At 41.0% G+C, this 72,089-nt stretch overlaps 2 protein-coding genes across 2 annotated transcripts in view; one reads left to right on the forward strand and one right to left on the reverse strand.

Moving 5' to 3' along the window:
* The first annotated feature begins 811 nt into the window (after positions 1 to 811).
* On the forward strand, positions 812 to 39,851 carry LOC108700184 (transmembrane 9 superfamily member 2). The gene is made up of 17 exons (XM_018233135.2): positions 812 to 1,382; positions 4,505 to 4,572; positions 11,569 to 11,662; positions 11,973 to 12,094; positions 13,480 to 13,609; positions 14,069 to 14,196; positions 16,443 to 16,554; positions 18,169 to 18,248; positions 18,980 to 19,088; positions 19,758 to 19,890; positions 21,101 to 21,220; positions 22,857 to 22,914; positions 23,983 to 24,142; positions 25,610 to 25,761; positions 36,262 to 36,373; positions 36,467 to 36,638; positions 39,331 to 39,851. The coding sequence occupies exons 1-17, from the start codon at positions 1,254 to 1,256 to the stop codon at positions 39,396 to 39,398; spliced, it is 1,947 nt and encodes a 648-aa protein (XP_018088624.1). The 5' UTR covers positions 812 to 1,253; the 3' UTR covers positions 39,399 to 39,851.
* A 31,801-nt stretch (positions 39,852 to 71,652) lies between these two features.
* gpr101.S (G protein-coupled receptor 101 S homeolog) overlaps positions 71,653 to 72,089 on the reverse strand; it is a 1,985-nt gene continuing 1,548 nt past the window's right edge. Inside the window, exon 2 of the mRNA XM_018233839.2 lies at positions 71,653 to 72,089. This exon is cut by the window's right edge and continues 1,175 nt beyond it. Within this exon, the coding sequence (XP_018089328.1) occupies positions 71,759 to 72,089 (331 nt within the window). The 3' untranslated portion in view covers positions 71,653 to 71,758.

Consider the following 72,089-nt stretch of genomic DNA (forward strand, 5'->3'; position numbering starts at 1 on the left):
GCTATTGCATCGTCTGTTGAGCAATTTTGACGGTATGCGAACTGTAGGGTGTCCAGTGCTGGTGGCAGCAGGGTTTTCATGTCAGAATCAGGGAGCAGAAAGGAGCAGGTAGATTGGTAGAATACTGCAGAATCAGGGAGCAGAAAGGAGCTGGTAGAATACTGCAGACTGGCAGAATCAGGGAGCATAAAGGAGCAGGTAGATTGGTAGAATACTGCAGAATCAGGGACTGTTAGAATACTGCAGACTGGCAGAATCAGGGAGCATAAAGGAGCAGGTAGATTGGTAGAATACTGCAGACGGGCAGAATCAGGGAGCACAAAGGAGCGGATAGATTGGTAGAATACTGCAGAATCAGGGAGCAGAAAGGAGCTGGTAGAATACTGCAGACTGGCAGAACCAGGGAGCATAAAGGAGTTGGTAGATTGGTAGAATACTGCAGACGGGCAGAATCAGGGAACACAAAGGAGCGGATAGATTGGTAGAATACTGCAGAATCAGGGATCAGAAAGGAGCTGGTAGAATACTGCAGATTGGCAGAGTCAAGGAGCAGAAAGGAGAAAAGTATTCAGCATCCTGGAACAGTCACTTACAAGCAGGCCCAAACTGTACATTCTGGCAAATGCCAGAGGGGCTGCTGTAAGGTGCCATAGACCGTCACTGTTTATAGGTCCTGTTGGGGGGCTTTTTGAAATGACTGGTCCTATTCTGAATCCCAATCCAGGCCTGTACAGGTAGAGAGCAGGTAGAATACTGCAGCATGGAGGAATCAGGGAGCAGGATGGAGGGAGGGGGAGGAAGCAGGAGGGAGGGGGAGGAAGCAGGAGGGAGGGGGAGGGAGCAGAACAGAGTGAGTATGTTGTAGCTTTGAACAATCACTTACACGTAGGAGGATTACTATGAGAGGAGGTGTGATTAAGACTTTTCAGTAACACAAGATTTTGGAATGGGGAGGAAGCAGGGCACAATTTTGTATACAATATGAATTGACACTGTTGTCACGACTCCTTTACAAAAGACAGACATGGACTTTTGTGCATTCCTAGCACAGTGAGTTCACCAAAGGCTATGTGGTACATCTTAGTGTAAAGCATGCACACTGCGTTCAACCTCGTCACCAGCTACGTTGCACCAAGCCCCTAGCAGCAAGTCGTGTCACACAGAAGCCACTACCATCACTGCTGCTCTTTGAACCACAGTCAGGTTTATGATACTGATCTTGGAAGCAAGGGTTTGCAAGCAAGAGAGAAGCTATGGGAGGGAAGAAGCACTTATTGTCTTTTGTGGTGGTGCTGTGCATAAGCTGTTGTACCAGCTTCTACCTCCCTGGTCTAGCACCTGTAAGTTTCTGCAGAGAAGGGAACAGCACAGACAACTGCAAGGTAAGAACACAAGGGTCAAACTGTGCAGTTCAAGGGTCACAGGCCATAGTGCAAGGAGACAGTCTTATGAGCTTATGTTAAAGCAGATGCCATATAAAAGAATGTCTTACTCTCAGTATGAGCACATGATTAGTTCCTAGGAGCACACAAGGATAATGCCATCACAAACCCACACTTCTACTGGATCCCCGCCGTAGAGTTGTACCACTTATAATGAACTGATGGTGGGTGTCTTGGTAGTATGGACAGTAATGTGATCTTGCTGCCATAGTTTGCATATATGTGAAATTTATTATTTACTTTAACTCTTTTCATATAAGCAACATAGATTCTACACTGCTGACAAGGTAGTTACAAAATGCTAGAAAAGTTTACACAGTCTATGAAAAGCAGTATTGGATTGGCCCACTGGGATATCAGGAAAACTCCCGGTGGGCCCAGGTGTCAGTGGGCTCTCTTGCTTCTAACCATTTGGCCTATTTCTTGGTCATTCCCTATTTCTTTATGGGGCTTAATAATGGAAGAATATAGTATAGTATGTAGAGAAAAAAGGTTGAATGAGGAGAGGAGGAATAATAGGTTGTAAAGTGGGCCCACGGTTTAAGGGTTTCTGGTGGGCCCCAGGCATCCCGGTCCGAAACTGATGAAAAGTGCCTTTGTGCACTATGCATCCAATGTTTTGGTCCCTATACTGATCTTAATAGGGACCTAAATGTCAGACACATACTGATATGGCTTAATAAAGAAGATCATTGGCATTGAAGATAATTGAAGTGTTGGTCTTCTGCTTTGAAACTGTGTGTGTGTGCTTCATACTGGTGGTATAACTATACAACACTGCCCCTCCTTCTCAAAAAAATCTTTTGAGGGACCTGACATGTACTGCAACCCCTACCCAACCTGTCCACCTACTCACTTGTGTCCCTTACTCCCTGTCTGCTTGCTCTCGGGTAGTGGCCAGGAAGGGGAGCTATCACTGGTTTGCTCTTTATTGTTGAAGTGTGTGGTATACCCTGCCTAGACTGAAAACTTTTTCTGAGGGTTATAGATGTCTATAAGTCTAGGAAGGTATTTGAAAAGGTTGGTCAACAATTGGAGAGAATTTTGAAACAACTGCCAACTTGGCCAGGATGACTCAGCAAGAGGCTGCACAATATAGCCCTACATAGGATCTTATTGTCCAGAAAGAACATTAGGGCATTACTAAGGCTAGTGCGTGTTTATACAAATAGAACAGTATTACTGTTTTTTTAAATTCAGCACCAGTAATGGAAAGAACATATTTCCATGGAAAGAATTTAGAAGCACATAAACACAAGCTGTAGTGTAAATACACTTTTTATGAAAACATTATGTACTCAGCCAGTGTTAAACCAACTAATTAGTATATGTTAATCTTGGCAGTTTATTGGTGGCAGAAGTAGGGCATCACAGTAGTGATGTGTGGACCGACCTGAACCTGCAGGTTTGGGTCTACTACCGCACAAAGTTTGAGACCTCCTAGTGCCCCTCTTCCACCAGACTCGCTCCTTTTTATATATTCATGTGCCCCACCCTCTTCCGTGAGGGGCAGGCACGGGTATATAACTAAGGTAAGGTGCGGGTAGAGTTTTTCTCAACCCGTACGTCACTACAGCACTATGTGGACCTGAGAATTCTCTGCTAATCCTCTGACACTCATTTACTTTGCATCTTGTCTATGACAAGTTGTCTCCATGAAACTTTGACCTCAATTAATGTAGCTAGTTACAAAGCAACTTTTACAACATTAGGGGGCCGATTCATGAAGCTCGAGTGAAGGATTCGAATTAAAAAAACTTCGAATTTCGAAGTGTTTTTTGGGCTACTTCGACCATCGAATGGGCTACTTCGACTACGACTACGAATCGAACGATTCGAAGTAAAAATCGTTCGACTATTCGACCATTCGATAGTCGAAGTACTGTCTCTTTAAGAAAAACCTCGACCCCCTACTTCGGCAGCTAAAAGCTACCGAAGTCAATGTTAGCCTATGGGGAAGGTCCCCATAGGCTTGCCTGAGATTTTTTGATCGAAGGATATTCCTTCGATCGTTGGATTAAAATCCTTCGAATCGTTCGATTCGAAGGATTTAATCGTTCGATCGAAGGAATAATCCTTCGATCGTTCGATCGCAGGATTTGCGCTAAATCGTTCGACTTCGATATTCGAAGTCGAACGATTTTAGTTCCTAGTCGAATATCGAGGGTTAATTAACCCTCGATATTCGACCCTTCATACATCTGCCCCTAAGTATAAGAGAATTGCATCAACTTATGTTTCAAACTGTCGCAGCTAGACAGTCAGTGACCAAATTTACTGAGCTTTTATTGAGAAACATGAGGGGGCAGGGGGAACAAATGAATTAATTTTAGATAAACAGTAAAACATATAAAGCAGTTAAACAAGTAATTATTTTGTTTCCGTATTTGAAAACTGTGAACATGACCTAATCCTTTTATCCTAGTGATTGTCATACTTTTTTGACTCAAGCCTCCTTGAATGTCCAACTTTTGGGCAGGGATCCCCCCAAGGAGTCAAACTTTAAATCCCACTTAAAATGCAGACATGGAAAAATAATCATATCAGTCATTCAGCCATAGTTACAAGAAATTCTGGGAAATAAACAGATTCACCCAAAATCACCCCCCAGTTGACCTTCAAGCTATGCTTTTAGGTGTATCTAGAATTAAAAATGGTCATTCTTACCAATTCTCAGCCAAACTGGGATTTTTGCAAACCTGTGCTATAAACCTTTAATCTATAGTGTTCATTTTTGTCAAGAGGTGAGTGAAGAGAAAATGCCCCCTCAAAAGTACTCAAAAATGGTATACAAGAGTTTTTAACAACAAAATTGCCATTATAGTTTATAAAGAGTAAGCATTTTTGTCTCTCTGTACATACGTTGATATGAATATATACATGTACTTACTATTTATTATCCTCTATTATATTTTTTTTAATTAAAAAATAATAGAGGATTTCGCCCTTGCAATTCACAAGCTTATGCAAGCAACATACAAAATATTGGGGATGTTTATTGGGGATGTCTTAATTACATTGTTTAACATTCTGTTCTCATATTTTATCTTCTTTTCTTTTAGTCCAAAATTGAATTATTTGTAAATCGACTGGATTCTGTAGAATCTGTTCTTCCATACGAATATGATGCGTAAGTAAGGATCTAAATGATCAGCAAAAGATTATTGTTATTATTGGCATTTATTAATAAAGTGGCAACATTTTCTGCAACTCTGTATACACAGCTAAACTTTTTTAGGTACACTGTAATGCTGACCGCCAATAAGCAACATAAAATAAACAAGTTTAGTTATAGATCTAGTTATCGAGTAGTTGTATTACATGGGGGGGGGGGAAATAACAAATAAAAAAACAAACAAATGCAAAAAGTATTGTAGAAGTGATACCTATATTGGCTAACAATAAAAATACATTGCAAGCTTTCAGAGCACCAAGGCCCCTTCGTCAGGCAAAGTACAAATGAAAGCTGGAAAGGCACAGCATATATACTGCTAGATCAGTAAAAGGTATTCATGGGCAATAAATTAGGAAGTTACAGATAGATAGATATACATTAATGAATAAAATGAATTATGGTGGGGTTATAAATAGTCCAGGGGTCTGGAGGTCACATAGTGTGACATGAAACCTGACCCTAAATTAAGGCTCTGTCATAATGTGTTAAATAACTGCATATATTTGAATTCATAGATCTTCTTTTCTCATTCAATTTTAAAGTTCCCTTTTAGAGTAAGACCTTCATGTCCTGAAGACTGTTATTTTGATTATAGTGTTGAAGTGTTCTGTGAAGTTGTCAGGGAGCCGGGAGCCCCCTCTGGGGAGTAGTCCGGATCTAGGAGGAAGCCCCTCAGGAGGGATCAGGGTCGTGGTATCCAGGGGTAAGACAAGAGAATAATCAAAGTCCAAGCACAGGTCAAAAGACAGGCGGAATACAAACAAAGTCCAGAGCCAGGCAGGGGGTCAATGGCAGGCAGAGTATCAGCGAAGTCCAGGTCCAGGCAAGGGGTCACAACAAGGAATCAGGCAGATATAAGCAGGGAAAACAGCAAGGGAACCCAGGAAACTCTCAGGGAACAGAATCCTATTTTCGGGCGCCATCTTGGCGCCTCAGGCGTCCTTTTATGTTTGAATTTGGCGCCCTTGCGCCAGCGTCAGCGCGCCTGCGACCGTCGCGCCGCGCTGACGTCACGGCGCCGGCGTCGGAACCCACGTGGGTTGCCTGGGCGCCGCCATCTTGGAATCTTTGCCGCCGGGAGCGGACGCGACTCCTCGCGCTCCCGGCGGTCTTGACAGTACCCCCCCTCACGGGGGGCCTCAGGACCACCGGGACTTGGTTTCTGGGGAAACTTGGAGTGGAAGTCTCTTACCAAACGAGGAGCATGCACATCACGGTGTCCCTCCCAAGAGCATTCTTCGGGGCCAAAGCCCTTCCAATGGATGAGGTACTGAAGGGACCCTCTGGAGATTCTGGAATCAAGGATTCTCTCCACCTCGAATTCTTGTTGACCCTCCACAGAGACGGCAGGAGGAGGAGATTGGACATCAGAGAAACGGTTAGAGATGGTGGGCTTCACCAGGGAGACGTGGAACACGTTGGGGATTCTCATCTCTGGTGGGAGTTGAAGTCTGATGGCTACAGGGTTAATTATCTCCAAGATGGGGAACGGACCCAGGAACTTCGGACCCAACTTGGGAGATGGCACCTTCAAGCGAATATTCCTGGAAGAGGCCCTCTCCTCCTTGTAGGGAGGAGAGGGCCTTCTACGGCGATCCGCGAAAGTCTTGTGGACTAGAGCACACTTCTCCAGATTAGACTTGGTTGCAGCCCAAATAGCAAGCATATGGGCTGCCAGATCATCTGCAGCCGGGACGTCCGACAACACGAAGTCCTGAGGAAAGGCTTGAGGGTGCTGTCCATACACCACCATAAATGGAGACCTTCCTGTGGAGGAATGACATGCATTATTATGAGCAAACTCCGCCCACGGGAGGAGGTCAGACCAATCGTCCTGGCAAAGAGACACGTGGTTCCTCAGGAACTGTTCTAAGGCTTGGTTCACACGTTCAGCTGCCCCATTCGTCTGCGGGTGGTAGGCAGACGAAAATTTAAGTGTTATTCCCAAGTCTTTACATAGAGAACGCCAGAACTTGGCGGTAAACTGGGTGCCTCTGTCGGAGACGATCTCCACCGGGAAACCATGCAGGCGGAAGATGTACTTAATAAAGAGTTGGGATAATTCCACCGCAGAGGGTAACTTCTTCAAAGGGATGAAATGGGCCATTTTCCTGAAGCGGTCAATGACAACCCAGATCACAGTATTCCCACCGGAGGGAGGAAGTTCGACAATAAAGTCCATAGAGAGGTGCGTCCACGGACGAGAGGGAACCGGCAAAGGCTGTAACAACCCGCTGGGGCGGGAATGGCTAGGCTTAGAAGTGGCACAGACATTACAAGCAGCCACAAAGTCCTTTACATCCTTGCGGATATCAGGCCACCAGACTAGGCGCCTCAAGAGTTCAAGGGTCTTGGCCGGACCAGGATGTCCAGCTTGCCTGGAGCAGTGGGTTTGTTGCAGGATGGCCAGGCGAAGTTCTGGAGGGACGAAGGCCATGCCAATCGGAGTATCTTGAGGAGCCGAAGACTGCCCAGCCAGAATCTGGTCGGCAAATTGGGGATACAGAGAGGCAATGATCTTGACTGGTGGAATGATTGGTTCCTGCCTCTCAGGGTCACGGTCCACCGGAGTGAAGCTACGAGACAAGGCATCGGCCTTCAGATTCTTGGAACCTGGGCGATAAGTTAAAACAAAGTTAAATCGGGAAAAGAAAAGGGCCCACCTGGCTTGTCTGGGATTTAGCCTCTTGAGGGACTGTATAAACTCCAGATTCTTGTGATCTGTGAAAATCTGGACAGGAATTTCAGAGCCCTCCAGGAGGTGACGCCATTCTTCAAGGGCAAGCTTGACCGCTAAGAGTTCTCGATTTCCGACATCATAGTTCTGCTCTGCGGATGAGAACTTCTTGGAGAAAAACGCACAGGGGTGCAATTTTCCATCAGTGGAGTGTCTCTGAGACAGGATAGCTCCGGCTCCGACTTCAGAAGCATCAACTTCGATGCAGAAGGGTAGTGCAGGATTGGGATGTCGGAGAACAGGAGCGGACGTGAAGGCCTCTTTCAAGGACTGAAAGGCTTCTATGGCAGATGGAGGCCACAGGCTGGGTTTACCCCCTTTCCGGATGAGGGCCAGGATAGGTGCAATACGGGAAGAGAACCCCCGGATGAACTGTCGATAATAATTGGCAAATCCGATGAATCTCTGGATTGCTTTGGTACTCAGTGGGAGAGGCCACTCCTGGATGGCCGACACTTTCACGGGGTCCATCTCAAATCCCTCTGGAGAGATAATGTATCCTAGGAAGGGGATCTTGGATACCTCGAAGACACACTTCTCCAACTTGGCGAAGAGAGAGTTCTTCCTCAAACGAGAGAGTACCTCCTTCACCTGGGAGCGATGACTTTCAAGGTCCTTGGAAAAGATCAGGATGTCGTCCAAGTATACGACTACGAACCTTCCTAGGAGATCTCGGAACACATCATTAACAAACTCCTGGAAGACGGCAGGGGCATTGCATAGGCCGAAGGGCATAACGAGATATTCATAGTGCCCATCCTGAGTGTTGAATGCCGTCTTCCATTCGTCACCCTCCCGGATGCGAATGAGGTTGTAGGCCCCCCGGAGATCCAACTTGGAGAAAATCTTTGCCCCTTTCAGCTGGTCAAAGAGCTCGGCAATCAGGGGCAGAGGTTATCTGTTTTTCACGGTGATCTTATTCAGACCCCGATAGTCTATACAAGGCCGAATGCCTCCGTCCTTCTTCTCCACGAAGAAGAACCCAGCCCCTGCAGGAGAGGTAGAAGGGCGGATAAATCCCCGCTGGAGATTTTCTTGGATGTACTCCTTCATAGCGGTAGTCTCTGCAGGAGAGAGAGGGTAGGTGCGCCCTCTGGGGGGCATAGCTCCTGGCAGGAGTTCAACCGGACAGTCGTAGGAGCGATGTGGGGGAAGGAACTCTGCAGACTTTTTACAAAACACATCGGAAAATCCCTTGTAAGTGGAGGGCAAAGTCTTTAGTTCCGCAGTGGAGACATTCACCTTCTCAAGGGGTCTTGGCGGAAGGCAATGTTGCAGGCAAAATAAACTCCAACGAGAGATCTGCCCAGTGGACCAGTCTATGGTGGGGTTGTGCAGACGTAACCACGGAAGACCCAATATTACTGGAGTAGAAGGGCAGGGAATGATGAAGAAAGAAAGTTTTTCTTGATGCAGCACCCCAACTTGTACAGATAGTTCCGCCGTGAACATTGTGACGAATTCAAACTCCAGGGGTTTGTCATCTATGGCGGTAATTCGCAGGGGTGAAGACAATGGAAGCAGGGGAATCTTCATGCGTTCGGCAAAGAAGGCGTCCATGAAATTGCCATCTGCTCCGGAGTCAAGGAAGGCCCTTTCGAAGACAGACTTACTTGCCAGGTGAATCTGCAAAGGAAGGAGAAGTCTGCGTGAATTTTCTTGATACTTCTCCTGAGGCCTTCGAGTGATGCCCCCTACATGAGAAACCTGAGACATACCTCGGGGTACAAAACTCTTGGCTTTGGCAGGACAGGCGTTGGCAAAATGGGAATGCCCACCACAGTACAAACAGAGACCTGCCATACGTCTTCGGAGTCTTTCCTGCTCGGAGAGGCGAGCCTTTCCTACTTGCAAAGGTTCCTCCAGGGGAGACGTGGACACATGAGTCACAGGGACAGTGGGTGCTTGTAGAATCGGCCTTTGAAAGCGAGGGGCCAACATGGGAGAAAATCATCTGCTGCGCTCTCTCTCCACCTGGTGTTCTCTGAGACGAATGTCCACCTTAATAGATAGAGCAATCAGTCCTTCCAGGGTGTCAGGAGTCTCTCTGGAGACGAGATCATCTTTGATGCGGATGGATAGGCCTTGGTAGTATACGGCCTTGTAAGCGTCATCACACCAGGAAGTCTCCGCCATCAGTGTTCGGAAGTCTATAGCGTACTCATTGACACTGCGGCTTCCCTGCCGGAGCTGCAAGAGACGGGCAGGGGCGTTCGTAACCCGACCTGGAGCATCAAAGACTGTGCGAAAAGCTTGGAGAAAGTCTTTAACATCATAAGTCACCGGGGAATTCTTCTCCCAAAGAGACGTTGCCCACTCCAGTGGCTTGCCTTCCAATCGAGACATCACATAACCCACCTTGGAACGCTCACTTGGAAACTGTGTGGGTTGGAACTCAAATTGAATTTGGTATTGTGTGGCAAATCCCCTGCAGGCTTGTGGGTCCCCACTGAAGCGAGGGGGAGGTGGAATGCGAGGCTCACCTGTCGGGTAGCTTGCGTTCGTAGAGGCTGCCGCCATGGGGGGATCTCCAGTAAGTGGAGCAGCGGAGGGCGTAGAAGGCACTTGAGCTAGCAGGACATCGAGTGCTTGCCCAATGCGAACCTGCTGGTTTTCGTAGTCCTCCATGCGGGATGCCAGTCCGCGGAGCGCTCGTCCGACATGAGGTGTGGCTTCCTCAGAAGGATCCATGGCCCGAAAATAATGTCAGGGAGCCGGGAGCCCCCTCTGGGGAGTAGTCCGGATCTAGGAGGAAGCCCCTCAGGAGGGATCAGGGTCGTGGTATCCAGGGGTAAGACAAGAGAATAATCAAAGTCCAAGCACAGGTCAAAAGACAGGCGGAATACAAACAAAGTCCAGAGCCAGGCAGGGGGTCAATGGCAGGCAGAGTATCAGCGAAGTCCAGGTCCAGGCAAGGGGTCACAACAAGGAATCAGGCAGATATAAGCAGGGAAAACAGCAAGGGAACCCAGGAAACTCTCAGGGAACAGAATCCTATTTTCGGGCGCCATCTTGGCGCCTCAGGCGTCCTTTTATGTTTGAATTTGGCGCCCTTGCGCCAGCGTCAGCGCGCCTGCGACCGTCGCGCCGCGCTGACGTCACGGCGCCGGCGTCGGAACCCACGTGGGTTGCCTGGGCGCCGCCATCTTGGAATCTTCGCCGCCGGGAGCGGACGCGACTCCTCGCGCTCCCGGCGGTCTTGACAGAAGTGAACAAAGAACCCCAATTGCTTCTCACACGTTCAGCGGTTCCTCTAGTGTTTTAACTACCTATTAATTATTTTGTGATTACTGAATAGTAATCACTAACCAATTACGAATATATAAAGTGCTCAGTTATGAATTAACATCAAATTGAACCCCACATGATTTGGTATTGATCTTATGTCTGTGATGGTTCATCCTTGTGCGTAGTTTTTGTCCTGTTTCTTCAATGTATATATATATATATATATATATATATATATATATATATATATATATATATATATATATATTCTGTAGAGCACCTATTACATGTAATCATATATACCACATTGGATGAAGCACACAAATAGTAGTTCCAAATGGTGTAGACTTTTTGTGTATTTGGTATAGCAACTTGATGTATTTGCAGGTTTCACATATGTTGCTGTTGCAGGAAAATATACCTGCTTTAGTTGTTAAAGGACCAGTAACATCAAAAAATGAAATTGTTTTAATGTAATTAAAATATAATGCAGTGTTGCCCTGCACTGGTAAAACTGCTGTGTTTGCTTCAGAAACATTACTATTGTTTATATAAATAAGCTGCTGTGTGGCCATGGAGGCAGCTATTCAAAGGAGAAAAGGCTCAAGCTCTGAAGAACATAATGCTATCTGTTATCCATTAGTTAACCTGTGCCATATAGCCGTTTTTCAATTTCCACCATTGCTACTCAGCATCTTGTTTATAGGAACTATAGTAGTGTTTCTGAAGCAAACACATCAGTTTTACCAGAGCAGGGCAACACTACATGATATTTTCATTACTTTAAAACACTTTTAGTTTTTGGTGTTACTGTTCCTTTAAAGGAAGAGAGGTGTGTGGAAATGGTAAAGGTTCTGTGTTGCTAATTGACCTCCTGCTTTTGAGTTTTGTGATTGAGTTTATGCGCCTGTAAGACTTTTATTGCTAAGCAATTTTATGGGGGAAATTGCTAGATTGCAACAAATTGTATTTGTTTTCATTCTTAGATTTGATTTTTGTAAGGATGAGAATGAAAGGCGACCCTCTGAAAATCTTGGACAAGTTCTTTTTGGAGAAAGGATTGAATCATCGCCATACAAGGTTAAAATACCCATTGACTATGAATTATAGACAATAGTATCAACCTGATTCCCCATTTCTCTCTCTAGCTATATCCAGTGGTGTAGCATTGGGCGTCGCTACAACATTTTTTTATCAAGTGTTTTTTCTTGTTTTCCCCCCGAAATCACTGTGACCTGCGATGCCCCTAGATATATATATATATCTGTAAAACAATACACCTGTTTTTGTTATATTCAAGCTCATTAGAATGAACAAATCTGACTATCTTTTTGAGAAAATGTTGTGTTATAAAAACTCTGCTAATTTTTTGTAATATTTATATTTACAGTTTTTCTTTAATAAGAACCAGACATGCAAGATGATTTGTTCCAAGATCTATCATCCCATGGTTAATATGCACCTTCTGGAATTCATAAAGAAAGGAATACAGCTAAACTATCAACATCACTGGTAAAGCTCTGATTTTGACATAAAGTACAGGATTTTAGAGGTTTTCTGTTCAAGCTTCCTTTTATCATCTAAAATTTAGTCCAGACACTTCATAACTAATAATAAAGCTACAGATATATATGAAGATTGTTTCAAATGCATTCAGGGGGCTCCAGGGTATAGCATATTTGACACCTACCTTCACTGGGCCTCATTAACAGAGGCAAAGTGAAAAGTACAAAAATGCATCATTTTGCCTTTATAAATAGAAAATATCTGCACTTTTTAAGCTTAAGGTCAGACTTGTTCCACGATTACCATAATGTCAAGTATTATGAATGAGGTGCAAAGTGTATCTCTGTCTGCTTACAAATTATCTTACATCAAATTAATAGTGTAGAAATTGTAAGTGATGTGATATCCTTCAATCGAGGTTCAGTTTATCACTGTTGCATGTGGCACAGATATATTTTTGTAAAAATGACTTTGGAAGACCTTTCCTTAATCTTAGAGCTTAAATCCTTGAACTCATGCTTGTCCATCTACCATTAATTTTGTCATTAATAACATTATTTACCAAGACAGTTGTGTCATGCCTTGTACCACCCGAATCAACCACATGCCAAAATCAGGCACCAGATAGACAACAAACCTATTACCATTTGTGGCCCACTAAGAAGCCCTCTGTATAACGAGCTGCTCTTTATATTAAAAGATAACAGGCTGTAGTTGGGGAAAGGGAGGGGTTTATTTATACAGAGGACTTCTCAGTGGACTGCTGGTTTGTTTGACTTTGCACTGTGGGATCAGGAAGTAGAATGTGGCTTTAGTTTCTTTCTTTTTTTTCTTTCTAAGTTTGCCCTGTTTAGAGAAAGAAATTGAAAACCCCACATATGTATAGTTAAGGTGGCCATACACGGGCCCATAAAAGCTGCTGACTGGAAGCTTATTGGCAAATGTATGGGGCCCTCCGACGGGCTTCACCAATCGACATCTGGCCGAGAGTCTGCCAGATGCCGATCAGGCAGGGATAAAAATCCCGCGATCCGACCACCCATATAACTTTCATTATAATACAATTGGATCAGCCCGATATCGCCCACCTCATACTGGGGAGAGATCTTGTCATTTGGCACCAAACAAGCGGATCTCTCTGTGTGTGGCCCCTTAGGACTAGGCAAAATGTTCAGCACTAGCTCTATTCATTATATCAATGATGAAGGAGATTATTTTGTCCCTTTAATGCTTGCTATGTATTACTTTGTCATAGCATTTCATACTTGTTGGGTTTAAATATTCCATTATGGTTGAACATTTGTCTAGTGCCCCTCTGATTTAATTTTGTAGAAAGAGCAATTCAGCTGTGCTTTAGCAAGTGCCTCTTTTCTGTATCTGGGTTTTTGCAGGATTATTGACAATATGCCAGTAACTTGGTGTTATGATGTGGGAGAAGGACAGAAATACTGCAGTCCGGGATTCCCTATAGGTTGTGCTGTTTCTCCAGATGGAAGAGTAAAAGATGCCTGTGTAATCAGTGTAAGTGGGTGATTTATATGTATTTAATCTATTCACTACAGTTTATCAGCAAGAGTTGTTGATCATAAGAAATAAGAGAAATGCTTGGTTGCTTTAAAATGGCAATAACTGAACATATGTTTGAGTGTATTTTCTTTTAACCAGGGCACTGAAGGCACTTCTTACTGTAATATTATATATATTATATATATATATATATATATATATATATATATATATATATATATAAAATTTTATTTACATAATATGACCAAGGAAATTGAAATATGATATTTGAAAGCCTATCTGTCTGCATATCAGTTTTCTATAAATGTTGCCTTTATGGCACAGAATATAATAACTGCTGTTAAATACTGGCATTTCTGCTTATGAAATATTGACACATTTGTTGCATACCAACATATATTGAAATTAGTGCATAAGGTAATTCTGAAAATGTTTTTATTGTTTCTTTTTTAGTCTGAATTTAACAAAAAAGACACTTTCTACCTCTTCAATCATGTTGATATTGCCATCACTTATCATAGTGGAAATGGAGAAAACTGGGATGGAGCACGTCTTGTTGCTGCAAGACTTACACCAAAAAGGTAATTTTGACACTTTTTGACAAAAAACATATGTAGTCTGTTGTATTAATGCCTTTATATTTAAAACATTACCATGTTTTCTACTGAGCTAGTGAGCCGAGTTATCCTGTTCTCCAGGATTGTCTGTCCTATGTGGCAAAAGCAATATCCTGGTGGAGCATCAATCACTGAAAATAAATAGGCAGTACTTTTATGTGATTGTTTGGCATATTTATATTCCAAAATTAAACAAAGCTTAGCTGTAAAATCATTTGGCATTAGGCTTCTCTTAAACGTGAAGTTTACTTTAGATTCTATTCCCATTTTTAGTTGGTCTTCATTTCCTATAGTATTTAATAATTATTATTCCTGCTCTGCCTCTTTCTCTCCTGCAGCTGAAAATGCTATCTTGATCTCCTGGAAAATCTCATTATTCCATTCATCTGTCAAAAATGTTACTTTTTTTTAAGACACTTATTAATAAAATAGCTTGAATGTTGAACCCCCATCATCACAAGTAGAGGCATATGGAATTATAGCTTTTCAAACTATTTTGTTCTGAAAAAACCTGAACAAACAGTGCTGTCATTGTACGATACAAAATCCCTTAATTTTAGGGGGGGGGGGAAAGGAAACAAATTGATTGGTCAATAGGTGCAGCCAGATAGAGGCAGCCCAGACGTCCAGTTCAGAAACCTGACTGAATTAAAATGGAAATATGTGCTCAAAATAAATTAATATTCAAATTTTGGGGCGACTAAAAGGTAAAATGTTAGAGCACACTAACTATAATTATGCTACTGGTCTCTAAAATTCTGAAGAAAAGAATATCATCAACATTTATTTAAATTTTTTTCATTTATGATTGCGCGCCTCATGTGTGCATAATAAGTCAGGAGAAGTATGCTAAGTTTAGGGTGTTTTTTTCCACAGTGTATTTTCTCTTTCTAGATATGGAGACACAGGCACTATGGGTATTAGGATTTAGTAGCTGGACAATGGAATTAAATTGCCTTGTCCACTTTCCTCAACCATCAGTTTTTTCAGGCTTGGAGATGGCTATACAGTAGAAGATCTCCAGTGTATTTGGAGACAGTGAACAAGGACATTGATCTATATCCCCATTCCACTTATTGTCACTAAGGATGGGATCTCTTTTCCAGGTAGAGGGCAGGTGACTGCCATGGCAACCTCAACCGGCCCACCATCACTGTCAGCCTATGTTTTCATCTTGCCTCTTAATCATTGTCTGTTGCATGCCCCAGACTTCCCATTTGGTTTACTGGCTGCCCTGCTGAGTGAAACATCACCAGTTGGCACCCCTCTTCACTTCCTGTTCCTGTCTCAATATGGCTCTCTTCAACTCTATGTGACCTTAGGCAGACCAGCTCTCCAAGGGAGCATGTACACTATGGTGTTATTCCAGCAGCTGAAGCCTCACCGTAGGGAGCATATAGTTACACTCCTTCGCTCCTCCTTCCTGCTTCCTAACTTGCACATCACAGAGACACACAATTTAGTGAGCACAAGTGTGTACAGGATGCTAAGGAGCCATATAAATAACAGATTCCCTATATTAGCTATTAAGGACAGGTCTGCATTGTACTTACCACTGCTGTGCTCAACACCTTGTACCAGATTTATAATCCACCATTTTTTGCTTTATCTGTGATTAATGAAAAGTAGCTTATCTTTAGTACTGGTGGGCCATGGCACTATATTGATTTTGAATTGACAACAGACATTGTGTTTTTTTTCCGTACCGATGAATCTCTTGTACATTTTTCAAAACCCGTGTGGAGAACACTTTCCTTTGCACCTAAATTTTGTATGCATTTTAATACAGTATATTGTTACCATGCTATAGTGAAAATGTGTTGTTTATTACAGTTTATAAAAATAAAAGTGGCCATAGACGCACAGATAATATTGTACAAAACAAATATTTGCATGATATTTGGTGCGTGTATGGTGGGAAAAGAGCCGACCAATATCGGTCGGCTAGTCGATCGGGCTGGACGGAAAATTTTGATCGGGTGCCTTTGAAGGCACCCAAACATCGGCCATTTTTAGTGCTGAATCGTCCCATACACTAGGGGGCAGATGTATTAAGGGTCGAATATCGAGGGTTAATTAACCCTCGATATTCGACTGCCAAATTAAAAATTAAAATTAAAAATTTTTGTACTGGATAAACAGATGCAAACTTTTTTTTAAACATTTTTTAAATTTAAATCTTTTTGTTTGTGTTCTTTTTGTTCCACTAGCTATAAACACCCTAGTAAAGATAATTTAAACTGTGAGGCTCATCCAATGGAAATCCCTCAAGAACTCACTAGTGAACTGGAAGTAATCTATTCATATTCAGTAACATTTCTGGTAAGTTTTTTTTATCATTACAAATTTGTTATCTGAGCAAGGCACTAAATGCCAATATTCATTGACTTGGCTGTAGATTGTATAGGCTAAGAATATGAAACCAAGTAATTTTCATACATTTTGTCTTCTAGAGGCTTACAAAAAAGTGCAAGTCTAAGAGCTATGTCACACATGACGCTTCATATTGCATTTTTATGAAATTGTACTTTAATGCTATATATTATTATTATTAACATGTATTTATATAGCGCCAACATATTGCGTAGCCAACACCTGTGGACAAATACGAACATTTGTATGTGCTTAAATGAGCCAGGCTGTTTTTTCTAAAGGACCAACTACAATAACAGTGGCTTAGTGAGGAGACTATGGGCCAGTGTAAAAACTGCACTTGGGCCCCCCCAGTCTGCCCCCCCCCACTCTGCCCCCCCCACTAGGACACATGCTCCGTACACTTTCTTACCTTTATTCTTGAAGCATTCGTAGCAAATCTGAAGGCACTGCTGGGGTGGGGGGCTGGGTGCAGTCATACCTGCTGCTACCCTGGTGGTTGGGCCGCAGTACAAGACAAATGTGACCCTAGGGTATTAAATAGTGGTATTGCAAAAATTCCACAATAATGGCATGTAATGACATGAAACCAAATTCTGGGTTAATTGCAGCAACCATCTTCACATACACTAAGTTTATATGCCACATATACCAACAATCAAGATGTTTTAATGATTTTGATGATTCTGTGAGTGAAAATCCACATTCTGCATTTTTTGGATGTTTATCATCATGTAAAATGTTACAATAAGCATATTACTGTGTTTTCTACAGTAATGTAAACTCAGATGTTGAACTAAAACCTGAAAATCCTTCATCAGCTATAGGGGCAGATTTACTAAAGGGCGAACAACTCTATTTTCTTTATTAAGGTTCCCTGGACTTGTGTAATGTAATGTATTTGCTGCAACATATACGTCCATTCAACTTTACATTTCCCGCCGTATGACAATTAGCCTGAGTGAAGACCTCTAACAAAGTTGCGCTAGGCAGAATTGAACGCTGGCGCATCTTTGCTTTGCTTGCATTGCTGAAGTAACGCTAGTGAAAAATCGCCAGCGTTCGGCGCCCTTGACGCAACTTCGCCAGTCAAGTGTTGGTAAATTTTTGCCGCTTAGTAAATTTACCCCATAGTTGTGAAGAGATTCTGTAAGATGTTTTGCAACTACTGAAACTCCATTTTCATTTGTCATTGAGCTACTATCCCCTTCCTCTCCTGGAAGTGAAGTCCATAGTTCGAAAACAGACCGTTGCACAGGATAATGTACTGCTTAAGTTCATAGTTTTTAACTTCTAGAACTATAGTTCACTGTTGTTGCAGCAATTTATCCTGCATACTGCAAATCCTTTAGAAATATATCAAAATGGATGATGTATGATGGGCTAGCTTCTGATCCAGTTTATTGTTTTTCACTCCAAAGTTACTGTACATACTTCTCTTTGTAATAGTGACATTTGGAGTGGTGATAAATATCTAAGGTTTCCATGTAACATTACACTGAAGGCTTAGATCTTTATCCAAATATTCTCTTTTATCAAATATGTTTACTTGTGTTTCTGTAGGAAAATACTACCATTAAATGGGCATCACGTTGGGATTATATTCTGGAATCTATGCCACACACAAACATACAGTGGTTCAGGTAAAATGGTGCTTAATTCTAAACATAATAGCAGAAAGTTCCCTTTAAAGTAAATTTCTTCTTAAATTTAAAGGGGTGGTTCACCTTTAAGTTAAACTTTAGTATGTTATAGAATGGTATATTCTAAACAACTTTCCAGTTGGTTTTCATTATTTATGTTTATTTATTTATTTCATTTTTATTTTTAAGTTATTTTTAAGTTAATTATTTGCCATCTTCTAATTCTATCACATTCAGGGGCGCTCTGCCAATGAGGCAAGCTGAGATGCTCGCCTCAGGCGGCAGCGCCAGAGAGCCGCTCCTGCACCTTTTTTTAAACCGGAAATTCGGCTGTACTATTGCGAGAGAGCGCAATTGCGCTCTCTGCACTAGTGTTTCTGCCTCCCCTCCGACAGATATGCATGGGATGAGCTCCGCCATTACCACATCGCTATCATTTGTCGCCTGATAAATTCTTTCCATCTTTCAAACAGGGGTTACTGACCCCACCTAAAATTTTCTGTAAGGCTAAAAAATATGCTACTTTTTGTTACTTGTCCTTCTATTAAGGCCCTCTCCTATTCATATTACAGTCTCTTATTCAAATCAATGCATTTTTGCTAGGCTAATTTAGACCCTTTTCTTACAATTTTTCTACAGCTTTATGCACATATAACAAAAACAATTTTCTCTGTTCTGACCATATTCCTGATCTAAATGCAGTGACACCTAATTATATTTTATTATTGCAGTATCATGAATTCCCTTGTAATTGTTCTCTTTCTGTCTGGCATGGTGGCTATGATTATGCTAAGAACTCTGTACAAGGATATTGCCAGATACAACCAAATTGAATCTTCTGTAAGTATATTTACAGCAGTGTTGTTTATATAACCAACTGGGGTAGCTGGGTTGGGACTGACCATTAGTCACTTGCATAGTGTTCTCGCTTTTGAAGCTTAGAGCTCATTTGAATTCCAAGGGCAAGTATTGCTTAGTAACAATTTACTTTTTCAATAAACATATAGGTTACTGCTCCTAGGCTAACTTTAGTGCCTTTTATTTCACATAGGGCATAGGCGTTAACCATTTTTATCACTTAGTTCAGGAGTGCCCATACTTTACTATTGCAAGGTCTACTTTTAGTGATCTTGTCCCATTATGATCTACATCCATAAAATATTGTTAGCATTCTAGAAAATATGATTTAGATATTGATTTATGAGAAAATGTATGTTGTTATATTTAACAAGCACACTATTTCTTAGGTTACTTTAGTATAATAAATATCTGAATGAAAAGCATGAAACAGGAGGGTGATTTAGCCAAGCTTCTCATAGTGTCTTGTGATCACCAGCTAAAGGTCTACTGATAGATCCCATCCTACCTTTTGGGAACCCCTGACCAGGCTATTAATCATGTTCTACATTAAGTTTTCTTAGGTGCCATTTGCTGCAATGCTGTTTACACTCCTTCTGTATACAATCATATGGGATATAAGTATCATTTTCTAATAATTAACACACACAGGAGGATGCCCAGGAAGAATTTGGTTGGAAACTGGTGCATGGAGATATATTTAGACCACCCAAAAAGGGAATGTTACTGTCTGTTTTCCTTGGACAAGGGACCCAGATTTTCATTATGATGTTTATTACATTATGTAAGTAACCGTGTCTTCCTAAACATAATACTGATGAGCACTTAATAATAATATGTGTGCTCTTGGGGCTTTCTTGGTCCTCTTTATACTCTCGAGAGCATTTATCATTCAGTATGGGTCTGATACTGTTTTAGGCAGTGAAACAAATGTAGAAGCACTCATGAATGAGCAGGGTGTTAAAGAAATTAGGTATTGAATGTAGAAACACATGCCACTACATTCTTGAAAGAAGATAATGTCAATACATGAAATGAGATATAGTAGGTCTGAAACTATAGAATAGCTGCTGCTTGTTAATATCTACAACAGGTGAATGAATAGTTACATGCTGTAGTGTTTATTCAATTTCTTCTTTACATTCTACAAACTACAACATATTTCTTACCTGCTTTATTTAAGAGAATGCCAGGTGGTATTGATCCAATAACTGCAGATAATTCTGACACCAGCTGATTGCTAGATAATGCTGTGAGTTGTATGGGAAGGAAAGTTGGTGCACTGTCGTAGTAATATGGAAAGTATATCATTTTCCATTGATATTATGCATTCCAGTTACTGATTTAGAAAATCTTTTTAGGACTTTTTTTTTCTCTTCTGAGCGATGCAAAGGTACTTCAGTTCTCAGATAGAATTAGTTAAATTGTTGTTAATTCTCCATAAAGCATAAGACATTTTCATTTTCAACCACATTCTTGGATTTCTGGATGAGGAAGTCCACTGTTCCATTAGGTTGTGTTACTAAGGATATCACAGGACACCTGTACGTGCACAAGTGCAGTGAGCAAAGCACAATGTAGGTTTAATTAGAAAAAATATTTTCTCAGTATAGCATCTGTTATTTTATGATAATTTACAATTTATGGGTTCCTCCAAGATACCCGGAGAGTCTAAAAGCCACAGAAAATCGACAGCAAGAGGAGCAGATAAGAAGTTATTTCATTAAAAACTATTTTATATGCATAACACACACAAATTATTAAATCGTTTTAATAAAATAACTTCTAAAAAATAACTATATGGTAAAAATTTTAAATATAATCAGCAGAATATAATAAGTATGTTATTTGCACCATTAGAATATTTATATTATGACTGTTTGTTTGACCATATATATAATTACATTTGAGTATCATCTGTTCGGTGCATCTGCTGTGTAATTGTACACTATTTTACATTTCTTAAAAATAATAATCTCTGTTTATCTCTCAAGTTCTTGCCTGTCTAGGGTTTTTGTCACCTGCTAATAGAGGCGCTCTAATGACCTGTTCTGTTGTGTTATGGGTTTTACTGGGAACTCCTGCTGGATATGTTTCTGCCAGGTTGTATAAAAGTAAGTCATCTGTTTCTGAATTGAAGGAAAGTTGTCATGGTTTAAAGGGTCACTAGTACAAACCAGTTTTGTTTATAACTGTTTGCATAGCTTACAAGAAATATTTATAGACAGTACATTATATAGTTAGTATTAATCCTATATATATGTGTGTAGTGTTGCCACCTTTCAAATCTGTAAAGTCCAGGCAGGAAAGTGGTGGAAAACATTGGGAGTGGCTGGGGTCAGGGGCCAGGTGGGTTACCTTTTTTTGTGGGTTGGTGGTAGCTGGGGCAGGGTTAGGACACCGTGAATAGTGATTGGCTGATGCCACACACAACGTTCTGTCTGAATTGCCTAATTTGGAAATCTGGACAGGAAGGTTTTAGGACAACCCTTCTGATGACTAGGCTTATCAACAATTAAATAATAAAAATATATCTGCAGTGAAAAATAGGCCCTACAGATGTGCTTCCACTGTTTAAAAGTTTATTTATGTGACTAGTATTTGTTTCTGAAGCAAACTCTGAAGCAAAAGTTAAAAATGTTTAATAAATGCTAGTTTTCTAAAATTATATTTTTCTTTGCTTTCTAAATCCCAATAATACAACTGTTAAGGCCACAAATGTGTGTCAGTTATCCAAAAGTCCAGCAATTGCAAATAACAATAAGTAGTGATCTCAGACGATTGACATCATTACCCTAAAGCAGTGCTGTCCAACATTTTTTCTCGTTGTGGACCAATTTACCATTATTTCACCTTTTTGGTTACTGGCTTTTTATACAGTGTCATACACAGGCCCGGATTTGTGGAAAGGCCACATAGGCCCGGGCCTAGGGTGGCAGGATTTTAGGGGGCGGCATGCTGCCCCACCACACCCACATTGGTTCAGAAACACTGGAGATGCACAGGAGATTCAATAGATATTTAAATTTCCCGTGCGCAAATCCCCATTGCCCTGGACCCGATGATGAAAAATTGCATGAATAAAGGGGAGAGGACAGTGGAGATGAACGGCAGTGGGCCTAGGGGCGCTCGCTATGTAAATCCGGCCCTGGTCATACAGCTGACCCGTGCCAGTTTGGACAGCTGTGCACTATTAAGATAGAGCTATAAAAGGATTTCTGGTAGGATCCTTGATATTTGTGGCAGAATACCCTGATATTGACAAGGCTAGAAAGCTTAGAGAGATGACTAATTTAAGGTTTGGAGATGGAATTTAGCAACTGACAGCAGATTATACCTTTCATTGGATAATTTAGTAGATTATAAAATGTGAGGTTACTAAAGTAAACTCTGATTGTCTGCCTAGCCTCAGTAATTAAATAAAACATATTATTTTCAACCACAACAAGCGAATAAATAAAAATGATAATTTGCCAATGACTTGGAAATACAGACACTTTAAACTTTTTCATCAACTGCATTATATGTATTATATCAGCTATAGCTGTCTAGGGACGTGACTGTGATAACTAGCATTATTATATCTAAAGTTTACCTTTTATAAGTTTGTGTGGTTGTTGTTGTTTTTTTTTTAATGCCACAGTTGCACAGGATCTAGTAACAATCACAGTAATAATGAATGACCTAGAAAACCAAGCTATTCCTGGAGACTAGTGTATTTCTGATATTGATCTGTAATTCCACTTGCAGCATTTGGTGGGGAGAAATGGAAAACAAATGTGTTAATGACAGCACTTCTATGTCCTGGGTAAGTATTTTCCATTTCACATATTTTGTGTTTAGCCTCATGTCATTTATTCTGTATTTGCATGTTCTTCCTACACCTAAAATGTTCTTCCCTGCTGCAAACAGTGTATGTACAGTATAGATCCCTAAAACAGTTTTGTAGAATACACTAAAAAAGTATAATGCTATTGTAAATCCAAAACTTAAATATAGTGTTGCAGTTTTTTTTTATATTTTGTTGTGTTACAACTGAGACATTTAACATTTCACTAGGATTTAATGTCCCTCATTTTCACAAAACAGCCAGTTATGTCAATGTGGAAAACACAGATCTGCAAATACAACATGAAGGGGCAGATTCACTAAAGGGCAAAGTTGCCATCGCTAAGAGGAGTAGAAGACAATTCGCTAGTGAAAAAGACCATCGCTAGCACAGTTTGCGCTCACCAGGTTCATTTTCGCTCAGGCCGACGATCATTACTCCGCAAATTCACTAAACTATTAGAGAACTTTACCTCTATCGCCAGAGTTTCCTTCCTTTTGTTTTAACATTTTTTTGAGGGTCATGCCACATTTGTTTTAGGGTGGGCATTAGAGGATCTCTTTTGCAACTTCGCATTTTAGTGAATTAGCGTAGTGGTCGCGAATTTGCACCTAACGTAGTGGCGCGAAGTGTGGCAGAGCCTTTGCATGCAAAAATTCACCCTTTAGTGAATCTGCCCCCGAAATGTCTTGATTGCATAAGTCTTTACTCTTTGCCCATATGGAGCAACCAATTGCTTTCAAAAGTCACATAATTAGGATTGTGAAGGGTGGAGTTTTGTAATATGTACTGTAAAAGGGGTTTAGAGAATGTGATGTGGTCTGAGATGAAATGGCAAGCTGTCATGAATCGCACCAGACACTATTCAACAACTTCTGTGATGTGATTATACGTTTTAGTCCTGAACAAAGTCTACATGCTAAGGTAGATATCCAGGTAGGTAAATAAGCATTGTCGATTTCTTCATTCTTTTTTATTTGCTAAGACTACACAATAAATAAGTTTTAAATATTGCTATCTTTTCTCTCTCTTTTTTTCTGATTATAGGATTATATTTGCTGATTTCTTTGTCATGAATATCATTTTGTGGGAGAAAGGCTCATCAGCAGCAATTCCTTTTGGCACATTAGTTGCAATCTTGGCTATGTGGTTTGGTATTTCTGTGCCTTTAACATTTCTTGGGGCTTACTTCGGATTTAAAGAAAGAGTATGTATTTCAACACCATTTTGAGTCTCTGTATTCATAAGTTGCTAAAATTCTGTAGGGGTAGATAAAGGCCCCCATAAAATGTGTAGAATATACTGTAACTATTTCACTTTGGTTGTTGGAGCATTCATCGTCTGCCTTCTGTGGTGTCATCTTCTACCCAAAAACCCACCACTTATGCATTTATAGCATTATAGAGCACAAACCGATGGTAACTTACAACAGTCTAGGGGACATGAGGCTGCTAATTGGTTTCTTGCAAGTACAGGGTGCATGTTCTTTTTGCCTGCTCCTAGATAGTGGTGGGATTATGGAGAAGAAGATGCTTACTGAACACAGCTCTTTTTTCTAACCCTCCACCTCTTCCATGTATTTTAAAATGTAATACAGATATAGCATCCATTATTCGGCATTCAATTATCCAGAAAGCTCCAAATTACACCACCCATAGGCTCCATTATAATCAAATAATTCAAAGTGTTAAAAATGATGTCCTTTTTTCCTTGTAGTAATGAAACTCTACCTTGTACTTGGTTCGAACTAGGATATAATTAATCATTATTGGATGCAAAACAATCCTATTGGGGAAACCCGAGGTCCAGAACATTCTGGATAACAGGTCCTATACCAGTATATTTCTTTCACATATGGGGTCTGGTTTGCCAATCCTCTATTATTTTATTATCTGCTTTTGCCACATTGAATAATGCACTGACCATGGTCTAGCTGCATATTTATTTAATTGGGATTGCTGTGCTGGTTAAGTTGGAACCATGCACTTACTGTGACTTGCTTGTGTGCCATTGGATCAGAGTGTTTAATTATGTTTGGTAAGTTATTTGTGATATTTTCATGTAGACCTATGAAACAGTGTAGGAGAGAGAAGAAAGGTTCACAGAACAAGCAAAATCAATTAGAAATATTATATGTCATATTAATACATATGTACACACAAACTATCTAACAATTCTTAACTGTTATTTAAATACAGTAAGGGACTTATGAGATCTACTTAATGGTGTTGGTCTTTAGTGTTTGTTGTTGGGATAACAGTATAAATTAAAAGTGAATAAAGTTAATAAACAGAAATATCTGAAATAGAGCAGTTAACATGGTAGAATATTTATGTTTGCATATTTTGGGGAAAGTGTAATAAAATTTGCAAAGAGAACAAATTTGCGCACAAATAAGAATAAAAATGTGCATGTCACAGTGTAATATTATTCACATGCTTGAAAGTGGCATAAACGTTTGGAGCAAACATAACTTTTTCATAAAGAAGTATTATTACAAACACAATTCACAATCAATATCCTACTGGCACGAGGGGAAAGTGTCTTCAAAGGCAGAATTGTTCACTTTGCAAACATTTATTCGCATTGTGAATGAACTGAAAACAATTGGTGTTAGTGACCAATATTACATTCCTCCATTTATCTTTATAACCATTTTCGGTTCTTTCTAAAGCCTACTGAACACCCAGTTCGTACAAATCAAATACCTCGGCAAATTCCAGCGCAATCGTTTTTTACTAAACCATTACCTGGGATCATCATGGGTGGAATCCTTCCATTTGGTTGCATTTTTATTCAGCTGTTTTTCATTCTAAATAGTATTTGGTAAGTTTGATTTTTTCCCTATGGTTTTTGCAATTTTGATGAGCCAAGTAGTATAATTTGAAATAGGATGATGTTGTGTTATGTGTTAAATATTCATTGTTCATCTGTGGTCTAAAAATAACCAGAAAGTTTATATGGAAAATCATATATTTGTTATTTATTAGAAAGAAAAATGGTGAGCACCAATAGTGCAGATTATAATACAATGAGATAAAAATGCACTTGCATAAAATGTACTCACAAAAGTGCATTTCACAATTGAAGGACCAGCACACCATTTCCGTGAACAATATATGTGTTTATTTAATGCCTATCCAACATTTCGGCCCACATTAGGGTCTTTCTCAAGGACCTTGAGAAAGGCCCTAATGTGGGCCGAAACGTTGGATAGGCATTAAATAAACACATTTATTGTTCACGGTAACATGTGCGCGTTACAATCCATGTGGTGGCCCTTAGTACAAAAAATGGAAATTTTCTATTTAGGAGTATCCAATGGCACCTTCTACTTGAAAAGTAATACCATGAATTCCAATACAAAGTTGTTGTGCATAAAAAAAGTGTTAACAGTAATTTAAATTCGCATTTTGTGAAACTGTTTTACAAATATTTTCTCCGCCATTTGGAGGGTTATTTATCAAAGTCCGAATTTATCTCAATATTTTCTGCTACAAACTCTGTTCAAATTCGCTCGGGTTTTTTACACTTATTTATTATTACATTTTCCAGAAAATTAACTTTTGCGAGAAAAAAATCTGATTTTTACTTTTTTTTTGATTTTTCATCTGAAAACTCAGATTTTTGCCGAAAAACTCCAAAAACTTTGGGGTATTGCATGAAACCCAGCGCAAATCAAAAAATCATTGGGACTTCTCCCATTGACTTATATGCACCCTTGACAGGTCTGAGATGCCGGATTTTCTGATTTGGACTTTTCCATCCTCTGGGTTTAATAAATTCCAGAATTTTTTGGGGGATTTTTGCATTTGGAGTTTAGTAAAGAACCCCCGTGGTGAAACGCAGAATGTGCACATAAATATGTGCAATTTGTGATTTTTTTTTTTGCCATATTTAAAAAGCTATTATGGACATTCGCAGTTTGAAGAAAAAAATTACACATTCTGTTTGCACGTTAAATAGACCACTCTTATCCAGCTTTATAAATATATGGGCTGGGCAAATATATTCACTGCACAAACCATTCTGCCCTGCACAAAGTTTAAAAATTTTCATTGGACTTCAATGTTAGCAACATTATAAAAGCAGACTCATTTACAAAATACATTATCAGGAATTAGAGATGTCGCGAACTGTTCGCCGGCGAACTTGTTCGCGCGAACATCGGGTGTTCGCGCTCGCCGGAAGTTCGCGAACGTCGCGCGACGTTCGCCATTTTGGGTTCGCCATTGTTGGCGCTTTTTTTTGCCCTCTCACCCCAGACCAGCAGGTACATGGCAGCCAATCAGGAAGCTCTCCCCTGGACCACTCCCCTTCCCTATAAAAACCGAAGCCCTGCAGCGTTTTTTCACTCTGCCTGTGTGTGCTGAAGAGATAGTGTAGGGAGAGAGCTGCTGCCTGTTAGTGATTTCAGGGACAGTTGAAAGTTTGCTGGCTAGTAATCGTTTTGATACTGCTCTGTTATTGGAGGGACAGAAGTCTGCAGGGGTTTGAGGGACATTTAAGCTTAGGTAGCTTTGCTGGCTAGTAATCTACCTTCTACTGCAGTGCTCTGTATGTAGCTGCAGTGGGCAGCTGTCCTGCTTCTGATCTCATCTGCTGACTGCTGCAATAACAGTAGTCCTTGTAAGGACTGCTTTTATTTATTTTTTTGTTGTTTTACTACTACTACTACTACTACTATAAGAGCCCAGTGCTATTAGTCTAGCAGTGTTGGGGAGTGGGACTGGTGTGCTAATCTGCTGCTCCTAGTAGTTCAGCAGCACCAACTTTAATTTTTTTTTTTAATATTCATTTTTTTTTATTTTACTTTTTTTTATTTTACTACCGCTGTAGTAGTGTATAAGTTGACCTTTTAGGCATTATTTGCCCTGTAGGCATTATTTGCACACTGTTTTCTTCAACCCGCCATCTAGCTGTGTGACCTTGTTCACATTCTGTCTAAATATCCATAATATTACCGTCTCCAGAAAAAACACCGGAGTGACTTTTTTCAAGCAGCCATAATATATTTTACGTAATCCGTATCCACCGCTGTAGTAGTGTATACGTTGACCTTGTAGGCATTATTTGCACACTGTTTTCTTCAACCCGCCATCTAGCTGTGTGACCTTGTTCACATTCTGTCTAAATATCCATAATATTACCGTCTCCAGAAAAAACACCGGAGTGACTTTTTTCAAGCAGCCATAATATATTTTACGTAATCCGTATCCACCGCTGTAGTAGTGTATACGTTGACCTTGTAGGCATTATTTGCACACTGTTTTCTTCAACCCGCCATCTAGCTGTGTGACCTTGTTCACATTCTGTCTAAATATCCATAATATTACCGTCTCCAGAAAAAACACCGGAGTGACTTTTTTCAAGCAGCCATAATATATTTTACGTAATCCGTATCCACCGCTGTAGTAGTGTATACGTTGACCTTGTAGGCATTATTTGCACACTGTTTTCTTCAACCCGCCATCTAGCTGTGTGACCTTGTTCACATTCTGTCTAAATATCCATAATATTACCGTCTCCAGAAAAAACACCGGAGTGACTTTTTTCAAGCAGCCATAATATATTTTACGTAATCCGTATCCACCGCTGTAGTAGTGTATACGTTGACCTTGTAGGCATTATTTGCACACTGTTTCTTCAACCCGCCATCTAGCTGTGTGACCTTGTTCACATTCTGTCTAAATATCCATAATATTACCGTCTCCAGAAAAAACACCGGAGTGACTTTTTTCAAGCAGCCATAATATATTTTACGTAATCCGTATCCACCGCTGTAGTAGTGTATACGTTGACCTTGTAGGCATTATTTGCACACTGTTTTCTTCAACCCGCCATCTAGCTGTGTGACATTGTTCACATTCTGTCTAAATATCCATAATATTACCGTCTCTAGAAAAACCACTTGAGTTACTTTTTTTCAAGCAGCATTCATATATTTTACGTAATCCGTATCCACCGCTGTAGTAGTGTATACGTTGACCTTGTAGGCATTATTTGCACACTGTTTTCTTCAACCCGCCATCTAGCTGTGTGACCTTGTTCACATTCTGTCTAAATATCCATAATATTATCGTCTCTAGAAAAACCACTTGAGTTACTTTTTTTCAAGCAGCATTCATATATTTTACGTAATCCGTATCCACCGCTGTAGTAGTGTATACGTTGACCTTGTAGGCATTATTTGCACACTGTTTTCTTCAACCCGCCATCTAGCTGTGTGACCTTGTTCACATTCTGTCTAAATATCCATAATATTACCGTCTCTAGAAAAACCACTTGAGTTACTTTTTTCAAGCAGCATTCATATATTTTACGTAATCCGTATCCACCGCTGTAGTAGTGTATACGTTGACCTTGTAGGCATTATTTGCACACTGTTTTCTTCAACCCGCCATCTAGCTGTGTGACATTGTTCACATTCTGTCTAAATATCCATAATATTACCGTCTCTAGAAAAACCACTTGAGTTACTTTTTTTCAAGCAGCATTCATATATTTTACGTAATCCGTATCCACCGCTGTAGTAGTGTATACGTTGACCTTGTAGGCATTATTTGCACACTGTTTTCTTCAACCCGCCATCTAGCTGTGTGTATTATCGTTTCCAGAAAAACCAACTGAGTTTTTGTTGTTGTTGTTGTTTTTTTAAAAATAATGCCAGGCAAAGGCAGGCCGCCACGCAGAGGCCGTGCTAGGGGCCGTGCTGCTATGCAATCCTGTGGCCCTAGCAAATTGCCCAGTTTTAAAAAGCCAATGACCCTGAACTCCCAAAATGCTGAAGAGGTAGTTGACTGGCTTACACAGCACACCCCATCCTCTACCGTTTCTAACTTTACCACAACATCCTCCTCATCCTCCACCACCGGTGCCCCTTCTTCACTGGGGTCAGAGGAGTTATTTTCCCATGAGTTTCTTGAACTGAGTAATGCGCAACCATTATTGCCAGAAGAAGATGAAGGAGATGAGGACCTTACACCAGATTTAATTCTGGCAGAGAACACGATAGAGATGGACATAATGAGTGATGAGGAGGAGGTCCCCGCTGCTGCTTCCTTCTGTGATGTGTCAGAAGAAATTGATGCATCTGAGGAGAATGATGATGAGGAGATTGATGTTTTGTGGGTGCCTAGTAGAAGAGAGCAAGAGGAGGGTAGTTCAGATGGAGAGACGGAGAGTCAGAGAGGCAGTAGGAGAATAAGACTTAGAAGAAGCAGGGAGGACAGCCCGCAGGGATCAGTAGGGCAACAACATGTATCGGCACCTGTGTTCAGCCGGCCAACGCACCCGCCATTGCCGCCATTGCCGCCAACTCCGCCAACTTCTACTGTTACTGCCAGATCGCACACTTCCAAAAAGTCAGCAGTGTGGGATTTTTTTAATGTGTGTGCCTCTGACAAAAGCATTGTAATTTGCAATGAGTGCAGTCAGAAACTGAGCCTTGGTAAGCCCAACAGCCACATAGGTACAACTTCTATGCGAAGGCACATGAGCGGCAAGCACAAAGCACTTTGGGAGCAACACCTCAAAGGCAACAGGCAAACTAAAAGCCACACTCCTTCTGGTCCAGCATCTTACTGCTCTACCTCTGCTCTCCTTGACCCGTCTGAACCACCCTCCACTCCGCCTTCCACCTTGACCACCTGTTCCCATTCCCAGTCATCTGCCACCAGCCAAGTTTCTGTGAAGGCCATGTTTGAGCGTAAGAAGCCAATGTCTGACTGTCACCCCCTTGCCCGGCGTCTGACAGCTGGCTTGTCTGCACTCTTAGCCCGCCAGCTTTTACCATACCAGCTGGTGGACTCTGAGGCCTTCCGCAAATTTGTAGCAATTGGGACACCGCAGTGGAAGGTACCCAGCCGCAATTTTTTTTCTAAAAAGGGAATACCACACCTGTACCAACATGTGCAGAGCCAAGTTACCGCATCTCTGTCACTTAGTGTTGGGCCAAAGGTCCATATGACTACTGACGCATGGTCCTCCAAGCATGGTCAGGGCAGGTATGTCACCTACACTGCCCACTGGGTGAACTTGGTAATGGCTGGGAAGCAGGGAATGGGTAGCTCAACAACAACAGTGGAGTTGGTGTCACCACCACGGATTGCACGCGGTTCTGCCACCACCTCTACTCCTCCATCGCTCTCTACCTCGTCTTCTTCTTCTTCTTACTCTGCTGCTGGGTCCTCCTTCTCCTCCTCCACACCTGTGCACCCCCAGCTCCCCCTAGGCTATTCGACGTGCCAGGTACGCCGTTGTCACGCTGTCTTGGGGATGACGTGCCTGGAAAGCAAAAACCATACCGGATCTGTACTCCTGTCATCTCTGCAGTCACAGGCCGATCGGTGGCTGACCCCACACCAACTGCAGATCGGAAAAGTGGTGTGTGACAATGGAAGCAATCTGTTGGCAGCGTTGAGACTAGGCAATTTAACACATGTGCCCTGCATGGCACATGTGTTAAATTTAATAGTCCAACGTTTTGTCTCCAAGTACCCAGGATTCCAGGACGTTCTCACCCAGTCCAGAAAGGTGTCGGCCCATTTCAGACGTTCCTACACAGCCATGGCACGCCTTGCTGACATTCAGCAGCGCTACAACATGCCAGTCAGGCGTTTGATTTCTGACAGCCAGACTCGCTGGAATTCAACGCTCCTTATGTTGGAACGTCTGCTGCAACAACAAAGGGCCGTCAACGAGTACCTTTTTGAACTGGGTGGTAGGACTGGATCTGCACAGCTGGGGATTTTTTCCCCCATTACTGGGTGCTTATGCGCGATGCCTGCAGGCTCATGCGACCTTTTGAAGAGGTGACAAATATGGTCAGTCGCACCGAAGGCACCATCAGCGACCTAATACCCTTCGCTTTCTTCCTGGAGCGTGCCGTGCGACGAGTGACAGATGAGGCTGTAGACCAGCGTGACGAGGAGCTGGAAGCGCACGATTTCTGGTCGGAATCACCAGAACGAACCCAGGCACCTGCTGCAACGCAGGGAGAGGTGCCAGAAGTGGAGTCAGAGGAGGAAGGTGGCTTTGTGGAGGAGGAGGAGGAGGACCAACAGGAGCAGGCTTCCCAGGGGGCTAGTGGTGACCTTTTGGGGACCCCTGGTCTTGTACGTGGCTGGGGGGAGGAGACCGTGGATGATGCAGTCCTTGATAATGAGGAAGCGGAGATGGATAGCTCTGCATCCAACCTTGTGAGAATGGGGTCTTTCATGCTGTCATGCCTGTTGAAGGACCCCCGTATCAAGAGGCTTAAGGAGAAGGACCTGTACTGGGTCGCAACGCTACTAGACCCTCGGTACAAGCATAAAGTGTCAGAAATGTTACCAACATACCACAAGTTCGAAAAGATGCGGCATTTACAAACCAGCCTGCAAAACATGTTGTACAATGCTTTTAAGGGTGATGTCACTTCAGGAACTCATCAACATTCCAGGGGCAGAGGTGCCAGTAATCCTGCCACGAGCACACCTGCAAGGACAAAGCCCTTTGGCCAGTCTGTAACGTCAGACATGCAAATGTTTTTCTGTCCAAGGCAGCGCCACAACCCTTCTGGATCCACCCTCAAAGAACGCCTCGACCGGCAGGTAGCGGACTACCTGGCATTAACTGCAGATATCGACACTCTGAGGAGCGATGAACCCCTGGACTACTGGGTGCGCAGGCTTGATCTGTGGCCAGAGCTGTCACAATTTGCCATGAACCTCTTGTCTTGCCCAGCCTCAAGTGTGCTCTCAGAAAGGACCTTCAGTGCAGCAGGAGGGATTGTAACTGAGAAGAGAACTCGCCTAGGTCACAAAAGTGTCGATTACCTGACCTTTATTAAAATGAATGAGGGGTGGATCTCGGAGGGTTACTGCACGCCGGAAGACTTGTTCTGACTTCTATGCAGCTGTCCTTCTCTTCAAGCCTCATGACTCCACACACAGCTGTCCTTTAGCGTCCTCCTCCTCCCTCCGCCACCGTTACAAACTAGGGTGCAAACCCTACTGGTTTAATTTTTTCTGGCCTCTGTGCTTCAGTGGCTGCAACCAAAAAAAACTGGGCAAACAATGTCTACAAGGTCAACGTATGGCAAAAAATGACTATTTTCAGCATTTATATGGCATATTTTTTCTGGCAACTGTGCTTCAGTGGCTGCATCCAAAAAAATGCATATTTTCTGCATTTATATGGCATAATTTTTCTGGCAACTGTGCTTCAGTGGCTGCGACCAAAAAAATGCATATTTTCTGCATTTATATGGCATAATTTTTCTGGCCTCTGTGCTTCAGTGGCTGCAACCAAAAAAATTTATATTTTCAGCATTTATATGGCATAATTTTTCTGGCCTCTGTGCTTCAGTGGCTGCAACCAAAAAAATTTATATTTTCAGCATTTATATGGCATAATTTTTCTGGCAACTGTGCTTCAGTGGCTGCGACCAAAAAAATTACTATTTTCAGCATTTATATGGCATATTTTTTCTGGCCTCTGTGCTTCAGTGGCTGCGGCCAAAAAAACTGGGCAAACAATGCCTACAAGGTCAACGACGTTGACCTTGTAGGCATTGTTTGCCCAGTTTTTTTGGCCGCAGCCACTGAAGCACAGAGGCCAGAAAAAATATGCCATATAAATGCTGAAAATAGTAATTTTTTGCCATACGTTGACTCAACGTATATGGCAAAAAATGACTATTTTCAGCATTTATATGGCATATTTTTTCTGGCAACTGTGCTTCAGTGGCTGCGACCAAAAAAATGCATATTTTCTGCATTTATATGGCATAATTTTTCTGGCCTCTGTGCTTCAGTGGCTGCAACCAAAAAAATTTATATTTTCAGCATTTATATGGCATAATTTTTCTGGCAACTGTGCTTCAGTGGCTGCGACCAAAAAAATGCATATTTTCTGCATTTATATGGCATAATTTTTCTGGCCTCTGTGCTTCAGTGGCTGCAACCAAAAAAATTTATATTTTCAGCATTTATATGGCATAATTTTTCTGGCAACTGTGCTTCAGTGGCTGCGTCCAAAAAAACTGGGCAAACAATGTCTACAAGGTCAACGTATGGCGAAAAATTACTATTTTCAGCATTTATATGGCATATTTTTTCTGGCAACTGTGCTTCAGTGGCTGCGTCCAAAAAAACTGGGCAAACAATGCCTACAAGGTCAACGTATGGCAGTTGTTTAAAGAGAACAGTAGATTACTAGCCAGCAAAGCTACCTAAGCTAAAATGTCCCTCAAATCCCTGCAGACTTCTGTCCCTCCAATACAGAGCAGTATCAAGCAGATTACTAGCCAGCAAGCTTACTATCATCTGTCCCTGAAATCACTAACAGCTCTCCCCCTACACTATCTCTTCCAAGCACACACAGGCAGATTTTTCAGATACATTTTTGCCCTTGATCCCCCTCTGGCATGCCACTGTCCAGGTCGTTGCACCCTTTAAACAACTTTAAAATCATTTTTCTGGCCAGAAATGTCTTTTCTAGATGTTAAAGTTCGCCTTCCCATTGAAGTCTATGGGGTTCGCGAACCGTTCGCGAACCGCTCGCATTTTTGCGCAAGTTCGCGAATATGTTCGCGAACTTTTTTTCCGACGTTCGCTACATCCCTATCAGGAATCTTCTAGGAGGTTACACTGGTATCAAAGGTAAACTATTGTTACATCTAGGCTGTGTATTTTGGGGCATCCCATCTAGTTTATCCTGGTGTGGCTCACTCATGTTATAGAGGCTTTTTCTCCTTTGTAGGGATGGGTTAGTTGGCAAGATATGGCTTTTCCAACTAACCCATCAGGATTTATTATAAATATTAAATATCCATTGACTTCAGAGCACACAGCTGCTCCAAAATTATGCAGTTGTATGGTTGATACTCAACAAAGATTGTTATCCAGCTAATATGGATTCCTGGGGCTCAGTGGCAGAACTACCGGGAGAGCAGGGGGTGCAATTGGACCAGGGCCCGCATCCCCTCAGGGCTCCCCGGCAGCTCGTGCAATGCTGATTCTGGGGGGAAAATCAGGTACGAAGAGGGCGGGGGGGCCGGCTGCACGTCCCGCACCCCTCTAGTTACGTTACTGCCTGGGCTTGCCTCTGTTTAGCTTCACCCTAAAATATAACCTTATGCAACTGTGGTCACACGTGTAGTGTTCTTTTTTGCACCTCTCTGCAGTCACATGTAAGAGCTGTCAATGTCCATTCATATTCCTCCTGCATTGCAGTGATATTAACAATGCATTAAACTTTACCTCCCATGCTACCAACTGTAGTCTACACTAAGGGGCAGATTTATCAAAGGTCGAGGTGAATTTTCAAATGAAAAAAATTTCGATTTTCAAGCTGTTTTTTGTGTACTTCGACTAGGGAATAGTCCAAATTCGATTCAAATTTGAAAAAATTAGAATATCAAAATTTATAAGGTACTGTCTCTTTAAGAATTCGACTTCGACCATTCGCCATCTAAAACCTGCCGAATTGTTGTTTTAGCCAGTATGGGGGACCTCCTAGAACCTATTTGGAGTCAATTAGTGGACTTTGGGAAAAACTTTGAATCATATTCCATCGAATGCGCTATTCCTTTGATTCTTACGATTCGAGTTTGGCCGAATACGGACTTATTCGATCGAAAACAGACCTATCTGACAAAAAAAAACTTTGACTTAATTTCGGTTGGTCTTTTTGAATTTGGATTTCGAAGTGTTTTTCAATTCGAAATCCGACCCTTGATAAATATGCCCCTAAGAGGCAGATTTATCAAGGGTCGAATTTCGAAGTAATGCGAGTTTTTTTGAACTCCCATAACTTCGAAATTCGAATAAAAAAAAAACCAACCGAAATTCATTAAAAAAATCGACGTTTTTGAATAAGTGAATAGGGTGAATAGGCTGTATTACATCGTTCGTGATCAAATTCGATCAAATTCAATTCAAAGTTTTTCAAAAAAAAAGTCCATTGACTCATATAGGTTCTAGGAGGTCCCCCATAGGCTAAAACAGCAATTCGGCAGGTTTTAGATAGCTAATGGTCGAAGTTTTAAAGAGACAGTACATGATAAATTTCGATATTTGAATTTTCGAATTTTTTTCAGATTATGAATCGAATTTGGACTATTCCCTAGTTGAAGTACACAAAAAATAGCTCGAAATTCGAATGCCACATTGATAAATCTGCCCCTTAACTTTCAAGTGTATTATGTGCTTATGGCATACAAGCTGTGCTTAGCGTAGGATGTTTTTTGTTTCTCTTTATAGGACAGTGCTTATTCCTTTACAAATTGCCACCTTGTCTTATTTCACAGTTAGTACTAATGTGTCATTTTTTGTTTTATAGGTCTCATCAAATGTACTATATGTTTGGCTTTCTGTTTCTGGTATTCATAATACTCCTGATTACTTGCTCAGAGGCTACCATCTTGCTGTGTTATTTTCATCTGTGTGCAGAGGTACTTACATTATGTGTAAATGGAGTTATAAAAGAGCTATAGGTAAACCTGCGTATTTATTTTTGACCCTACTGACTACACTTTCTATTGCAGGATTACCATTGGTGGTGGAGATCATTTTTAACAAGTGGCTTTACTGCAGTTTATCTTTTTATATATGCAGTTCATTATTTTTTCTCCAAACTGCAAATCACAGGAATTGCCAGCACTATTTTGTACTTTGGGTACACATTGATCATGTTCTTAATTTTTTTCCTATTTACAGGTAGGTGGCAATTAAAGCAAGTATTCCAAGAACTGTTTATGTGCTCTTTGCAAACACTTTATACCTGTATTTCTGCTTTTGCAACACGTTTGTTTGTGGCTCAGTAGTCCAAGCCAGTTATGTAAAAGGTATCCCACAGCATGTTTTCACATTATTATGCTGTAATGCCAGCAGGAACTGGGGACAGTTTATCATTTTGTCCTGCTTTTTTGATGATGTTTATATATTAAAAAGAATCCCATACATATTTTTAAGTAAGAACTATACAATATGAACTCTGCCTGTTAAAGAAATCCATGCCAATTTATACCTTGACACTAGTAATGGGTGAATAAATTCACAAAACTGCGGTGGAAATTCGCTGTGTCAAAAAAAATTGGCAGCGCGTCAGAATACTCGCCACTGACTTTAATGCATTTGTACAAAATAGGCGCGCGTATGAAAATTGTTGCGGTTGTCAAAATAACTTTGACGCCCAATGACTTCAATGCGCTTTGCTACATTTTCACCGCTTCGCGAATTTCGCAGTAAGTTTGCGAATTTTTGGGCAAAGTGAAACGGGACAAATTCACCCATCACTACTTGACACACAATCATGGGTACATGTGTGTTTCAGGGACTTGTGGCTAGGAAAGGCTTGTCCCCGGACATGCACCTGTGATTGCTAGCAATTTACATTCGAATAAATTGAAACTGAATTCCAGACACATTTCTTGTCTATCTACAAAGCTATGTAATCATCTTACTGACAAAAATGCCTAAAATCACTGCATGTGCTTTTGTTTGAACAATTTGCAGCAGAAAAATGTCAGAATGTCAAGAAACAGATTTTTATATATATATATATATATATATATATATATATATATATATATATATATATATATATATATATATATATATATATATATATATATATAATATATATATATATGTGGGTATATATAGATATATATATATCTATCTATCTATATATATCTATATATATAGATAGATATATAGATATATATATATATATAGATATATATATATATATATATATATATATATATATAGATCTATATATATATATATATATATATATATATATATATATATAGATATATATATATATATATAGATATATATATATATATATAGATTGCAGATAGAGGAACCAGGAAAGATTTTTGAGAATTTGAGCATCAGTGTGATTAATGTCACGCAAGGCACAGACTCAGCTTCTCTCCGGCTGCAAAGTAAAGATCGAGCATTGGCCTGTCATGGGGAGTCCATCACCTTCTCTCTGGCTGCAGGAAAAATGCAAGTTTAGAGAAACCAAAGCTGTAGTTTGTGTGACATTAAATTTACTGCTCTGGTGAAAGATAGAGTAAGCATGTGGTAGGTGAAGGATGCTGAAACATAGCTTGAATAAACCTAGGTACCTCTCTTGCTTGGAATTTCTGCTATGTAGGTTCTACGTGGCTTAATTAACCAAGCACCCAAGCAGAATAGAAAATGAAGAGGAAAGAAATTAAATAAGCATTTTAAATCAGAGCACTTTATTTTTACATGTTTTTGAGCCCCGACAACCTGATATTATTTTCAGATGAAGAATAGGAATTTAAATCATTCAAAACCTATGCCAAATAAATGAATACCAATTTAACATTTACTTATATTTAACATTTATAGATCCATCGTTTATATAAAGTTAATTATCCTCATTAAGCTTAATGTGTGAACATGGGTAATCCTTCCTGAACAACACTCCCTAGTTACTGAGGAAGTGATGTTTTTCCTTGTACCAGTCTATTTCATCGGTTTGTGTAACCTAAGCATTTGGCTTTAAATCAATAGTGCAGACAGTTGTCATGTCATCAGCAGTGATGAAAAGGGAATTGTCTCTGCTGATCATCCCTTGTGTGGGTACACTACCTATTGCTCCTGATACTAGCTTCTGCTTGAGTGATTCCATGCTTAGAAAGCTAGTTAGCCATTTGGCTGCAGCCTAAGCCTTCCTGCATATGAAAATAACTAAAAGGGTTTCAGTACTACACTGTTTTTCATACAGATGGTAGAACCTGAAATCAAGTTAAAATGTACAAATGAAACTAACTTGCCTGCTGTATTTTGGATTATTTTTGGTGTCTTCAAAGCGCGAAGGAGCAGAACTAGGAAGCAATGAGTGCAAGAGTCATTTATTGGTTATGGATTAGTACTACAAATTCTATTGCAGGGAAATGTTTTTCAGCATGAGAAGTTGATTATGGTTGCATAGTCAATTATATGCTGACCATACGCTGCCAAGCAAGTGGCCAGGGCCTATTTTGGCCACCCCATGCAGGGCCAAATTGGGCTGATCATACTTTGAGGCCTACAGAGACTCCTCAGACAAGAACATCATCAATGCGCTGATATGATCCTTATCCGGTGGGCTTTTCAAACCTGCCCAATTGATATATGGACGATTTTTGCCTAGATATTGTTTGGGATATCCCATCAGTGTTGCTCACAAGCTGTTGAGTCAGTCTGGTGCTGTTGGGGACCGAGTCAGCAGTTATTATCGGCCTGTGTAAGGCTAAATTTACATATCTAGTGTAAACATTTAGATCTATATTTGCGTGAAAATTAGCAATCTGTCTGTTTTAATATGTGTATTGAGTCATATTTTTATCAGCAGTGTCTTTAAACATTTCTTTCTTCTTTTTAGGAACCATTGGATTTTTTGCTTGCTACTGGTTTATAAAAAAGATCTACAGTGTGGTAAAAGTGGATTAACGCAGCTTTCTATGCAAAAGCAGCACCATTATGATTCCCACACACTCCTTCAACATTGTTTGAAGACATGAGAAAAAAGCAGCTATTGTTTCTATGGCACAAGTGTTCAACTGAGACTAGCACTTCAGATAATTGTGTTTATGATATAATGTCATATTCTAATGTTCCTGTGTTTACTATCTATCTTGAAAGACTTTTACAGTCTCACTGGTGACATGTAGAAAGTTTCTAAATGGATTCATGTAGCATAGGTACATTTCAGCTGTCTGCCTATGACCAGTGGTGTCCTAAATACTGATGAAATAAAGAATTTAGCAGTATTTTTTCAGGTAATACCGATAGTCATCAAAAGCTACGGTACCTTTCAACTGCTAAAATCCATTGTAAGCCCTCATACCAGTCATTTGCAGAACATATTGTAGTCTCTGAAAAAGTTAAAATATTTTATTTAAAACTATTATGCATTTTCTTTTTATGACAGACTATTGTAGTTGTACACAAGAAGCATAGAGCATATGTACGTTTGTCTTTTTATTAGGGATGCACTATTTTGGATTCAGCCGAACCCCTGAATCCTTTGCGAAAGATTTGGCCGAATACCGAACCAAATCCTAATTTGCATATGAAAATTAGGGGTAGGAAGGGGAGAACATTTTTTACTTCCTTGTTTTGTGACAAAAAGTAAGCGATTTCCCTCCCCGCCCATAATTTGCATATGCAAATTAGGTTTTGTATTTGGCCGAATCTGAATCCTGCTGAAAAAGGCTGAATCCCGAACCGAATCATGAATTTGGTGCATCCCTACTTTTTATTTTATAGTGTTAAAATATGAACATAAGGGGCTTTCTATACTTGCTTCTACAGAGCAATATACATGGCATGATTTGCTTACATCTTGGGTTTTGCTGTTAGGTCTTGGACTCAAGGCTTCCTTATCTTTGCATTGCCTGCAAAAAAACCACCAAAGACTAATTCAACTTTAAATTCGCACTGCCTTTATTAAGAAATAACTTACCGAAACTCCACTTGCGCTCCTCTTCAGAAAAGGTGTCACAGCGACGATCCATCGTGCGGTGCTCGATTTCCATTGTCCCTGGCTATCTCCTATAAGGAATGCAGGGAGGAGAAATCGAGGGCCGCACAATGGATCGCCTTTCCTGAAGAGGAGCGCAAGCAGAGTTCGGTAAGTTATTTCTTAATAAAGGCTGTGCTATTTTAAAGTTTAATTAGACTTGGTGGTTTTTTTCGTGGTATACAAAAAATTTTTTTTAATTTTTTTTGTGATGTTACTGGTACAAATGTACTGATTTCCAGACAATGATATTGGAAACATTGCATAGTTTTCCGCACCTATGCTTTGCAGTAATTTGTTGACTTTTAATTATCTGTAGGTAAAAAGTAATTTGTTGATATCTGTCTCAGAAATCTACAGCAATGGGTAACTGAAATCCTTTGTGCATTTATGGTGCTTTATGTAATTACAACCAAAGATTTTTCGTTTTTTTTTGTTAGTAGAGTGGGGCGGGGTTAGCCAACTGCGTTGCCTAGGGTGCCCAGTCTGCTTGGCCCGGCCCTGATGCAAAATTTGTTTACTGCTGGTATAAATCATTTACTATATATATAGCTGCCCAGAATAATACTTTTCATCGTTTTTTCTTTGATGGCAATGGGGTTGACCTGCAGCAAAATGCAGTGTTCCATAGGCATTCGTGTTTATTATTATATTTCTTTATTGATGGCCTACTAATTCTGACATCAGTGCAAGACAGATGGCTCTTACTCTTAGGCATGGATGACCCAAATACTGCAGGACAACCATGTTCAACCTAGCCATGTTTAGGACATACCTCCCAACTGTCCCGTTTTTAGAGGGACAGTCCCTCTTTTGACAACTCAACCCGCAGTCCCTCGTTTGTACTGGAAAGTCCCATTTTTCTCTGTGATGAACAGCCAGAAAAAGAAACAAAGTTTCTAACTTAATTGGCTTTTGGCAGAGAGCCTAGAACAGCCACAGCAGCAGATAAGATACTTTTGTAACAATTTCAGATAAGCAAATAAGTAATTGTAACAATATATGATAACAGGTCCCTTGGGAAAAGTTAGATTCACAGCTTAAAGGGCAATTCACCTTCATTAGCAAAACTGTAATAACTGAAGAAAACACAGAAATATGTTCAAACTTTCAAAACCTGCCAAATTTTGTAAAAATTAACATGATAATTAACCACAAAAATGGTCATGGTCAAAAAAATTTTGCTGCGCCACGCAGCAACTTTTTTGTCCTTTTTATTTCCAAAATGTTGGGAGGTATGGTTTATGATCCTAGCAAAATGTTGAGCACAGCATCAACTTTTCAGATCCATTTACGTAAGTCACACATTATGGAAAATGTTATAGAGATTATTTTTAAATGTAAATCTTGGTGATTTGTTTTATTTTTACTGTTCCTGAAAGCCAAAGTTGTGCTAATTTTTTTTCTCAGCCTTGTTGTGAAATCATATTGCAATACACTGTTCCTGATTTTCTTTGCACGGAATGTTTGTTAAATTTTTCTATGGGAATTTAAAAACTGTCAAATAATTAAAACTATTCATATACCCCCACACTCTCTATTTGGAAACGCATTAGCCAAAAGCTGGAACTAACAACGTTTCCTCCACCTCTATTTCCAATGTATAGAAATCCTGAATATCCACCTAGTATAGTTGACGATGGATAACATCGGGCTTTTGGGATTTTAAACCCGAATCTCTTGCATATGTCTCCTAAAAAACCAGAGGAGTTGGCCCCAATAGTAAAGCAAAAAGAGAACTGGTCTAAACAAGACCACTGGAGGTTTACTCAACTCTCCCATTGGATGATGAATCTAAAACTAAAAGGAACCACCATACGGGAATTACCACCATTTGAATCCCTATGTACCAAAGAAAGTGGTATCCCCCACCAAAGTTCTATATTGTATAAATTACTACATAATATAAAATGCAAGGAACAGCCAACATATATAAGTCAATGGGAAGCCAAACTAAATACTACATTTTCCAGCTCTGAGTGGGATTATATTCTCCTAACGAACTCCCGGTGTTCAGTTAGTAGCAAGTATCAAGAATACTCATTCAAACTACTGTCAAGGTGGCATAGAATACCAGTGAAATTGAAGCAAATGAAACTATTATCTGATGACTTGTGTTGGAGATATGGTATGGATAGGGGGACCCTGTCTCACCTGTGGCTTAGTTGACCTGTTCTAAATACGTTTTGGTCTGACATACTGGCAGATTGTCAAGAAAAAACTGGGGTTCAACTACCTAAAACCCCCCTCTGTTATATTATTATTTCACCAGATTAAGTCATATGATTTCTCAAGGGGAAAACTGTTGATTCAACTTTTAATGGCAGCAAAATTATATTGGAGAAGCCCTAAATCGCCCACGAGAGCAGAGCTGGCCATAGATTGAGATTTTTAAAAGATCCGATCTTCATCATGAGACCACGATTACCTCGGAATGATCGTACCATCGTACGAATTGTCCATCAACTAAAACAACCAATTTACCAGGAAAACAAAGGGGAGCTGCCTGCTTGGCCCTGCAAACATAGATAGATGGCACTGGACTGGACCGATAAAGATTTTTTAACCCGGCCGATCAATTTCCTGACAGATGGACGAAAAATCGTAAGATGTTCGAATCCCACTAACCGCACGATAATTTTCGAAGGATTGGTCGGACTTCGCTTTGTGCCTATTACTCCATTGCTTTTGTCATTGCTGTATATAGTTTTTATTCTCTATATGTTTATATGCCACATTACTATAAATTAGCACATTTCTACCTTCTGTGATACACAGACAATTGTACAGCAACTTTAGGTGAAGAGAATATTGGATCAGAAAACGATTTGATATATTTAGAAAATTATTTAGGAGTTGTTTTCAACCAGCACCAGTTCTTTCTTGTTTTTTTAGATTCATTAATTATGTGTCTTCTCAATCCTAAAAAAACAAATTCAATATCATTTTGGAGAAAACATATTCTAGGTTCTGGCCTTAAAGGAGAACTAAAGCCTAACTAAAGAAGAAGCTAGAAATGTTGTACATTATGTTTTGGGCTTCTGTACCAGCCCAGGGCAACCACAGCCCTTTAGCAATAAAGATCTGTGTCTCCAAAAAATGCCCCAGTAGCTCCCCATCTTCTTTTCTGCTGATTCACTGCACATGCTCTGTGCTGCTGTCACTTACTGAGCTTAGGGACCCACTCACAATATACAGTACACATAGAATAGAAATGTCACAATATAAGGCTGATTAGTCATTAATACAAAATAATTACTACATGGCAGCACATAAACCAGTACAATTAGCATCAGAATTTAATCAGCCCTGCAGCATCAGCTTATATTACAGACAAACCTAATTTTCTGCTTGATAATTTGCGACGACCCCTAAGCTTAGCTTCTCAACAGCTGCTCAGAGCCCACTGAGCATGTGAGTGTCACAGACACTTTCCAAGTTGGTGACCCCCTGTGACAAGTTTAAAGTCCTGGACTTTAGGCTGGTGCAATAAGTTCAGTATATAATAAATGGCATTTTTAGCCCTATTCATTTTTAGGGTTTAGTTCTCCTTTAACCTTTTAAGTATCTGCAAAATTGTAACCAGCTGTGCTGAAATACTTGCTAGGAAACTCTTTATCAGGCATTGACTTGGCTGGAACCAGACAACATACGTAGAATCTGTGGTGCCTGCAGTGAGGTCCTTGGAAGCCTGTGCCTTAGGGCTCTTACACATGAGCGTTTTTACCTGCGCTCCCCTGCGTTCCGTTTTTCGGTGTTCAGCCGCAGGGGAGCGCAGGAATAGACGCATTTCATTATTTCAAATGGGGCTGTACTCACACAGGCGCATGTAGGCGCCGAACGCAGGTTGAGACGCAACATGCTGCATTTTTCCTGCGTTCGGCGCCTACACGCGCCTGTGTGAGTACAGCCCCATTTGAAATAATGAAATGCGTCTATTCCTGCGATCCCCTGCGGCTGAACGCCGAAAAACGAAATGCAGGGGAGCGCAGGTAAAAACGCTCATGTGTAAGAGCCCTTAGATCAATGGTCTACTGCAGACAATCATAAAATGCAAGAAATACTTAATTCACATGACATAAATTGACTGATCTGGATGGCATGGCCAGGCCTGGTTAGTGTCATATTTGTGTGCAGTAACAAATGCACGGCATAATTAAATGTGGTTATGATGTATGTGTTGAGTGTCTAATGTGTGGGTGTGTGTTAATGAAAGCCTGGCGTGTAGGAAGTGATTACCTAGCAATTTGCAAACAGTTTTGTTCCATTTATGTTTCAATTGTAAGCTTAATGATATAAGTAGGTTTTTAATAGTGTATGATTTTCCTGTTGATCATTGGCTCTGATTCTGAAACACTGATAAATTATAGAATGTCAGCACTGAAATTAAAGCTCCAGGATTTAGGGTCTCTGGATTACAAATGGTAAATTCTGTAGAAGAGGGTTGTTTGATGTGACAGGCAGATATGAAATTGGTGTAGGGTAAAGAAAAGAGCAGACCACCATTTCAGATATTTAACAGGTGTATTTTGTTCTGCATGTTCAAGTCTTATTATTTTCAGCTTAAAATCTTTAGTGATATAATATATTTTAATACACAATATATTTTTCAGTGTTTAAGATTAAAGGGTAATTTATGAGTATAGTTATCCTAGAACTGTAGTTAAAGTGAAGTAAAATGTTGATTTACACCATAAAATAATCCCCAAATAATAACAGCACATTTACATTTAACTCCCCAAAATTTTGCATACGAACTTTGGAGTAACAGTGTTTTACCAGCATAATTCTAAAAATAATTGTTCTGCCATACTGGTTTGATTCTTTAATAACAGGAATAAGAATTTAATACAGAAAAAAAGCTCAAAAGCAACATATTCTCTAAACTGAAGAGGCTTTCTTAAATAAGTACGCTGCTGCCTTGGCTTAAAAAATAAGTTTTAGGATATGAAGATGAGCCCTGGGCAGGATGGAGTAATTGCTGAATGTAACAAAGCAAGGCCTAAATGGAACAGGATAACAACCTACAGTTTCCTGAATTTTTTGGAGAAAAAGTCCTTTGGTTATGGTGACGTTGCTGGAATGCAGTAGAGCGGTTTGATAGGAAGTTGGAAGGAAAAATATGTTGAATAAACCAGAGTGATAGCAATATATATAGAAAATAATGTCTAACAGCTAGCCAAGGCTACGCAGTCAGAGAGACGGGCAACCAAACCTAATGTCAGGAGCACTCCACTTTGGAATAAAGATGGCAGTGCCCCTGGATGCAATGCTAATTGGTGCATCACTTAGCGTTGTGCCGGCGTGTAACATAATCACACTTGGAGCAAATTTCAAAGTTAAAAGGAAAGTTCCTGGGTTCCCTATAATTACTATTTTGCTGATTTCTGGTTCCTGACCCTTCTGCTTTAACTCCTGAGTATGCTGCTTGCTGCTTTTCCCTGACCTTTTGCCTGGACATTGATCTTGATGCAGATCCAGACATGCATGCACCCGAGCTCTTTATGTCAAGTTGGGTTCAGCCTGCGCCAGTGACCTCACTGAACCTTCATGCATCTGGATGTATGCACATTACCTGCCTTCTACTTCCAGCAAGTGCACCTGACTGGACCCAGCTGCACAATGAAAAATAAATATTAAAAGAAAATAGAAATAATAAATGAAAAAAGCTTGATTGGCCCCTAATCACACTGAGCCCCTAGGTTATATCCTAGGGTAGCCTGGGCATTAATCCACCCCTGATCAGGCCCCTTAGTTTACATTTAAGGTTTGGGTGCCTGCCATGTGGTGGGTATTACTTTTACAATATCTTTGAATGCATGAGGTGGTTCCACAATACTGCATTATACTTTTTGACTCGTGGACTCATGGAACCACATGTCTGACCAAAATATTCAATTAGAAATGTTAGAACTGCTATACAGATGGGACCCATTTATGCAGTTAATGTTTAATGGCAATTTCTTTGCTCTTTTTCCTGTCTGACATAGCCTAATTACTTTTCTAAAATGGATCTGATTCCAACAATATTATATCCCTCTGACCTTGTCTCCTATTTTATCTTAAAGGGATACTGTCATGGCAAAACATGTTTAAAATGTTTAAAAACACATCAGTTAATAGTGCTGCTCCAGCAGAATTCTGCACTGAAATCCATTTTTTAAAAGAGCAAACAGATTTTGTTATATTCAGTTTTGAAATCTGACATGGGGCTAGACATATAGTCAGTTTCCCAGTTGCCTCCAGTCATATGACTTGTGCTCTGATAAACTTCAATCACTCTTTACTGCTGTACTGCAAGTTGGAGTGATATCGCCCCCCCCCCAGCAGCCTAACAACAGAACAATGGGAAGGTAACCAGATAGCAGTTCCCTAACAAAAGATAACAGATCCCTGGAAGATCTAAGAACAGCACTTAATAGTAAAAGCCAAGTCCCACTGAGACTAGAGTTGCCACCCGGCCGGTATTTTACTGGCCTAGCCGGTAAAATACCTGCCAAGGCCGGGGCCGGTATTACAAATTTACTGGCAATGTAGCTGCCGGTAAATGTGTAATACGATCAAAAGGAGCCCTCGGCCTGACCCCAATCGCCCCCAATCCCCTGCAACTTACCTTTTCTTTTGCCTCTTCTGGTGTCCGTGGTGTGGCCCGCCCCTTTTGACATCACGCCCCACCCCTTTTGATGTCACGTCCTGCCCCTTTGAGGCCCCGCCCCCCAGCAGCCGGTACATTTTTTTATAAAAGGTGGCAACCCTAACTGAGACTGATTAATTTACATTAAGTAGGATAAATAACAGCCTGCCAGAAAGTAATTCCATCCTAAAGTGCAGGCACAAGTCACATGACTGGGGCAGCTGGGAAACTGACAAAATGTCTAGCCCCATGTCAGATTTCAAAATGTAATATAAAAAAATCTGTTTGCTCTTTTGAGAAATGGAGCAGCACTACTAACTGATGTGTTTTGAAAAATACATGTTTTCCCATGACAGTACACCTTTAATGTCTTCTATAATTATGACCAATTTGCATTTGTGTCTGAAAACTTTCTTTACTAAATTCCAATAGAAAAGCCCTAGGATAACTACCTGACCCTAAACTCAAACCTGGCAATGTGCAGTAGTCCACTTGTGAATAAGTATCAATACAAACATACCAAGACCCTTTCTGGCTCTGCAAATTAGTCTAGATTTAGTATATGTTCTGTTTGATGATTCAAATTATGAGTGCAATAAGTAAGAACAAAACAATATAATGATACTTATTAAAAATCATTATTTCCAGTGGTGTTGCTACATGTTACTGAGCCCCTAAGGGCTCAACACCCATCTGGCCTAAAATAGCCTGTTTTGCATTCATATATTAAATTGTCTATCATTACGTATCTCACAAGCCTTTGATATTCCTGGATCCACAGCGGTTGCTTGGCCTTTTGTCTCTATTCTTATCACCCACAGCTATTTCCTAGCTATAAATAGAATGCTCATTTATTTAGTGCTTTAGGAAAGGTTCAGTGAAATATACTGGCATATGGTATTCACCCAACGATAGTGATTGTAATTCATAAGATTCTAGAAATGTGAGTGCAACCCCTGTGCCTGCAGAACAAACCTGAATTAACAAGGTGCCCCTTATGAAGCTTGTGATGTGTAGCTCCACAGTAACATCAGTATTTGCTCCACTCTTAACACAGTGAGGGCTGGGTGACCTCAGCATTTAACTGGCTTATGCTGTAGCTAAAACAACAATATGTTGTATATGAACAATATGTTCCTTTTCTTTCTAACATGTCATCTGTGCTGTTACACACTGAGTATTTCTCCTGCAACAAGAAGGTATAAAATGGATACCTTTGTGTCCTATTGATCCCTGAAGGTGCATGCAGTGCTATAAAGAACAGCCTGTTGATTAAGGACTATAAAAAATTGCATTCTGCTTTATACCAAATAACCCCTGCATTACCAGGCAGATGCAGAAGTAACAAGCCTTGGTAGCTATAATTTGCACTGTTGCCAAGCAATTTCATCTACAGTGTACACAGAGCATGAAGCTAGATCATTATAACCAAATCCATCATGCCCTATGAATTTTAATAAGGAACATAAACATTTTTTTAAAACAGCCTGCAGTACAGGGGTCAGTCGATTGGTGCTAACGTACGAGTTCATTACCAAATTTGATATCAAATACAATTGCAATATTGGTGCTAATAAAAAGTGGCCTAATTTTCCATAAAAGTACTGTAACAGCTGCAGCACTCACATGTGAATGATTCTGGATCTTACAGTGTACACTTGTTTGTGGCTGTCAAAATTTAAAGGGATACTGTCATGGGAAATTTTTTTTTTTTTTCAAAATGAATCAGTTAATAGTGCTGCTCCAGCAGAATTCTGCACTGAAATCCATTTCTCAAAAGAGCAAACAGATTTTTTTATGTTACATTTTGAAATCTGACATGGGGCTAGACATATTGTCAATTTCCTAGCTACCCCAAGTCATGTGACTTGTGCTCTGATAAACTTCAATCACTCTTTACTGCTGTACTGCAAATTGGAGTGATATCACCTCCCTCTCTTTCCCCCCCAGCAGCCAAACAAAAGAACAATGGAAAGGTAACCAGATAACAGCTCCCTAACACAAGATAACAGCTGCCTGGTAGATCTAAGAACAACACTCAATAGTAAAAACCCATGTCTCACTGAGAGTTACATTGAGAAGGAAAAACAGCAGCCTGCCAGAAAGCATTCCTCTCCTAAAGTGCAGGCACAAGTCACATGACCAGGGGCAGCTGGGAAATTGACAAAATGTCTAGCCCCATGTCAGATTTCAAAATTGAATATAAAAAAATCTGTTTGCTCTTTTGAGAAATGGATTTCAGTGCAGAATTCTGCTGGAGTAGCACTATTAACTGATGCGTTTGAAAAAAAACATGTTTTCTGATGACAGGATCCCTTTAAGCAGATCAGGGTTTTTTCTTTGTAAACTCACCCTCATGGATCTGCCAGTCAGCCCATCCCTTTCCTACCTAAAGCCCCATCTCCCAGGCTGATAATCAGATATTGTATATCACTGGTTGGTTTAAAAATCATTTATTAAATAGAATGTAGGTTCTTCAACACAAATCTGATGTTACTGGTGTGTCCATACAGACATTGGCTGCTCCGTTTGCCTAATTGTATGCAAATGTCATGTCAAACTATCCACCCTTTCATTACACTTGATTTTATCTCAGACTTTGATTACATTTTTCACTTGTACCTATTTTTTTTCTATATATTTTATTATGTTTAGAAAGTCATTTAGCAAGTTTTCCTGTCTCTTTTCTGGGGAACAACCAAATACAGATTGACAGTGATACATAAATCTATCTAGTATATTAAAAATACAAAGAAAGGTGGCAGACATGTGGGAAATAGAATCATCGTTGTCTGTTGAGGCAGTTTGTAGTACATGTGCAGGAATTATTCCAGTGATGGAAAATATATATATCTCTTAAACAATAAAAAAAACCTATTATGCTATAATTATAAACTATTGTATTTACAAATAATTTATTGTAACTATTAATAAAATCTATTTGTGAAAAAGAAAGATCTGCTACAGTTTATTTGATTTTTTTTGTAGTTGTAAAAGTTCCCTTTAAAGAAGGAGGAGTCACTTGCTTTAAGGGGCAATAACAATTAAGAGCAGTGCTAGGTCAGTTCAAGATGGCATCCAAAGCAAGGACGATCATTGATTGCCCCACCCAATGACAAGCAGGCAAAGAGGAGAGTGACAAAATGCACAGAGGACCAGCGTTTCTCTCACCCAGGCCCAGAATTAGGTGAAGGCAGACAGAAGAAGTATGTGCTTAGCCCTCCCCACCACTGGCACCCTAGGATCTTTTACCTGCCCCTAGTTCTGGCCCTGGTTGAAGTTATACTGCCATGACTCCTCTTGGATTTTAATTGCTGAAGTTTGCATTTAGTAGAGCAGACAATCAGCAACCCACTTCTTCTACAAGATGGAGCTAGACCCAATGATTGGCTAAATCATAAGATTTTTTTTTAAATGTAATCACCATTGGCAAAATGTTCACGTTGAATAGAATATAGAAAGGATTTTACTAAAGATAAACTTCCCTTCTGATGTTTCTATATTATGTACAATCGTGGAAAGCTCCATGGGACACAGAATAGGTTAACCAGTACACTCTTTGCTTTTGTTGCAGCAATGGCAGTTTCACTTTTCCCACAGAATTATTTGCTGCATTTTTGGTGGACATGAATATATATTGAAAAGCAAAAAAACATCCAAAAGCCAAATGGTTAAATAAGTGTCCACTTGCAGAATTCGGTGGTGTTTTGTTGCACCCAATTTACCCATGGGCTCAAATGAGTTCTCTGTATAACATTATGAATTAATGCAATGCATTCAGGAAAAAAAATATATCACTTAGCTGTCTCATTACACTAAACATCACTAAACTATAATGATAATGATCTATAAAGATGAGCTTACTAATGATTATAGTCTTGTTAACTTGGTAAACACAACCTTTAAAAGGTAACAGAGAGTGCAGTCATTATAAATGGCTGACATCAGGGTGGAATTTCATAATGGGCCAAAGAAAGGGTTACGTGGCAATGGTTAGACTTGTCCTCTAATATTGGAATAAAATATATTTTTGGTTTAATGACAACATTTGTGATCCTTGATTATAAAATATTACATTACATATTGAATCAGTAAGGTTTTCCTCGTTTACCAAGTGGTATTTTTGGATAAAACATTCAACACATAAAGGGGCTTTATTTATTAAAACTCAATGTTTTCTGGTCAGGGTTTTAAAGGTGAAAACATTCCGAGGCTGCTAAACGTCAGAATCTGAAAATACTCCATCTCAATACCATATGTTAAGTATGAACTTTTTTTTCAGACACGGGTATCACAATTTTTTTTTCTTTATATAAAGTTAATGTGGCAATTACAACAATGTTATATCAAAGGACATCAGTGTACATAACATTAAACACATATACACCCACCAGTATATACAAGGTAGAAAAAGAAAACAAGGTGTCAGGAGCTACCTGGGATCGAACTCTGAACTATACTCTCACAAGCTCCTGCATTATTCCATTGAGCCACTGGAGACCTTTGGAACCTGCTTCTATTGGTATGATTAAAGACGTTCTACCTTTTACGTTTGCTCACCTTCTCCTCCTCCTTCTTGCTCTACCAGGTGTTGGTAATATGTTAATTAAGGGCCTTTATAAGCCTGTTAGTAATGTTACTCCGGTGCTTGATCATTGAAGCTCCCAAGCTAGATCCTGCGTACTCCTTGTTCCTGTGACTCCTGATTCCTGCTTTTGTTCCTGAGATGCCTGCTTGTCCTGAGATTCCTGCCTTGTTCCCTGTGCCTTTGTTCTCTGCTACAGTTCCCCTTACCTGCTCTCTGTTTGATCTCCTGGTAATTGACCTCGGCTTGTTTACTGGACTACTCTCTGCCATCAGCCTGCCTCCGACCTCGGCCTGCCATACGGACTTGTTTTGCCATCAGCCTGTTTCTCGGACTTGCTTAATTGTTGCCTGCCCTTGACAACCAACCTGGTGTAAGAACTTATATTATTTATCTTTTGTTCCTCTGTTATTTTGCCATACTTTTCATTATTAAAATACTATTCTGCATAACATGTTTCCGGCCTATCAAAACCTCAAATACCCGCTGTACTCGTGTTATACAGCACCAAGGCTCCTAACTACCAGCCACTCACCTGTGGCCAAGCCTGACAGAATGATCAAGCCATTTAATCAGGAGCCTGCTGGTGACACCTCTGCTGTGCAGTCTGAACTACAACAATCTGCATAATGGCTTTCCTCCATTAAAAGGTATGAGGGTGAAGATGATTCCTTTCATGATCTACTTGATTTGTGCAAGAAGTTTTCTATGGTTCCATTTGTCAAAGAAGCCCCTGATAATATGATAAGCAAGTTAATTATTCTGTTTCTTTTGGGAGGTAAGGCCTTGGAGTGGGCTGAGGCATGTATTGATGAAGAAGCTCATTTTTTAGAGGACCCCTGTTCCTTTCTATCTTTTCTAAAGGCAACATTTACCGGAGATTTGTGGCCAGTTGCTTCCAATTTATTTTCTTCCAAGGATTCTTCTTCTGTTAAACAAACCAAGCCTTTCCAGCTCACCCCTCCTGTTCCAAGGTTTTCTAATTTTTGCTCCAAGTTACAAAGACCAAGTACTTGTCAACCTGTTACTACCTTTTCCTATGAAGATTCAGAGGTAGATGATTCTTTCCAAGTTGATTGGGGTAATATATCGGATGAGGAAGATTTGGAGAATTTCTCTATTGAAGAGGACTGTACAGATTTTTCTGATGAGGAAGATTGGGAAGATGTGGAATCGGATGAGGATGAAATACCTACCGCATTTACCACTAGGTTCAAGGGCCGATTAGTCTCCCAGTGTCAGCCTGTCTTCCACTCTCTACTTACTCCTCAGTCTGCTACCATGTCCGTTACCGATCCTGTATCAGCCTCTCTGAGTCTCAGGCCTGAACCTCAATTTGTTTCTTTTTCTAATATAACTGTGCCAGCTCCCCAGTCTTTTCCAGCCTTTGTGCCTGCATCCCAACGGCTGCCTCAACCTGTGCCACTGCCTGTTCCTGTGCCGGCTCCTCGAAAGCTGCCTCTGTCCATTCTCGTGCCAGCCCTCCAGTCTGCAGCCCCGGTGCCAGCCCTCCAGTCTGCAGCCCCGGTGCCAGCCCTCCAGTCTGCAGCCCCGGTGCCAGCCCTCCAGTCTGCAGCTCCTGTGCCAGCGGTCCCGATTGCAGCTCCTGTGCCAGTACTTCAGCTTCCAGCCTCCGAGCCAGCAGCCTTGCCGCTTCCAGCCTCCGAGCCAGCAGCCTTGCCGCTTCCAGCCTCCGAGCCAGCAGCCTTGCCGCTTCCAGCCTCCGAGCCAGCAGCCTTGCCGATTCCAGCCTCCGAGCCAGCAGCCTTGCCGGCTTCAGTCTGTGAGGACCTGTGTACTGTGGCCTCTGGGCCCAAGGACAAATCCACTTCTAGACCTGCCGTACCTGCTACGGGATCTGATAGTTCTGGTGCTCCAGAGTCTACCAGTCTTGTTGCTGTTCATGATGGTCTTCCTGTTGTCCTGGGCAAGCCACCACCTGTAATGGGTGCCTCTGCTGGTCCGCCACCTGTAATGGGTGCCTCTGCTGGTCCGCCACCTGTAATGGGTGCCTCTGCTGGTCCGCCACCTGTAATGGGTGCCTCTGCTGGTCCGCCACCTGTAATGGGTGCCTCTGCTGGTCCGCCACCTGTAATGGGTGCCTCTGCTGGTCCGCCACCTGTAATGGGTGCCTCTGCTGGTCCGCCACCTGTAATGGGTGCCTCTGCTGGTCCGCCACCTGTAATGGGTGCCTCTGCTGGTCCGCCACCTGTAATGGGTGCCTCTGCTGGTCCGCCACCTGTAATGGGTGCCTCTGCTGGTCCGCCACCTGTAATGGGTGCCTCTGCTGGTCCGCCACCTGTAATGGGTGCCTTGGCTGATTCTTCTGCTCTGATGGCTGACTTTGGCGACTCTCCTGATCTGGCTTCCGACCCTGGCGACTCTCCTGATCTGGCTTCCGACCCTGGCGACTCTTCTGTTACAGCTTCCAACCTGGCTGATGTTCCTGCTCTGGCTCCCATTTCTGATAATTTATTTATCCTGTCTCCTGGCTCTGTCCATTCGTTGCTGTGGTACCAGTTCCTGGCAACTCTGCCGCTCATGTTCCTGTCAGCCCATCTGTTTTGGTTCCTTTTCTTGGTAGCGGTTCAAGTTCCTGGCAACTGTCCTGCAGTGGCTCATGTTTCTGCCATTCTACCGGTCCTGGCCCCTGATTTTGATGTTCCACAAGTTTTGCCATTTCCTCCACTTGGGTTATTTTTGGAGCAACTTTCTTTTTATTTGTTTTGTTCTAAGATTGAGTTTTTTCATATGTGCTTTTTCTTTATTTCAATTTATCCACATGCCACAATGTTCATGTTTCCTTGCCTTATTCACTATGTACTCTGCTAATCTTAACTATAATTTTCTGTTGGACAATATGTGGACTATAATCAAGAACTCTGCTATAAGGGAGGTTCCACCAGATCCTGGGATCGCCCGGTGGTCGATCCTTGAGGGGGGGGTAATGTCAGGAACTACCTGGGATCGAACTCTGAACTATACTCTCACAAGCTCCTGCATTATTCCATTGAGCCACTGGAGACCTTTGGAACCTGCTTCTATTGGTATGATTAAAGACGTTCTACCTTTTACGTTTGCTCACCTCCTCCTCCTCCTTCTTGCTCTACCAGGTGTTGGTAATATGTTAATTAAGGGCCTTTATAAGCCTGTTAGTAATGTTACTCCGGTGCTTGATCATTGAAGCTCCCAAGCTAGATCCTGCGTACTCCTTGTTCCTGTGACTCCTGATTCCTGCTTTTGTTCCTGAGATTCCTGCTTGTCCTGAGATTCCTGCCTTGTTCCCTGTGCCTTTGTTCTCTGCAACAGTTCCCTTACCTGCTCTGTTTGATCTCCTGGTAATTGACCTCGGCTTGTTTACTGGACTACTCTCTGCCATCAGCCTGCCTCCGACCTCGGCCTGCCATACGGACTTGTTTTGCCATCAGCCTGCCCCCGACCTCAGCCTGTTTCTCGGACTTGCTTAATTGTTGCCTGCCCTTGACAACCAACCTGGTGTAAGAACTTATATTATTTATCTTTTGTTCCTCTGTTATTTTGTCATACTTTTCATTATTAAAATACTATTCTGCATAACATGTTTCCGGCCTATCAAAACCTCAAATACCCGCTGTACTCGTGTTATACAGCACCAAGGCTCCTAACTACCAGCCACTCACCTGTGGCCAAGCCTGACACAAGGAGTGGATACACCTGCCAAAAAATGAGAATGGTCCAACATTTCTGCACAACAGCCTTTGTCAAGGGGATTGACTCCATCCATCTCAAACCTGTTGAGGTCATGTAGACGTCAATGGCAGATGTCCCTTTTACAATTGAAAGATATCATGATCTGCACTGGGTTTTGTTTGATGCAAAATGTCTTCGGGCATCAAATCCAAAAAATTTGTACGATTCAAAATTTTTCACGATTTGAGTCTTTTTCTGCACCAAATTTTTCTAATTATTTCTTTGATAAATACGGTAAAATTGTGGATGGGAGTTTGGGTGAATTTATTTTTAATAAAATGAGAAACGTTTTAGAAAATAACCCAAAATGTTGGGTTGATTGTAAAATAGTGACTGGGATAAACAGTCTATAGGCCTAGGTGTATGAATGCCCAATTGTCATTTGTACCATTCCTTTGATATCATTTGGAATGTGTGGTACATCTCTGTATGTAAAGGGATAAAAATAAAGAATTGTGTAAATAGTATGCTGTAATTCAGCCTGCAGGTGGCACCTAACCCGCCTGAGAGCCTATATAAGACAGTGCTATGCTGGAGCACTTCCTCTGTTTTGGCCAGGAAGAGTAAGCAGTAGGAACAGAGCATAGTTAGGGTTGCCACATGGCTGGTATTTTACTTGCCTGGACGGTAATAATGATGGTTGATCCCAATGTTATTAAAAGGGGGGAAAAAAGATAAATATATAGGAAGGCCGGTATTTTTTTTCCAGAAAAGGTGGCAACCCTAACCATAGTGGCCAGAGCATCGGGAAGGTTTGGCCCATAGGGCTAGCTAGTGGACAGCAGCAGCAAGTGAGTTCAATTAGGAGTAAAAGATAGAGAGGGCTAGTGAGCATGGACAGCCTGCTGTCCCAACAAGGAGTAATAGTTGGGCTAGAGCCCTGAGGTGACTAGGGAATTGACAGGGAATTGAGTGTTCATGTATAGTTTCGTAGAGAGCACACGGAAGAAGCTTGGGCCTTATAAGTGAGGTCACGGCAGAGAATAAAAGTTCCTTAGTAAGAAGGGGACCCTGTACAGCTAATGACACTCCTGCAAATGTTTCTTACTTGACCAGGACCCTGGAGGCTTTAGGTGGGAGAATGCAATGTCTGTGAGTGAGTACCAAGTGTGTGTGTGTGATTAATACCCTTGTAGGCAACCAGAGCTGTACCCTGCATGAGGCTGTGTACCAATAAAGTGCTTTGAGTTCATCACATATATTGTGGAGTGCCTCCGTCTGCAGCAAAGGCCTTGAGCCTGTTATATGTATGTGTGATCACGGGATGAAGTAGCTGATGATGTGGCTAAAGTAAGTTATAATCTAAGCAATTGTAAAGTGCCTAGTTTAGGTAAATATCATGTAATGGCACATAGATAAAATTCACCTTTTTTTGCCAGCAGTGGGAATTGTACTTTAATATTAGCAGCGGGAATGACATTTTGCAGCACGTCTGGTTTTTTAATTACCGTATAAGGAAATTCCACTGAGGCCTAGAATCTTTTCATGCAGAAGGAGGCACCAAAGCAATAGTTTTCAGTCTTGAAAGCAGCTGGTAATTGTTACCTATGTTAGCTTCTTGTAGAAACCAATGAATATCACAAAGACCTGAATGAATGCATGGAGCATTGGATGGTCACAGGGGGGGTTTACAAAAGCATCAACTGCAAGAGTCTCAACTCTCCCTGATATATATATTTTCCCATTTATTTATGTTCACATTCTGGGACATCTATTTGAGATCATTAGTAGGCGAATCTGTTCCGTTTCGATTCGCCGAGAAATTTGCGAAACTACAAAAAAAATTCGAATTGAAGTCGATGGGCATCAAAATTATTTTGATGAGCATTAGTTTTGACATGAGTGACAATTTTATGATGCCCAACTATTTTGTCCGAATGCATTAAAGTCAATGGGCGCCCAAATAATTTTGATGTGTGACAATTTTGATGAGCAGCAAATTTTCCCATGGTGAATTTTTGCTCCAGCTTTGCGAAAACATTCGCTGTCTGCGAAATCCAGAAATTCATGCCATGCGAATAAATTTACCCATCACTAGAGAACAGAGCCACCATCCATAATAAAGCAGTCAATGAAATGTAGATTTTAAAAGCTGTTGCTTTCTGTTCTTGTGATTTGTTGTTGTTCGGTTGTTCAAGATATTTCCTGATGCATTTCCTTACAAAATATGTGTAACTTTCACGTTATCAAAAACCTTGCACAGTGATGGGTATCTTCAGATGCACAGGTGGACCCTGTGCATTCCAGTGTTCACCAAAGCTCTTTTGGGGACCTTTCTGCTGCGGAAACCAACAAGGAAGTGCGTAACTAGAAACAAGTCCGTAAGCGAGGTACCGGCAGGGATTTAGAGAACTCGTGGTCAGAATCAGGCAAAGGGTTCAAGGCAGGCAGCAGGAATCATAGTCAAGGGTCAAAAACCAGGATATCAAAGTCAGAATAAAGTCTTGAACTGGAACATATAAACTGAAGCCAGCTTGGGCACTTCCAAAATGGTGTACAGCGTCCCCCCCCCATGATTTCCAGCATAGTTATTGTTGTGTTTGCACTTTAATTGTGCTAAAAAAAAGTCCGGCTGGTGTTATTTGCAGCATTCAGAACGTGTGACATTTCCACTATATTCAGTCGACCAGATCATAGTCCCAAGTTATGGCGCTGTTTTTTTAAATGTAAGGTATAGCTGCAGATAGCAGGTGTCTGTGATTCACCTTTAATTATAGAAGATAACCAAAGGATAGAAGAAAGCTCTAGGCAATATCTTTTGACTGCCATGGGGTTTATTTTAGCACTTTTAATTGATGTTGAATTAATTTGAGCACAATATGGGGCCTTTTTATTAAACCTCAAATTTTCTGATCGAGTTTGTAAAGGGGAAAAATGTATTTTTTAGAGGAAATTCTTTTTCGAGATTCATTATGCTCCAAAGCTGCTAAAATCCGAATATGAAAATCCTTCACCTAAAACCTGCAGAAATCATGTAAAAGTCAATGGCAGATATCCCTGTTACAAGTTGAAGATGTTTCTTGCCTTCAGGCTCTTTGAGGGTTTTCGGCTGATTTTCGTTGAATAATCCGAAAAAGTTTTTTCGGACGACAGGTCAAAAAAGTCGGATGATTCAAGCACCAAATCTAAAAAGTCGCTTGATTCTATTTGACGCATGATTTTGTCGCAACTTTATTCTCAACCGATTTGTTAATTATATATTATTTTAGTTATAAATTAAGGGGATTCGAGTTTGGCAGTTTGGTCAAAATTTTTTTATTACAGTGAGAAAAAGTCAAGTTTTAGTAAGTACCCCAGCATGATTCCATGACTTTATCAAATGCCTTAATAAAAAGGTTTGTTCCAAAACATGTATTTTGTGTACACTGCTAAAATAAACCACATTGCAGTCTGCCTTGAGCTGTCTGATCTTTTATTCTTTGGTAACATTATAACCCAGGCTGCTGTAGAAACAATGAACTGCCTGGTTTGGAGGTTGTATAACTCCCAGATTTCCCTGTGTCAATAAAGAACAACTGTGCTCAGTTTAGAAGAGGAAGCATATGGGAAGCAGTGGCACCAGGTGCAACTTTATGGAGATGCAACGAGCACATATTGACCCAAGAACTTGTTTTTAGTGATAAGTCACTGAAGCAAAGCTGGGACACTAGGAGAACTAAAACATTTAGCATTCTGACAGTGGCACCCAGTGTCTTAAAAAGGGGGAGTCATGGGAAAACCATGACATGTGGGAGCCCTATTCTTGGTACAAGATATCAAGTGACCTCCAGAATCAATTCTCTTTTTTCTTTCTTTGTTTATTTCCTAAAAACATGTAAGACTGAATCCTTAAAGGCTTATAAGAAAACCTGTTCATACATTTCTTTTCTTCTGAAAATTGTATGTGGCACCCAGTCAAAAACTTTGCATTAAAAACCTTTAATTACATAATAAAAAAACAACACCCAGACACAACATTTTCCAGCATATAGAACTTGACTCTTTTTTTTAATATCTGACTCTCAGGAAGGATGTTTACAAACTAACTGGAGTCCATACGCTGTGTAACATGGAGAATGCATTGGCTTGTGGAAATGTTATATATTAAGCTGTTTTTCATTCTCATGGCAGGTCAGTGAATCTAGTTTTTCTAGAATTAGTACTGAACCTGCAGATTTGCTTTGGATTGATGTAGGATACTAGCCAGCTACTAATTTAGTTCCAAGATGTGTCTGGCAAACTGGTCCTTTATTGCACACATATTATAAAATACAGTGGGGCAAATTTACTAAAGGGCGAAGTGGCTAACGCTAGCGAACATTCACCAGCGTGACTTAAGTTCGTTACTTCGCCGATTTACTTACATGTGCTGGTGTAAATTCACTAGCGAAGTGGACCCACTCTAGCGCTACTTCGCACCCTTACACCAGGCGAAGTTGCGATATGGCAAAGGGACGTAACTACGCTAATTCACTATTTTGTGCATTTTAATGAACATTACCTCTTGCGTCAGACTTGCCTTCGCCACCTCAGACCAGGCGAAGTGCTAGATAGTAGATAGAACTTGCTTCAAAAAAAGAAACGCTGGCGTCTTTTACTTTTTTAAGGGTGATAGGCTGAAAAAGATCGTAAATTTTTTTGGGGGTACCCTCCTTCCCCCCCTAACATATGGCACCGAAACTATACAGTGGGTACATGTATAGGGCAATATAACAATTCTATTTTCTTTTATGAAGCTTTCCCAGGCTTGTGTAGTGTAATGTATTTGCTGCTACATATACGTCCATTGTACTTTAACTTGGCGCTGTATGCATATTAGGCATTGCTAGTGTAACTTCGCTTTGCTTGACGAATAAATGCTAGTGCAACAACGCTACCTTTCGCCTCGCTGAGCGCAACTTTAGATATTAGTGAATTAGCGGAGCCCTGGAGAAACTTGGCCTGGCGAAGTGCTCGGTGCTTAGTGAATTTGCCCCAGTGTGTTTTGTTTTTAGCTGAAGAAGAAGAAAAGAGAAAATTAATTAATACTTACCGAGATTTTCTTTTCCTGGCCATACCCCCTGGCAGCATAACAATTTGGGTTTTATCCCTGTACTGGTCGGACACAGAAGGGTTAACAAGCAACCTTACAAATACCCACCCCCTTCCCGCCCTCACCAGTCTTTACCTGATGTACTGGACGGACAATGAAAAGGGTGGGCATGCTGCCAGGGGGTATGGCCAGGAAAAGAAAATCTCGGTAAGTATTAATTAATTTTCTCTTTTCCTGGCCATCCCCTGGCAGCATAACAATTTGGGTTAGTACCCTAGCAATTAAATGGGAGGGCAACTGAATGATGCTTGATAACAGAATTTAATTAGGTTACAGCTGCGGCCTGCAGTACTGAACGTCCAAACTGCGCCAAAGACGCAGATCTAATATCTAATTTGTAATGTTTAATAAATGTGTTTGGAGTAGCCCATGTTGCAGCCCTGCAAATTGACTCAGGTTGTGCTCCTGCTTCTGCTGCCCATGACGATGCAACGGCCCTTGTGGAATGTGCTTTGATCCCCTCAGGCACCGGCTTACCCTGTTCTTTATAGGATTTCTGTATTGCCGTCACTATCCATCTCCTCAATGTTGCAGTTTTGGCTGCCTCTCCCTTCCTAGCCCCTGCTGGGACTATAAACAGCCTATCAGTCTTCCTGATGCCCTCAGTCCTTTGGAGGTACATCCGTAGACAGGCATGCACATCTAGAGATCTCCATCTCGATTCCTCTTGTGTCCCAACCTCCGGAATGAAGGCTGGTAAAACAATCGGCTCATTCATGTGCAGAGAAGAGACTACCTTAGGCAGGAATTGTAATATCGGTCTAAGGACCACTGAATCCGCTTTGAAGATAGTATAAGGAGGCTTAGATGATAAAGCTTGTAGCTCACATGCTCTCCTGGCTGATGTCAGAGCTACTAATAGGACAGTTTTTAGGGTGGCATTCCATAGTGTGGCCTGTTCAAGAGGTTCAAAAGGGCTATCCACAAGAGCATTCAGGACTAAAGGCAAGTCCCAAACCGGAGTGAGTGGCTTAAGTGGTGGAACAATCCTGATTGCTGCTTGAAAGAATCTGGAAACCAAGGTTTCCACTATCCATCTTCTTCCCAGAATCGCGGATAATGCTGACAATTGTACTCTGAGTGTACTCAGGCTCAGACCCTTCTCTAGGCCTGACTGTAGGAACTCAAGAATGTTTGGCACTGATGGGTTCCACAAATCCACAAAATTCTCACTTGCCCATGCCTGAAACACTTCCCAGATCATGTAATACCGGTGAGACGTATTTGCCTTCCTTGACCTCAACAATGTGTTAATCACAGCCTCAGAACAGCCTTGTTGTCTTAACCTTCCCCTCTCAGCTTCCAAGCCATCAGGTTCAACCTGGCGGGGTTCGGATACCACAGAGACCCCTGAGACAGAAGATCCTCCCTGTCTGGTAGGCGAAAGGGATTGTCTGCCGCCATCCTCCTCAACAATGGATACCACGGGCGACGTGGCCAGTCTGGAAGTACCACCACTGCTTCCATCCTGGTGAAAAAGATCTTCTGTAGAACTCTGAATATCAATGGAAAGGGGGGAAAGACATATGCACATAGACCTGTCCAATCCTGGACTAGCGCATCCACTGCTGTCGACTGGGGACAAGGGAACCTGGAGAAGAAGTTCCTCACTTTCCGGTTCAAGGCTGTAGCCATCAGGTCTACCTTCGGGCATCCCCACCTGGTTATGATCATAGTGAATACTTCTGGGTGAAGACTCCACTCTCCACCGTCGATCCGCCTCCTGCTGAGGAGATCTGCCTGTACATTCATTACTCCCGGTATATGAAGAGCAGTGATGTGTAGTAAATGATTTTGAGCAAACTCCATGATCGGAAGTAATTCTGTCATCATACTGAGGCTCCCTGTGCCTCCCTGTCTCTTTATATATGTGACTGCTGCCACATTGTCCGAGCGGACTCTGACAGAGTGACCTTGTAGCTCTTTCCTGAAAGCCTGAAGTGCACATGCCACTGCCCTCAGCTCGAGGATATTTGATGGAAGATAGGACAGCTCCCTGGCCCAAGTCCCTTGGACTGACAGATCTGCTATGTGGGCTCCCCATCCTTGACCTGAAGCATCGGTGAACAGCTCTACATATTCCGGCTCCTGCAGAGGCATTCCTCTCCTTAGGTTGAACAGAGTTGCCCACCACTGCAGATGATGCTTCAGCTTCCAAGGCAACCATATTGTCTGATTCCAGTTCAACTCTTGATGCTTCCATTGGTCCAAGAATACACGCTGGATTGGGCGCATTTGCCATCTTGCCCATTTGACCAGTCCTATTGTTGATGTCAGGGAGCTCAAATATTTCATTAATTGTCTGGCAGATAGATAGTCTAGTTCCAGCATGGTCAAAGTCATCTCCCTGACCTTGGAGATTCTTGCCTGAGGAAGAGATATCATTCCTAAGACTGTGTCTATAGAAGCTCCTAAGTATGTTAATCTTTGGACTGGACTCAACTGACTTTTGGTCTCGTTGAGAATCCATCCGAACTCTTGGAGAGTTGCTTTGACCTTGTCTCTGTGCTGTATTAAGATGTCTTTTTGTCTTGCCACTAATAAGAGGTCGTCTAGATAGTGATATAATTCTAGACCCTCTTCTCGAAGCTTTGCAATAACCAGCACCAGCACCTTGGTAAATGTTCTGGGAGATGTGGCCAGCCCGAAGGGCAGGCAAGTGAACTGTAGATGATGACAACCTATTGCAAAACGAAGAAACCTTTGATGTTCTAAGGCCACCGGCACATGCAAATAGGCGTCCTTCAAATCGATTGTACAAAGCCAGTCTCCCCTGTGTATGGCTGCCTTTATAGTCTGAATCGTCTCCATTTTGAAGCTTTGGATCTTTAGTCCCTTGTTCAGCTTCCTTAAATCCAAAATGGGCCTCATCTCGCCTGAAGCCTTCTCTACCAGAAACAGAGGGGAATAAAATCCTCTTCCCCTCTCTTCTAATGGAACCTCTACTGCTGCCCCCTTGAGAAGTAAGTCGGAAATGTATTGCTTCATAATTTCCCTGCTCGCCACAGATCGTGGCCAAGGGGTAACAAAAAAATTGTGAGGGATTGGCTTCTGTATGAATTCCAGCCGGTAACCCCTTCTCACAATGGACAGAACCCAGGAGTCCTGAAAATGTCTCGCCCAGACTTCCTGAAATTGAAGAAGCCTTGCTCCTACTCTTGGAAGCTGGACAGGCCTCCCGTCATTGTGACTTCTGCTGGGACTTGGGAGATCTTGGGGCCTTGGCCTTTCCACCTCGAAAAAAACCAGACTGCCCTGTCTTCCAAGATGATGACCTAAAAGTCTCCCTACCAGGCCTATAAGCTTTAAAGTCGTCCTTTTTCTTTGAAAAATACCTGTCTGATTGACGTTTTGGGGGATCTTTAAATCTCCTTGGAGCCTGTGGAAGGAATGTGCTCTTTCCTCCAGATGATTTGGATATTATATCCTCCAAAGCTTTGCCAAATAACATCTTGCCCTCAAATGGTAGCCTGCATAATGCATTCTTTGAGGCAGTGTCTGCAAACCAGTACTTAAGCCAAAGGGCTCTACGAGCCACTACTGATGAGGCCATAGATCTCGCAGACAATCTTGTTAAATCGCCAGCGGCCCCCAGGCAAAAAGATGTCGCCAGTCTCAGATCCTCCAGAGCTGCCAAAATCTTCTCACGAGGCTCCCCTTCTCTGGTCCTCTGCACTAAATCCTCTATCCACATTGACAGGGCCTTGATCACTGAAACTAATGATACTGCCGGTCTCAACATGGCTCCAGTCATCATGTATAACTTTTTTAATTCTGTTTCCATCCTTCTCTCCATTGGCTGTTTCAGGGCGGAAACATCGTCTATTGGTAGTGCAGTCTTTCTGGACAATCTAGCTACTGGAGCATCAACTGTTGGAGGATTGCTCCAAATTTCCTGGGATTCTGGATGAAAGGGATATAGCTTCTCCATCTTTGCCTCTACCGGAACTTTCCTAGACATCCTTTGCCATTCTGCAGAAATGACATCTTGCACCTCCTTATGCACTGGGAAGACATGTTTTTTCTTCCTGGCAAAAAACACACCTGTGTCTGTTTGGTCCTGCTCCTCAAGGACTAATGTGTGTCTCACTGCCTTAATAAGGTCTGGAACAAATTTCATATCAAAAAATGAATTCTCTTCCTCCTCATCTGAAGAAGAAGAGTCTGAGTTAATCACCTCAATCTGATTAGAATGCGGGTCAGCAGGCATCTGATTTTCAGAACCCTTTGCCTCTTGAATTCCTAAGGCTACTGCCTGTTTAATCCAGGCTAATAAGTCTGACTGAGAAGCATCCTTAGACGTTGAAGGAATGTCTTGAGCAGGTATACGCTTCTGAGCAGGTGGAATATCAGCGTCACCTTCCAAAATCTCTGCAATACAGTCACCACATAATCTCTTGCCCGGTAATGTAGGCTTTTTGCAGGCTTTACAGGCTCTAATGTCCTTATCCTGAGATCTTTGCCTTTTCCTGGCAGTATCTTCAACAGGTGAAGTAAGCCTAGAGTGACAAACACCCAATTAGTAATGCACTTTTTTCGACGCAAAAACACTCAGTAGCTCTAAACCCACCGTGAAGCCTTCGAGGTAGCAGCTTTCTCGGCAGCCGGATCCATCACAGATGCGTCAATGCGGGTGCAAAGGCAAAACTGCACCCGTTCGGAGGCAAAATAAGGCGCCCTTTGATGACGTATATGCTTTCTTGCGCCACTACAGACGCAACCTCCCCCCGGCTGTACAGGGACCCACTCCTGAGAAGGCGCTATGGCGATCACAACGGAGGGGCTTCAGGCAGAGAAAGTGCATGAAAAACTGTGCCTGGAATCTGGTCCCGAAGAACCAAGTGGGTAGAGCATACAAATCCCCGGTCCGGCCAGGACAGAAGGAAAAAAGACTGGTGAGGGCGGGAAGGGGGTGGGTATTTGTAAGGTTGCTTGTTAACCCTTCTGTGTCCGACCAGTACAGGGATAAAACCCAAATTGTTATGCTGCCAGGGGATGGCCAGGAAATAAAAGGAAGGTGAGAAAGTTTAGGTAATTGTTCATACCATACGTTCTGTCTAGTCAGTATAAATTCTACCAAGTTATTTAACATTAGACAAGAAAAAGAAGAATCAAGACACCTGGACTGGATGTTATTTAGGTAAGCAGCCGTGTAAGGATTACGCTGAGTATGTAGGAGAGTCTAATTTTTTACAAAACCCATTGAAGTGTTATTTTAAAGAGAAAATTGAAGCAGTTGAAAGGCACTTTGTATCTGCTACAGAAATTACAAGATATTGGTGGTGGTGAAGAGTTTTACCTGCAATTTGCAGGTAAAAATACTGGACATCACAGTGATCACCAGGTTTTGAATGATCTTGACAAGGATGTGGCCAAATCTATAACAAATAAACAAGAAATTGTGCTCATAGGCCAAATGTTTTTCTACAGGCCATAGCAGTCAGAGATGGGAACACCCAATGGATTAAGTATTGTGGTGCTGGGAGCCCCCATTGGCAAGCCACTACGTAAACCATATAGGCAGAATCATGGAACTCACATTTTACCTGTTGTAACGATGATCAGAACAGCTACATTTACTAGCAGACTTCTGTACAATATTTCAGGGGGATCAACCCCCTTCCCCTTAGTATACAGAATCAGAGATGACTTTATCCTCCTTTTTTAAAGGAGATGGGAACATTGTAGGGATGCACCAAATCCCTATTTTTAAGGATTCAGCAAACCCAGAATTTTTCATGAAGGATTTGGGCGAATCCTGAACCAAATTCAAACGCAAATTTGCATATCCAAACCAGGAATCATTTCTGATTCTCTTAATCATGTAACCTTAAGTCAGATGGTTTTTAGGTTCAGGTTCACTTCAGCCAGGCTCTTGGATTCAACAGAATCTGAATCCTGCTAAAAACACTCAGTTTCAGCTGAATCGCTGCCCCTAGTGCGGTGTTTATCATAAATACAAAAGATCAGTCTTGTGGCACATGTGACATCTGTAAGCACATTTTATAAATCTGTATTTTACAGGTTAGTCCTAGTTCTTATTTACAATACAAGTATGGGATCCATTATCCAGAAACCCATTATCCATAAATCTCCAAATTATGGAAAAGCCACCACCCATAGACTCCATTTTATCTAAATAATTCAAATTTTAAGACTGATTTCCTTTTTCTCATAATAAAACAGTAGCTTGTACTTGATCCTAACTAAGATGTAATTGATCCTTTTTCGAAGCAAAACCAGACTATTGGACTTATTTAATGTTGACATAATTTTCTAGTAGACTTAAGGTGGCCATACACGGAGAGATCCGCTCGTTTGGCGATGTCGTCAAACGAGCGGATCTCTCCCCGATATGCCCACCTTGAGGTGGGCAATATCGGGCTGATCCGATCGTGGGTCCTAGGGACCCACGATCGGATTCTAATGAATAGTAATGGGCGGTCGGATCGCGGGACCGCATCAACGAATAGATGCGGCCGCGATCCAACGGGATTTTTCATCCCATCCGATCAAAATCTGGCCGACTTTCGGCCAGATCTCGATCGGGGAAGCCCAACGGGGGGCCCCATACACGGGCCAATAAGCTGCCGACACTGTCTGACGGCAGCTTTTGTCGGCCCATATATGGCCACCTTTAAGGTATGATGATCCAAATTACAGAAAGATCCATTATCCTTAAAGCACCAGGTCCTGAGCATTCTGAATAACAGGCTACATACCTGTATCAAAATATCATAATAATTATATTTATATGGCATTACGTACAATTTGTAAAATATTCTTATATGACTTTAATATTTGTATATGCGACATCTCATTCATCTTCCATTGAAATCCGTCTGTTAGGTCCCAGAGGCTTAATTATAAAAAGACTGACTACAAAGGCCCTTCATTTAAGGATCTCTAACTTTCCTTTAAGGTATTCAGGGAATCTCTTTAACTCGCAGACCGGAAAGGGCTTTTCTCAGGATTAAATTATGGGAATAAATGGAATGTCTTTCAGTGTCGTTAAACAAATACACCTCTCAGAATACTCTCTTGGGAAAGAATCAACAGACCAATGTAAACTACAATGGTTAAAGAAACGGTTATCCGAGAAACTGATAGAATAAATGTTTCTAGAATCCAGAAGGTAAAAATGACAGGAACATTTTTTAAGAATTAAAACAAAACTAAGGTAAGCAAACATTTTTAAACATATTATTATTATATATGAATAATAATAATAAGACACAAAATTTGTACTCACTAATTTTTGCAACTTTCCCACTCCTAATGTTATTTGTTTGTTATATATTGTTTAATACCATCTGGGAGCATTAAAAGTACAAGAAAATGTAAAAACCTTCATAGGTTTCTTGGGAAAAACCCTTCCTAAGGTTTATTTTGGGTCATCAGCAATTTCAGCAGTTCTTATCAAAGCTCTGTACAACCACACAAACAATTGTTCAACTGTATTGTTGATTTAGGGTAGAACTCCACGTTTTTGTTGCGATCCGACTTGTCGCATGCGACAAAAATAAGTTAAGTAATAGAGTTGTCGCATGGTGTCGCAGTGTTGATCCGACGCAACACAACTGTCGGATGCAGTCGGATCAACGCTGCAACACCATGCGACAATTCTATTACTTACCTTATTTTTGTCGCATGCGTTTTGTCGCAGCTCCTCGGATTGCGACAAAAATGCTCGTAGGAGTCCTACCCTTAGTGACACACGGGCTGACTTTCTGATATCCAACCAAATGCTCAGCTATTGGCAGTTAGGCCTAAAACATTGCAACATTAATATCTTCTTTGGTGCTAATAAAGCACAACTGTCACGCTGCAGTTTTTTGTTTTCTGTATTTATATTTAGGCCCTTGCAGAATTGGGCACTTTCTGCAGGCACCTGACTGAATTGCATTTTAGGTGGTAGCATTCCACTTTAAAGCTGGATAGCTATTGAACAACTTGTCTTCAACAATGTAAGGCCACACTGGGGGGAGGGGGGCAATCAATCAGATTGCTATGAAGAAGTTTGAGCCTATACAGCTGTGCATTGACTGATGGCCCTGTGCTTATAGCAATGGGATGATCTCTCTGCTTTACATTAAATTTGGATTGGACTTGGGGGCCCATTTACTAAGAGTCGAATTAAAAAACTTTTAATTTCAGATTAATTTTTGGAATATTGAATAGGCCAAAATTCGATTTGAATTGAAAAAAACGTCACAAATTCGACTATTCGAAAATCGAAGTACTGTCTCTTTAAAAAACTTTGACTTTGACACTTCGCCACCTTAAACCTGCCGAATTGCTGTTTAGCCTATGGGGAACCTCCTAGAACCTCTCTGAGTCTTTCGCTAAGTTTCTAGAAGTCAAAGTTTTTTTTTTTGTATGATCCTTCAATTTGAAGGATTAAATCGTTCAATCGAGAGATTTTAATTTTGCTCAGAAACTACCGTTTTCGATCTAAAAAACACTTTGACTATCGAAGTTTTTTAACTTCGAAATTCTAAACCTTTGTAAATGTGCCCCCTAGTATCAATGTAGGTTCTCACAGGTTGTGTGAATAATAAAAGCGATTTTCCTTTTTGACAGCTGCTGTCGCCTCTGCAGGTTCTAAGGAGGCAAAGCGGTCAATAACTTGTCTGTAGCAGTAAGTAGAATGACTGTTGGCAATAGAGATTCCCAAATGCTCTAGACAAGAGAGATATTACACCTGAATTCCTTGCTTAAAGAACTAACAATAGTGATGGGCGAATTTATTCAGCAGGCGCGAATTCGCGGCGAATTGCCGCAATTCGCAAAACCGCAGCTAAAATTCGTCGGCGTCCAAAGAAAAAATGGACGCCAGGGGATTTTCACCAGTGAATTTGTGCCGGCATCAAAAACAGACTCCGGTGTCAAAAACTAGATGCCGGTGCAGTTTTGCGAATTTTTCTCCGTTTTGCGAATTTCACGGAAAATTCGTGGATTTTTCAGCAAATCAAAACTTGAGAAATTCACCCATCACTAACTAACAACCTTTTTTTGTCTTGCCTATAGATATGCAGATACCTACTGTATACTATGAAATGAATGTGGCCAACCCTTCTATGTACTGTAATCATTTTTTTGGTATATATTTTTTACCTCAATTATAAATTACAAGCATTGCATCGATGTCCTTCATTTGATAAGAGTTCTGCAGAAAGAATGAACTTTGTGAAGTGAAGGACCTATGACTGAAATACAGCTCCCAGCATTCCCAGCCAACTGTGCACTCCATAATAAATTATCTTAACAATGCATTGTAGCCAAAGGACCACCTGGATACTTCTAACTGCTGAGATTTTAGATTACTTAGGAAAATGCATACAATGCAATCGACCCAGTAAATGTAACAAATGATCATTTTTGTGCTGGATTGATTATTTTCTTCTTATTAAAAGTAAAGTAAATATCCGCCTCTATAGAGCAATTACATCTACTTGCCTGCCATTTCTTGTCTTATTAGAGTATACAATACATGAAAATATAAGCAAACATCAGACGAATAGTCTGCATCCCTCTTTATGATTAGAAGAATTCGATACTTCAATCGTCCCTCACTCTTCTCTATTTTATTGGTTATTTAATAATGTCTCACCAAGCAAAGATTTGGATCAAGATATTGTTGGACTACTAATCCCATAGAGGGTGTTGGGGGTTGTAGTTAAACAGCATTTTTAGGGCTGACAGTTGCAAATGCTTGATGGGCGAAAAGCTTGCTTAGATGATGGTTTCAAGAACATTTTTGTCATGGCTTATAGCTAGGCAATTTCTATGTAGTTGTTCATATAACATTTCATAACTGAAAAAAAAATATGGCAGTCCCCATCCAAATGCACATTGCAGTAGTAGTATAATAGCATTATTTATTTCCAACAATGAGCTCCTACTTTACCGTTAAATGATAACATTGGGTCATAAAACAAGTACAAAGGTAAGAAATTGTTTCCCCATGAATGACATGCTTTCTGTGAGCCTTTTTTTTCTGAAAAGAAATTCATTTTATTGAATGCTTTTGTACAAGCTGTTAGAATACTCCATCTGTGGTTCTGCTTTTACTGGGAAGTACTAAACATTGGTATTTGTATTGGGATCAAAGCTGTCCAACCTGTTGTCATTGAGTTTATTTTAGCTACATCCTTCAGGGCCTTTTGACAGCTGAAAGATTCTAAGGGATGCTGGGATCTGTAGTTCACCAACAACTGGAAAGCCACAAACTGGACATCCTTGGTCTCAATTATTGCATATATGATTTAAGGGTCTGGCACTTTTATAGAACTAAAAAGCCTTTGACATTCCAGCTGTTGCAGAACTACAATTCACAAAACTCTCAGATTGCTGCTGGCTGGGTACCTTGGATTGCAAGGGACTGTACATTGGCACAAAAGGTTCCTAATCCCTATAGAGTAAACACAATTTATTTATTACTAACATAAGGTAAACTAAACAAAGTTTAATAGATTGTATGATTTTATTGTAGAAAATTTTTATTTCAGTTTTTGTAGCAAAACTAATCTATGAATTTGCAACAGCTAGTATGAGAGCCACACGCTTTGCTTTAACCTTCAACAGATTCTTTAAAGGGATACTGTCATGGGGAAAAACATCAAAATGAATCAGTTAATAGTGGTTCTCCAGCAGAATTCTGAACTGAAATCCATTTCTCAAAAGAGCAAACATATTTTTTTATATTCTATTTTGAAATCTGACATGGGGCTGGACATATTGTCAATTTACCAACTGCCCCAAGTCATGTGACTTGTGCTCTGATAAACTTCAATCACTCTTTACTGCTGTACTGCAAGTTGGAGTGATATCACCCCTCCCTTTTCCCCCAGCAGCCAAACAAAAGAACAATGGGAAGGTAACCAGATAGCAGCTCCCTAACACAAGATAACAGCTGCCTGGTAGATCTAAGAACAGCACTCAATAGTAAAAACCCATGTCTCACTGAGACACATTCAGTTACATTGAGAAGGAAAAACAGCAGCCTGCCAGAAAGCATTTCTCTCCTAAAGTGCAGGCACAAGTCACATGACCAGGGGCAGCTGGGAAATTGACAAAATGTCTAGCCCCATGTCAGATTTCAAAATTGAATATAAAAAAATCTGTTTGCTCTTTTGAGAAATGGATTCCAGTACAGAATTCTGCTGGAGCAGCACTATTAACTGATGTGTTTTGAAAAAAACATGTTTTCCGATGACAGGATCCCTTTAAAATCAGACATGGAAACCTGCGCATTATATGTAGTACACTAACATTTAATATGTTGTGGTATATCAGAAACCCTTTTTTGTTGGCTTGGCTTCCTTTCTGGGGTCAGATTGACTGAGCTAGTTTCTTTTTTACTGTCTTTAAGTTTTAGATTGTTCATACTCTTTCCAGTAATGACAGAAATTGTAGTCTCCTCCTCCAGAAATTTGACTGTAGGACCAGCAGAAAAGTGTGATGGAAAGATCCTGCCATCTGTTAGGATAATATAACTGTCTACTATGGTGTTTTGTGGATGCACCTGCTTGCAGAAAAACCCATGTAGGAGCAAAAGGAATTCTTTTTTCAAGCTTTTATGCATATAACCATATATA

Source organism: Xenopus laevis, chromosome 8S, assembly GCF_017654675.1.
Source record: "Xenopus laevis strain J_2021 chromosome 8S, Xenopus_laevis_v10.1, whole genome shotgun sequence".
NCBI classification, from domain to species: Eukaryota; Metazoa; Chordata; class Amphibia; order Anura; family Pipidae; genus Xenopus; species Xenopus laevis.

Coding starts and splice junctions, on each gene's coding strand:
- LOC108700184 (XM_018233135.2), top strand. CDS start 1,254: ATGGGAGGGAAGAAGCACTTATTGTCTTTTGTGGTGGTGCTGTGCATA. Junction 21,221..22,856: donor TTCTGCCAGGTTGTATAAAA/GTAAGTCATCTG, acceptor TTCCACTTGCAG/CATTTGGTGGGGAGAAATGG. Junction 22,915..23,982: donor ACAGCACTTCTATGTCCTGG/GTAAGTATTTTC, acceptor TTCTGATTATAG/GATTATATTTGCTGATTTCT.